This window comes from Nelumbo nucifera, chromosome 2 (genome assembly GCF_055504915.1).
Source record: "Nelumbo nucifera cultivar China Antique chromosome 2, China Antique-T2T, whole genome shotgun sequence".
NCBI classification, from domain to species: Eukaryota; Viridiplantae; Streptophyta; class Magnoliopsida; order Proteales; family Nelumbonaceae; genus Nelumbo; species Nelumbo nucifera.
Window position 1 is genome coordinate 60,887,768 of NC_142650.1, and position 72,089 is coordinate 60,959,856.

Sequence of the window (72,089 nt, forward strand, 5' to 3'; positions counted from 1 at the left end):
AATAGAAGAATAAAAGCCGAACTCTAAAGAAGGGAGCATTTACCACCATGGCATGAGTAACAGCACGACAGGCCACTTGGTGCAGAGGGAGCTCGGTCCACGCCGCAACTTCCTCGGGAAACATCGCCTCCTTACTCCATTGAAGAGCATGAACAGGCGACAGCACGCTCCTGAAGTCCCCTGGGGCCTCCGAGCCCGACGGCCCAGCTCGCGTATGGGCAGACTCGGAGTAGGCGGGAGCCCCCGTGTGTGTGGTTTCGGCATAAGGAGCCCCCGCCGGCTCCTACATAGGAGGAACCATCTCGGGCTCCTCTGCCGGATAGTTCAGCACCTCGGGCTCCGCACCCTGGGATGGCTCGGCGCGAGCTCGCTTAGCCACCCGTTTTCACCTCTTCATGCCCTGGAACAAGTGCCCACCTCGGGTCCCTCGAGAGTCCATCGTACCTGCGAAAAGGAGTTCGGCATCAGTAAGACACGTAAAAGAAGAGCAAGACAGGATCACTAGGGAAAGAACCTACCCGAACTCGGGCCCGCAACAATAAGCTTGGCCTCCGTCAGATACCATTGACAATCTAGCCCAAGCCGGGCCCATTGCCGGAGGCCCTTCGCCGTCTCCTTATCAAGTGTGATGCCGGAATCGGGAGCGGCCATCCCCCAGCCGGTCTGAAACGGCCACCCCAGCGCACTTCGCACCCCGAAATAGTCCCGCTTCCACGCCGGGACCTTATTGGGGAGTCCGTGTAATAGCTTGAAGCCCGGGCGAGGAGACAGGTAGTATGCCCGCCTATGCCTAGGAAGGGGACCCGCTTGTTTTTTCAGCATTAAAATAGAGGAGAAAATCTCCAGATCCAAAGGAAAGTTCTCGTCACAAAATAAGGAGATTGTCCCCACTAAATTTCTAATAGAGTTCGGGTGAAGCTGGCCGACCGTCACACCGAAGTGGTTTAGAACCTCGACGAGAAGAGGATGAAAGGGCAGTCGCAGCCCCGCAGCAAGCTGTTCCCGGAAAATCACGATCTCATTAGGACCATGTTCCCAAGGGAAGCTGCCCGTAGGGATGAAGTAACCGTGCTCCCCGGGCAAGTTGTAGTAGTCTACGAGGGATTGAAGTTCCTCAGGCGTCATAGTCGAAGGGCCGAACTGATCTACAACTCGGCCACAACGGGAGGTGGACGCCGACCTACCCGAAGCACCTCGGGTTGTAGGCCCGACCCCTTCCTCAAGACCTACATCGGGCTCACTTGAACTACTAGGGGACGCAAACTGGTTCGTAGAACCCACATCAGACCCGCTTGAACAGTCTGAACCCTCCAAACTAGACATCGGGAAACAGAACGGGATTCCAAAAGCACTCACCCGGGAAGAAGACTGAAGCAGACCACGAAAGCTTGAACAAGGAACCTGGGACGCGAGCTCAAAAGCCTGGACGCGAGCTGAAACTTAGGCGCGAGCTCAAGATGTACAACAGTAGCAAGGACGCCCCCCCCCCGCGCGCTATTTATATCCACAGCGGCTGGAAAGCGAGGCCCAGATCGAAGCCAATCCAACGGCCCACAGCCGCGGTAAACCGCACGTCTTCCAAAACCAATCAACGCACGTCTCTTCGAAACCAACGAGGCGTCGCGCACGTCTTGTCAGAGGACAGGTGTCGGCACTTGTCTTCCCGAAACTAACGGGGTGTCGGCACACGTCTCCTCGCAATAAAAGCGTTTGCAGCGCAACTCCCGAACAACTGCCGCCACGACTCCCAAACGCGTGCCCTTTTTTGAAAATCAAATTAGATTGAGCGCCCTCAGCACGGACCAAAACTCTCCTGCTACCTTACGAACTCCCTGCGCCAAGACAGGACCGTTGTCGCAGGGAGTGGGGGGCAATTGATGAAGGGAAATTTGGCCCGACCTCGCAATCGCCTGACACGTGGCAAAGGCAAGCAGCTCGGGACAGTAGAGCGCCCGAAGCGAACATCGGAAGCAAGTCCGAGCTCCCTACTAGGAGCCCGAGCTCCCTGTTAAGAGCGAGCTCCCTATTAAGGGTCCAAGCTCCCTAAGTAAGAACCTGAGCTCCCTAAAGTCCGAGCTCCCTATTAAGAGCAAGCTCCCTACTGGGAGTCCGAGCTCCCTATTAAGAGCGAGCTCCCAATTGAGAACCCAAGCTCCCTGCAAGGAGCACGAACTATACTGGGCCCCAAGCCTCACAAAGCTGACCCGAGCTGGCCCATGGCAGCTCGGAACACTCCAAACTGAACTCAAGACACCTCGCTCGCCACTCCAACACTTTGCTTCCGAAACACCAGGCTGACCAAACGTACCCGACTCCAAGGACATCCGTATCCAAGGGCGACGCACCTGACTGATTTGGGATCTGACGCCTGACAGCCGCATTTCAAACGGCTTCCTGCTACCGCCACCTGCAACTGTCGTCACTAGCCGCAGAGACGGCTCCGACAAAAGGAACAGTGGCGGTTCTGTCCGACCAGAGGAAATGACATCCGAACTGGCAGGAGTTCAGAAGTAATCATGCCCGATCTGACGGAAGCCTGGAAGCGAGTGCGCGAGGTGGTTATAAAAGGCTCCTACCCCCCAGGAACGAGGTATGCGAACTTTTGCGCTATCTGGTTTATCTTGCCTTTGAAGGATTCTAACTTGAGCTTCGGAGCCCTTACGTCGGGTTCTCCCTGGAGCTTCTCTTCTCCTTCCGTTTCAGGTCCCAGTTACTCAGTTCAGAGGCAAGATCATTGACAGCTAAGACCGGCCAGATTGTGCATCATCAAATTTCAATCCCCACAAAAGAAAGGAAGAAAATAATAAAAAGAAGCCTTTATTGCTTTTAAGACCTTTTGTGCCTTCAAAGATTAACCATGCAATTGGAATATCATAAATAATTTTACAAGAACCATATTTTATACATGTCTCTATATATCATCATCATCATCTTTTACAGAGCAAAGTTTCACTTTTACATCGGAACAACCAAACAGCAGGAGAGAAAAATTCCAAAATACCCCGGTTCAATTTTCCATCCATCACTAAACCGAGATCAAATTTTTCATCGGTGTAAATTTGAGTTTACACTTAAAATAAATACAGCCTAATTAAAAATTCTCAACTATTTGATCCATAAATATAATTTCTTTACTTAATTGGAGATTAGATGTGCGCTTATTCAAACCATGATCTCATAAATAGATTGCTTGAAACATTCTAAGACCTCTTTTTTTTATCCCTAGCCTTATAATTTGTCATCTATTGCACCTCTATAAAGGGTGCAAATACTGTTGTAATTGAAGAATTTTAACCATACACACGCAGCTTTCTGTACTGATCAAAGTTTAAAAGAATGAATGAAACTAATATGGTTCTCATTCCAAAGAAAGAAGAGGTAGAAGGAGCAACTGATTTCAGACCCACCGGTCTCACTAATGTGATCTATAAAATTGTTGCAAAAATCATTATAAGAAGATTGAAGTCCATCATTCCCCGTCTTATCTCTCCTCTTCAGAATGCTTTCACCCCAGGAAGAAATATTCTTGACAACATAATTATTGCCTTTGAAATCATTCATACATTGAAGAAAAGGAAAGGTCGAGTAGGAGATTTCCTCATCAAACTTGACCTCTCCAAGGCATATGACAGGATTGAGTGGAGTTTCTTACTAAAGGTTCTACTACTCTGGGGTTTCTCTGAAAGATTCTGCAACATAATTCTCCACTGTGTTACTTGTGAAAATACGAGAATGGTTCTTAATGGCACTCTTGGATCCCCAATCCAACCAGAACGTGGTCTCAGGCAAGGATGCCCTCTCTCTCCCTACTTGTTCCGTTTTTGTCTTGATGTTTTATCTAAGCTACTTCTTAACAGTATTGCAGAAGGTAACCTCAAGGGAATCAGATTTGGGTCCTGTCATTGCGTGATTAACCAGTAACCACCTCTTTTTTGCGGACATGATTATTTGTGGGAGAGCCACATTAGAAGAACTTAACAATATTCAAAAGTTTTGTAACTGGTCCGGACAGCAAATTTAATTTGGAAAAGTCCTCTATCATGTCCAGTCCTAATGTCCACAGAAGAATCCGTAGAATCCTAAGTGTTGTTCATTGAGAATTAGAGTGATCTCTTGCAAAGAAAAATACCTGGGCTCCTATCTGGAAGACAAGAAATTCAATAGAGATAACTGGCAGGACGTTATTTCAAAAATCTCTCAGAAGTTTAAAGATTGGAAATCCAAGCTTCTCTCTCAAACGGGAAGAGGTATTTTAATTAAAAGTGTTTTGGAGTCTATCCCAATGTTTACCCTCACTACCTCACAAGTGACTCAAAAGTGTGTAGACCGTATTAATGCCCTTCTGAGAGACTTTTGGTGGGGTTATAATGAAGGTGATAAGAAACTCTATTTAAAAGATTTGAACTCAATAGCCAAACACAAACACAAAGATATGGGGGGTTTAGGATTTAAAGACATCAAAAAGCTTAATGTAGCTCTCCTCATGAAACTAACGTGAAGATTTTTGTCTTCAAATCAGCTTTGGACCCAAGTTTTAATGGGAAAATATATGAAACATGGTCAATCCTTTTGGACTTTGAAGAATAAGGGTGCGATTTCAGGTATCTGGGCTGCAATTCTTTCAAGTAGAGAACTAACTATTCAAAATATTCATTGGATGGTGGACAATGGTTGGACTATTAATGCCACTGAAGATCCATGGTTGGAAAACTGGAGCCCTAGTGACTTAAAGAAGGCCAACATTCACTATTCTGGTAAGGTCGTTGGATTAATTGATCAGAACTCATCTCAGTGGAAGCATAATTTGATTAACTCACTCTTCCCCCCTGAGGTTGTCGAAGCATGGATCTTCAGTGGCATTAATAGTCCAACCAATTCATGGAAATCTGCATCCTGACTTACTAGTTTGGAAACTCACTCCTCATGGCTCCTCAGCAGGTGAGTTCTTGGAGTCTACTATTCCTCAACATTCAAACAGTCATATGATTTGTGAAGGTCTCTCTTGGAATTCCTTCTAGACCCTTAAAAATATTCCCCTCGGGCCCACCTTTTCTTGTGGAAATGTCTAACGAATTGTGTTCCAGTCAAAGAGATTCTTAACCAAAGGGTTAACAAGATTGATCCCATTTGTGAAATCTGTCCCAATGCAAATGAATCAATATCCCATGTTCTCTTCCAGTGCCCCGTAGTTCAAGTTATTTGGTTTGCTTCCCCCAATGGTTTAAGAAGAGCTACCCACCCGGATTGGTCTGTCAGAGAATGGATTAAACATTGGTTCTCCTTAGATAACCCAAAAGATGATTCTGAAATTTCAATGCTTGCAAAAGGAGCTATTATTATGTGGAGGGTGTGGAAAGCTAGATGCAAATTAACATAATTAACCTGTTATTTGGAATTGCTAAAGTTTTGAGGATAAATACATATTGTGAAAAAAACGTGAAAATTAATGTCTTTAGCATGATTCATTGAAATCTTGACTTAAGGCGTCTCATGTACCATAATAGACTCGATAAATTATTATACGATTGATAGATCAAGCAAGAGAACAAAGGGTTTTACTTTTAAACCATACTACATCCATATATATCATCATCATTAGTCATTTTTAATGAATAGCCAAAAGAGATTAGACGATACTTTGTAATCATTTTTCATAGGGAAAGCATGGAGAGTTTCAATATTCAATTATTTTCTGACCCACTTTTTTTCCTTTATATTGTAGATTGAATTTGAATAGCTCACACTATATTCAATTTTGGCACTATATGATATATATACGACAATCAAAGATTGTGACTAGACCTCGTTCCGACCACGATGGAAATTAAAAAGCAGATCAATCAGGTAATGATGATGTTTTGAATTTTAACAAAGGGCTGGGGCTGGGCTGGTGTGTGTCTATATATGTTTAATTGGGTGGTCATCGCACAGATGTGATCTCATCCAAGATTATGGGATTATTTAGGCCAAGCTGGGAGTGTTTATTTGAAAAATAAATGCTTATGAATGAAAAACACTTATTTCAAGGTAAATAAGGCTAGTATAACATGGTAGGTCAACAACACAGGCCAAAAAGGAAATAAGCTCTTATTAAATCAACATTTAAAATTAAGCCTGAATTTTGGGCTTCTTGATCAATAAGCATATTTCTTTTCAGAGTAAGCTCTTATTTCAAGCTTATTTGTCAAACACAGCGGGGTAGCCCATCCCCCAACTTAGTGCAGGCGGGATTCGATCCCAAGTCTCCTCTACGACCAGCAGGAAACCTTACCAACCAGCTGGTTGGCACCTTACATAGTTCTGATCTATTTGGTTTAACTATTTGGACTGTTGCTAAAATGCAAAACCACTCTAAAATCGGTGGGAGAGGTCTTTGCTGTACAGTTTTTTGTGGGTTAAACACTATGGCCCAATTCAGTGTATAAAAGCCAATTAATAAATCTAGGGTGCATGAATCACACCATCAAGTAAAAAAGTGAACTAATGATAAAATAATACATCACAATTGACATTTTTAATGCCCTTGAAGTCTTGACGGCAAATATACCTGCCTCCTGAAACATGAAAGTATACATTATGAAATATGAATCAATAAAAAGTAATCAAATAATATAATGTTTTTAACCTGATTGATTAAAATCTTGATTTAATATATTTTAATGGACTTGATGAATTAAATGAGACCAAAGAAGGTATTACTTATAAACTTATACCACACCCTGTAATAGCCCCTAGGGTCCTACCACAAGTCATGAGAAAAGAAAAGGTGATATTTTCTGGTCATTTTTCATAAGAAAGCTGGAATTCCAATACTCAGTTATTAGAAATATTCTGACCCTTTTTTTGGAGAATGATGGTTTAGCCCAGGGTCAGAATTTATAGGTTCAAAGTACATTTGGGATAGGTGCCAGTTTAGAATTAATGTCGATTCACGGATGGATATAAATGCATAAAGTATGGATTTTGGACCTTTTGAATGTTTATAACTCCTACGGTGAAAATCAAAAATCTGCATTGGGCCTGTTCATACTTCTCTGTTTTTTTTTTTCCTTTAGATGGAATTAAGGGCTTTGATTTATACAATATTTAAGATTGAATTTGAATAGCTCACAAAGACATTTTGGCACCATATATAGAACGACAAAAAATGCAACATATCTACTTGTCAAATTAATTACCAATGATAGTGTTAGCAACAACCCTATCTTCTTTAGATGAAACAAAAAAGAAACCCTATTTTCTAGGGTTTGGAGACCCTTTGGATACCTTAATTTCTTAACATTAAAGAATCTAGAGACAGCGACAGAAACAGAGATAGATATAAGTGGTTCAAATAATGCAATTCAAGAATGTCCAGATTCCAAGACAATATCATCCTATCTTTTAAAAATTTAACAAATGAAATGTGTGTCATATGTCAACATATATAATTATTATACGAAAAACAAGAGGGAATTATGTCCAATAAGAAATAAATCTAATAAAATTTTAAATGGATATAGATAGACATATAGATAGGTAAAACTGGTAAAAAATATCCAAAAAAAAAATATTGAAAGTTAGGTATATAGAGACTTGTTTAGAACAATCCCCAAACTTTTTGCTCTGAATATCAATAAAAGATAATATTTTTATAAAATAATTTAAAAAATATCAACGAAGGGTAATAATACTGTTTGTCGTCTTCCTCTACCCTTCCTTTGGTGATGAGGCCGGATTTCCCTCTGCAACTTTGGCGATTCATCTTCAGCTTTCAGTGACTGCAAACAAGTAGAGAACGGGCTAAAAAAATTCAATCGGAAGTAAACACCTCATCGATTCGTATTGTTTTCAGATTACAGCAACTAACGTGTTTACTCGTAATTGGGTTTCAGATCCGGAATCCTCATGGTTCATGCATACCGGATTAACCATTTCGAAATGTCTTAAACGTATCGATATAATGGTGTATGACATCTGGATAACGATGCTCAGCAGTCAGCACCGAGATTAAACCGACTCGGACAACTCGTTTTACTCGTTCATTAGATTGCCCCGATACGATCCACCACAACTCACCCACTCAATCCTGAAAAAGAGTGGGCCAAAACTCTTCAAAGTCGTAATAGACATAGAGATACTAAGTTCTTTTTCATTGCCTTTGATCAATCGTATCCAAATGTATTTTAGAAAAAAAGGAGGAAAACGAATAAAGAAACCCTCGTATGTATTGATGAAACATTTAACAGGATTTCAAGTCTTAAACCGCTAGGATCCTGAATGGAATGGTCGTTAATGGCAAAGAAAATGAAAGAAAGATGGAAAAATCAAACCTGCGTGATTAGGAAGTGATCTCCAGCTTCCGTGGCCGTTCTTCTTAATATACTCAACGAGAATCTCATCACCAGAGTTGCAGAGGGAATTCCGGCCGAAAGGGCAGAGGAGGACGATGAACAATGTCATTTCCCTTTGTTGATATTTAAAAAAAAAAACTATCTTGTTTTGATTATTTTATAAAAATATTATCTTTTATTGATATTCAGGGCAAAACATTGCCTTTATCCAAGAAACTCAAGTATTATTAAAAAACAAGACTTAAAAATTTATGAAAGACATTCAGAAACTCAAACGACTCCATTAATACGTTTCATGGATTAATTCCTGCAGATGAACTTTGTAATTTTACTCCTTCCAAACTGAACTTTGGGGAGTATATTCATAATTCATACAGCTTTCTACATATACATGGTTTGCCTTTGATTCATATACCAATTGACTGCACAATGACCTTAAAATCTGTGATTGAAAATTTTCAAATAAACCTTTCATTCAAATTCCAACTTGTAAAAATCCATTTTTCTTTTCTGGACACACCTGTCAATATTGTAAAACACTTTTTTTTTTTTCTGGTACTTGGCGCCACCCACCACAATAATCCCATCTTATATCATTGCTTGAACAAACCAGCTACGAGAACTTACAATTGTATTGGGTGAGAAGCATGATTGATTATAAATAAATATTCTCAAGAAATGATAAAAATTTGTCAAATCATGCTTTTCATAATTGGCCAAAAAAATTTTTTCATACACTTTTATTCTTTTTTTAAATTAAATAAATGACTTTCTGACAAAAAAAAAAGGAGAGAGAAAGAGAAAATAAAAAAGCATATGCAGGATTAGATAGAGCCGCCCTAACCCTTATCAAAAACATGGTATAGAAAAATAGTTTTCTGAAACAAATTTGTCACAAGTGGTTTAATTTCTTCTTTCTTTCAAAGCCAAATCTTTGTTTAAGCCATGCTTACCGAAATGTATAGCACTCAACTTGAAATCCCCCAAGAGAGAAGCCCGTGGAAGCAATGCAATCAATTCAAAGAGTCAAATTCATCTTCTTTATAAATTAAGATTCATCATCATCAAAATATATAGGGTCTGATTCAAATTGAACTCAAAACTTATCTTTCTCCTCCCCCTCTCTCTCTCTCTTCTTTTATTTCTTTCCACCATCAACGCTTCTCACCGTGTTTATATTGATGTTGATTCTTTTATTAATGAGATGTATCTTTTAGCAGGAAGAGCATCCAAAGAAGAAACAAGATTTATTGCATATGGTGATCAAATTCATATAGAGATAAGAATCAACAACTCAACATTGTATTTTCAAGGGTAAAAAAAATTAAAATTAAAACCAGTAATGTATATCCATCTAAATCTTGCAATAAAAGAAACCCAAACCCTCTCTATCTATCAAAAATTTATGGTGCAACTTGGGCGGGACCAACCCAGGCTCGGCTTACATTTTCAGTCTGAGTTAGGTTTAGACCCAAAAGTTCCTCTAATATTTTAAGGTCAAGTTTGGGCCTAGCCGTTAAGTAGCCTAAACCCAGCCTAATTATATACATACATATAGAGATACATATTTTTGCATGTATATATGTGTATAAATTTTTTAATAAACTATATATATATATATATATATATATGCATACATGCATACATATACATGTACATTTATAATTTTATATGAATTTTTATTTTTTAGTGTGGGCTGATTGACCAACCCCGGGTTGGACAGGTTGGGACCTCAAGCTCAGTCCAGGCTTGGGCCCTAGGTCCAATTCTTAGAGTTGGGCCTGGGTTGAGCTAAATCCCGGCCCAGCCTTCTCAACTTGCACCCCCTACCTTATACCATTTTCTGGAACAAAGAAAATACTTGTAAAAAAAATAAGACAAAAAAAAGGAAGTTAGGAAGGGGTTTGGGAGCTTGTTTTGGGATGGATACCCATTTCGAAATCAGAAAAGAAAATTATCAATGTATTTTCTGTATTTGCTAACCTCACAATCACAAACATGTTGAATTCACTAGTTCCATTGAACTAAATTAAAATGACCAAGGTAATCTCACAATCTACATGGATTTTTTTTTTTTTAAGAACAGTTCAAATTAACAAGGTATCCTTTCTCTCTAGTCTCTAGGTCTACACTCTTCCCTCTCCAACCAATTTCATCCTCTAACGTAACCATTTTCCCTCCATTATAATTCAAGCTCATACCGGATGAGCTTGAATTAAATGGAAGAACCGTTGAGGACAAAGAGCAGAAGGTAGAGAATGTGATTTGGTAACCACTTGAGATCCAAGATCCTTTCTCTTCTTCAAGGTGTCAGACTGGTATCCCATCTCAACTTTTCAAATCTGATAGAAGAAGGCAACTGCCAAGTAGTTCTCTTATGATTGTCTTCGACAGATTTAGGTCATTGTACTCTTTGATCATTTCATTAGAGAAGAAAGGTATAAAGATATCCAAATGGAAGTGATCATGATGTTTCTTTTTTCCTCATTAATTAATTCAACCCAATTAGAGTAATTTATCGAAAAAAAATTTAATAAGACCAACCTATGATACAAGTTGAGGTCATCGTGACCATCTAATTATTGTCATTGATAAGTCTTTAGTCAAACCAAAAAGTAGAAATAGGATAAGATAGAATTTTTTTCTTTTTTTTTTATTTTTGAAGGTAAATAAGATAGAATGTTTGGCATAAAAAGAAAAAACTGAGCCTCATATTTTTATTAATTCTTTCAACTGTAAATATAAGTTGTTACCCGTAGTGTCCGAGAAGGGATCTGATCTTTTCCACATTGATGATCTGAATACAGTGACAATGCACTATCCAATACAAGATTCACGTTGCACCTTAAGAGCCTGTTCTACTAGATGATCCAGTCTTATTCTTTCTGGTATCATAACCGCGTGGGAGGAAGCAGCTTCTGCAATTTCTCCATAAGCTTCAACCTTGATCTTGTATTCACCGTGTCTTGGCCGGAACATCCAAGTAAGACAGACTGTGAAGGAGACAATGCACATAGGAATTAAAGCTCATGAACTCGGTTCTTGTTAATGCCACAATAGCATGGAGTTAAATATTATGGAACCCACAATGGAGGGCAGGTCCACTGTTAGAACATAGGTGCAATCTCGTGTTCGAGAATCATAATCGCAAATCTACATATCTCTCCAATGGTTTGGTTCCCTCTTTGATGCCAATGGATGAAGAAGATGAATTGTGAAAATCTTTAAGATTAGTTTAAATGCAAAACTATAGTGTAATTAAATAGATAAAGTTAAGGATATTTTAGTAATTTTAGAGATGGTGAGATGATAAAATCGGATGATGCAACAAGGTCTCAAGGTCTTGGGGCAATGGGCTTGTTTGAAATGAAATCCTTTTATTTGAAAGAGCAAATAGAGGTTTTTTTGGCCAAAATTTGACAAGGTAGAGCTGTTGAGAGTGTTGAATCATTTGGTGCGATTTGATTGGTTAAGATATACTTAGATCAAGGTGATTTAAAGGATGAATGTATTAGACAACATGATAACTCGAATTTGAATCTTGTTTGATGAAGGACAAATGGAGGATTTTTTAGGCTAGAATTTATTTGCTAACTATCAAATGGGTATAGAGTTGGGTCAAAGGTATATATATATCCGGGACTTAAAAGGTTAACAAATGAAATAGGCTAAAAGGAAATCTAGGTTTGATGATGAAAAGTGGAACTTTATGGATAAGTGTTTATAGATGTCTAGGACATGACATAAAAGACAGATTTTCAATTGGGTATATAGGAAGAGGGATCTGAATATCTAAAACTCAAAAGTATTCCAAGCTGGGATTGGCCAATTAGAGGCCTAGGGATGGAACCTGAGTTAATTTAGGGATCAAATGGGTAAGTTTTTGTGTGAAAATTGAAAAGATGGTAATCATACTTTTGATTCATGGATGAAGAATGATGTTCGGAATGTTCTTCATTCTTTAGATAATTTTTTATAAAATCGAAGTATCAAACCACATAAAATCAGACTAATACGTATAGCTGTAAAATGGGTCGTACCTGTGCAAATTGCAAGTCGTGCTGGACCTGGCCCATGTGCAATCCGCACAAAGTGTCGATTGTGCTAGGCTGGCATGGCACGACCTGAGTGCCTCCCTCCCTTGGGATATTTTGGGGGCTCGGCCCGAGATGGCCCATAGCCTGTGTGCCGTCATGGGTCATGCCTCCCTCCTTTGGAATATTTTGGGGGGTTGGCCAGCACGGCCCAAGCCTGTGCAGGCTCGTGCCATGCCACCGGTCTAGGTTGGGTGGGCTGCATGTCGTGCCATGGACTTGGGTCGGGCCTTGGGTCAATGCCGAATTGGGCCAAAAAGGCCCAGGCTTTTTTTTGTTGTTTTTTGACATTTTGATTTTTTTTAATTTTTTTCTAAGTAAAACTAAAATGCTTTTTCCTTTGGAAACAAATTGAAAAAAAAAATCTAATAAAGAAATGAAAAAAATACTTACCAAAATACAAAATGGACAACAAATTGGAGAAAATTAAAAATTTTATTTCATTTAAAATATAAAAAAAATTACAAATTGAAAATAAAAATTACATTATGGAAAAAATAACAAATAATTTAAATAAAATTGAAGAAACTACTCTGTCTCCTTAACTTCAATCACCTGCTTCATCAGGTGTAGTAGTATCATGCCCTTCTTTGTCTTGTAATTTATTCTCAGCATCCAGCAAATATTTAAAGTATATGTCTTTTTCTTGTTTCTCATGGAAGAGCAAATGTCTACCTAAGTGGCCAGTACCCCCCTTGCTACTGAAGTTAAAGTCAATCCTACATTTTTGACAAACGACTCTTTTTCCCTTCCCCTCAACCTCCTCTATTTAAATACTTTTCAAATCAGGCTAGTGAACTTATTGTTGGGGAATTGGTTTCGGGAAGAGGAGCTGGCCATTTTTTTAATTCTAAAAAATAAAAGTTAATTTAATTGCACTTACCCAGATGGCTGGATTACCATTTTCAGAATCTCAACTTGATTTCAACGGTTAAAGCCTCAAAGACCAAAGCCTCCTAAATTGCTAAGTATATGACACTATGACAGTATGGGATGAGAGACTAAGAGACTGAGAGAGTATGAGATAATGAAAATAATTGAAAAGAGAATTCAGAATTGTTGAATTGATGTGATGATAATGGTGGAGGATAGGGCTATTTATAGGAATTGAAAATAATTCAATTACCCAAAATAACCCAAAAACTAGTCATTTTTTAATTGTTGTGAGGGGTATTTTAGTTTTTATAAAGTCATTTATCACTTTACTCAAATGCCCCTAAAGTCGCAAACTAGTTGTTATATTCTGTTGGAGGGGCATTATTATCTTTTTCTCCCCCCAAAGAAAATATACATAAATACCCCCCCTATATAGCTATTTATAGGTTTATAGTTGTTGATTGAGGGGGTATTTCTATAAAAAACTCCTAAAAAAGCTGAAACTATCCGTTTGGAGGGTCCCCCAAGGACCCCAAAGACTAGTTTTCTTGGATGGACTGCAATCAGTTTATTGCGAGCCCACAAGCCGGGTCGTTCTGTGCCATGCCGTGGGCTGGGCCATACCATTTTAAACTTCATAGAAAAATATAAAATATATACAAAATCAATTAACGGTTGTTAATATATTACCATTTTAATATTTAGACACGAAAAAAGGAAAAAGTTCAAAAAAAAGTATTCTCAAATACAAAATACATAAAAACATAGAAATTACAAAAAATATAAAAATTTATAGAAATCTCAAACAAAATAAAAATTATTTTCAAATTATAGAGACTATAGAAATTGAAAAACAAAATCAGAAAATAAAAATTGTAGAAAAAACACCAAAAATTATAGAAAATTAAAAAAAAAACACCGGAAAAAAAAATACATTTTTCCAATGTATAAAAGTAACAAAAATACAGGAAAATTTATAGATTGTAGAAAATAGAAAAATGTAAAAAAATAGAAATTATAAAAAACATTGGAAATTATAACAAAACACTAAAAATGCAAAAAAAAAATTGAAAACTGAAAAAGACCATTTTTTCCTCTAACTCACCATTCAAGGGTAATTTGGTCATGAGAATTGTTATTTATGTTGACATGAACACTTCGTTAAGAAGCATTAACGGTGTACTAACGGAAGGTGAGGTTTAGAAAATAAAAACTTACTAACATAGTGAGTTTTAGACATTTTGAAAAGTTGTGATTTTAAGATAAATATTGAAAACTCATGGTGAATTTTAGACAATATCCCTAAAACAAATAACTAGTAAAAATAGCACCCAACAATCTCCGAAAGAAGCAACTAGTTCAATCACCACAAAATAGAGCAATCAGTGGATCATACTAAATTAAACTAAAATTTCACATGTTCTAACTTCTAAGAAGAATAGATTATTGGAGTTATATTGGCTGATTTCTGACCAAACATACAAATGAGGTGCAATTGAGAATTATAGGACAATCAAACATGTGATATTTATAAAACAATCCGCCATTAACAAGACGAACTTATTTTTGTTATACTGAGAAAATTAAACCGAAGATAGAAGTAAATTGAGCTCTGGTAATCAAGATTGTTGATAAATGAGCTCTTGCCAACATTTGGATATATCCACAAATCAAGATTGTTCGTCAATTGAAGGTAGCCTTGCCATGTGTTGTCTTTTCTGCTCTAGGTACGTAGGCCAAGCTAGGACCGATACGATACGTTTGATCACCGTAAGTGCAGCAACCTTCAGAACGGTTTTCAATTAATTTGCATCCGGTTCCGGGTGGGGTCCAACTGTTTTCAATTAATTTGATTTTTCATTTTTTTAAAGCAACCTGTGAATCATTTTTCTTGAGTCGAACGGTATTCCGGTTCAACCGTTAGGAACAGTGCCTCAGTGGTTTTGTCTTTTGTAACCAATCGGGCTGAACAGTTCAACCACCCGGATTAATGACATTTCTAAAACCGTGTCATGCCGCAAGTGTCAAGTGACCCGCATGTAAAAGAGCAGCCCAACCCACCCTGTCCACAAATAAATGTGCAGATTGGGTCAAGTGTTGCCAACCACCTCACATAGGAGTGTAATATTCAGCTCAAGATCGGTTCGATAGATTTGCTACCCACCCCACGAAGACATTCGGGAGTGTGGATCTGCTCTTGCTCTTCACACCGACTTACAGTATGTCTTGCCCGTACATCCAGAACATTTCCTGTACTTCTATTTATTATTCATGTGAAGATATTGTTAATGAATGTGGCTGCGAAGTCGGTGTAAGGCATGTTCTGTAAGAAGCAGATCCCAATTATTCCGGGAACAGAGGACCACATAAGCTACAAATAAGCAAAACTGGACTCACTTCAATGTGTGGTGGAACTGTACGAAGGTGAATTTGTATTTTGTAAGGCTTGCAAGCAAAGAACTTTGTTTTTCTTTCAACGTAAAATACTAAAACTATGAAAAATTTTCAGTGAATTTGTATTTTGAGGGGTTTTAAGCGGTAGAGTAAATGTCATTGTTTTATTCTCAGGACAGGACCGGTGGGAATAAAGGATTCTGTTAGAGCTGAAATGCTTGCTGCTTTGCAAAGTTCAAATTCCAAGGAGCTCATCTTAGAAAACTTGTTGATCGAAGGAGAATCTAAGTTGTAGTGGGGTGGCTGAATAATCTGGAGTCTGTTATGTGGTGTTACCAATGTTTTCAAACAGTTGTTGACTCGGACAGTCAGACCATTTGGCCCGGAAATTATCCAGGCAACCAGTTCCATTTTACCTCAAACCCGATCAAACCCGATCGCTGGTTAAAAACTATTAAATTGATCAATGACCTGTTGGCCCGGGCAGTCAAACCATTGACCCATTCAATAGGTTTTGGCCATTTTTTTTATTTTAATTATTCTTTTAGTTTTTAATTTTTTTTGCCAGAACAAGCCATCCATTCAAATCAGATGATCGAATTGTCAACCCAAAAACCAGTGGCCAGAATGGTTCTGATTCCAGGTCGATTTTTAAAACATTGGGTGCTACAGAAATTAAATCAAGAAATCCAATGGTTAACAAGAAATTTGAACGTGATAGTAGATAGAGTCAGGAGATCAACAAATGCAATCGCTGATTATCTTCAAGGGATTTTTGTAATGCCTAAAGTTTATTATTAATATTAATAGTTTTTAACTTGTCAAAAGAATCCAACCTAGATTTTAAAATCAGGTTGAAAATTAAAAGCAGTTCCGCATAGTTTTCCTTCTTCAGATGCTTGTAAAGAAAAAGGCAACAAGATTTCATTTGCATGGTTCATTGCCTTTGTAGCAAGTGGCATGTACTGTTGATGTGTTAACAACATGATCTTCAAATTCTCTGATTCAATAATTAAAAAAAAAAAGCCCAAGACTGATTACAATACAATGTGCTGAGAAAAAAAACTTTTCGTTTCAACAATGACTCAAATATGATACAAATGACCTCCCAATAACCATAAATACAAGGAAATCAATGTTACCTAACCTGTATCACAAAATCTTCATCGGGAGACCGAGGCCAGACCCAGCAACTGCCAATTGATTGCTAATACCTATGCATATTTGGTCCAACCTGATCATGGTAAACATTATATTCATCTCTTGAAGGCATTCTAGATTTCATACTTGTTTGCAGTCCTGAAAACCCTTCACTAGAGCCAGTTTGCGTTCTCGACATAGGCTGCAATGTTGGAAATCCTTGACGATAGCCAGTTGGCATTCTCAACATAGGTTGAAGTACTGAAAATCCATCACTAGAGCCAGATGGCATTCTCGGCATTGGTTGCAGTTCTGGAAACCCATCACTGGAGCCAACTCGCATTCTCGACAGAGGTTGCAGTCCTGTAAATCCATCACTAGAGCCAGCTGGCATTCTCAGAAGTGGTTGCAGTCCCAGAAGTCCATCAATAGAGGTAGTTGGCATTCTTGGCACTAAATCTGCATAGGAAGGATAGGTGTATCTACTTAAAGCAGGTAGACCAATTCGTGCATTCAAGTAGGGATCAACATATGGCTTCTGAGTAGAAATTCTAGTTGCAGTGTCCAGTTGAGGTCTGGAAGTGTATCGATTGGCCTCAGCAGGTCCAACTCGCATATTGGGATTGGGATAATAACCTGCCAAACTTAACACAGAAGCAGAATAAGACCCCAATGAATTGGCATGAAGATGAGTAGTTTCAACTTGGAAATCAGTTGGTACCCTGAATAGACCAGCACATCCAACAGGAATCTCCATGGTATCACCAGCCTTAATATCTGGAACAGTGGTTTCTGGCATTCTTACCATATCCACCACTTCGTTTGATAATGGCAATTTATCAAGCTTCTCTTTTAGCGATAACTTGGCACATTGAAGTGCTTCCAACACACTCTCCAAGCCATTGGTTGTTTCATGCACAATCACCGCATGGGAATTGTTTTGGCTGTATAGTAGTTCTCGTTCGGAAAAATTCCCACCCATAGGAGAAGATTTCTGTGCCAATTGATGATTAGGGAGCCCAGATGGAGGAGGAAGAGAGTTATTCTGAGACCAATCTTGCTCCTGCTTCTTAGAGTCAACTTCTAGTTTCTCTTGGCATGAAAAAGAGAAAATAGCTGGGAGTTCGTTACCAGATGTACTTTTGCTATTGCTGGACTGTTGATCCAACAGGCATCCCATATCATCATTCCTATAGGGAAGGAAGGCACTGGGAGCTTGGGCTTCTACTTGATCATTGCAACAGACATCTTCTGCTTCTGACTTTGCACCTTGGCCATGAGAAGGGACCATGTCACCAGGATCTGTCATTTCTGCCCTGATATCATCCCTTTTTTCAGTGATGTCTGACCGATTCCCAGGTTCACACAAACCCTTCATGGTTCACAAACAAGAAACAAAGACTTAATTTCAAGTACAACAAGAACACAATATCCAAACATAACCAAGCATTCCGTATTGTAAGGATGCAAGTGATTGAAGTAAACAGAAAAAGAAAGGAGATAAATCATAGGATTTTTTATCAAGTGGGACAACACATGTGAAGATAGCTTTCTGTTTGCAAATAAAGGTCAATATGCAAGTCTAGATCATCCAGTAAATAGAATGCCCTGTCAATTTCCAAATGAAAAAAAAAAAGGAGAAAGAAAGAAAGAAAGAAATCAAGGCATCAAAAGCTAGTTACAGAAAAATTTTAAGTCAAACTGATCAGTATCCCAAATCCCATGAAGGATCAGCACTGGAGTTCCATAATTATTGGTAACAAAGCAACCTATTCTCTAACAATGGTGTTGAAGTACTTGGCCTGCTCTTTTGGATGTGGATATCACAAACATTACCGAGTATTGATCAAGCTTTTTTTTAACCATGTAATTTGAAGATAAAAGGTGTGAGTAGGTGACCATGTATTTCCAACAAAATGCAATACACCTTTTATGCTTTGCAACATAGCAGGGGTTTGCTGAGTTTTGTAGAATTGAAGGTATATAAATGTTATGCAATTTTAAAATGTGCATATGAAGAATACCAGAGTACAACTGTAATTTTCTTTGAACCTTTCCTCCCATTCTCTCTGAGCCTTTTCTTCTGCCTCATATTGACCTATGAGCTGGGCCTGCTGCTCTAATGCTCTTTCCATATCTGCATCTTGCCCGCTTCCATTAACATAAAGGCCAATTTTACCCACTTTCTCTTCCTTGTCTCTAGGACCTTTCAAGGTCTCAGGCCCATCTTTGAAGCATCTGTCAGCTCCATTTTCTTGAGCATCAAGCAGGAGAGGCCCATTGTTTACCTCATCTGCTGCAGATCTGACAACATAAACAAAAGGCAGAAAGATTTTATATATGAATATGGTGGTAATGAATCCAATGATTTTCTTTTATGTCTTTATATGTGTTGAGAATGCATCCAAGGTGTCTTGGAAAACAATAAACCACAATGAGAAATTCTTGGTTACTCTTGAAGTGGACACAGAACATCCTACAACATATGGCACATTTGCAAGCAGAGGATACCAACACCACTCAATAGGTTCAAACTGAGAGGTATTCAATTGCAATGACAAATTTTCCATACCAAATTAACCATTTTCATCAGTTTATATATCCTAGTGTTATAAATGTGGTAGGATACCAGTGTTATTCAAATTCGATTCCAAAATTTTCCTATACCTGATCAATGTTTTAAAAGTGCAAGGTGCAAGAAAAAAGTGCAAAGGGCTTTTTGTGCCCCAGGAACAAGGTGCAAGAAAAAAGTGCAAAGGGCTTTTCGAAGCATGGTGCAAATTTTTAAAAAATTCAAAAAAAAATCCAAAAAAAATACAAAAAAATGTAAATTTTCAAAATAAATCAAGAAAAAATATAAATAGTATTAATTAAAAATGCAAATATTAATTTTAAACTAAATGTTTCAAAATATTATTAGCTCAAATTAAAATACATAAACATAACATATAAAGCATATTTAAAGTGAAAATGCAAATATAAAATAGCACAACATATAAAACATATTCAAGCACTATAAATAACACATATAAAAAATATATAACACATAACTTTCAAACTCTTTATTACTTTCCCAATCACATCATATCAAAAAGCTAATGTGACGTTAAATATCTTTCATTCCTAATTTCACGAGCTGCCTTTGTACCAAGCCCCTTAAGGCAAGCCCAAACAAGTCCATGTTAGGGTCTTAAATTCTTAATTCGTACGAAAAAAGGTTTTATAAATTTAATTATAATTCAATATCTTTAAAAAAAATGACTTGTATAAAAAAAAAGTGAATGAACAACATTAGCAAAAAGGAGTTGAGTAGAGGCATTCACCTTTTCAAAGGGGTTGTGCCTAGGACTAGGCAAGACACAAACCTTGAAATGCACCTCATCTGTGCATCTAGGCATGCCTTTTATTTATTTATTTATTTATTTATTTATTTATTTATTTATTTATTTTCGAAGATAAAAGAGTTAAAGTACTCAAGAAGAAGAAGAAGAAGAGGAGGGCCCTTGAATAGGCGCCCAAATACAAATGGGCCCTGAAGAATGCCTTTTCTTAACATTTGAAAAAAAAACTACAAATGAGCCCTTGAATAGGTGCCCAAATACAAAAAACATGAAAGGACATAAATGCCCTTACACTCTCAACACTCCCCCTCAAGCTGAGCATAAATATTTGTCATGCCCAGCTTGTTCAGATTATTGTCAAGCTTTGATTTTGAGACACCTTAATAAGACAATCGGCCAATTGATCTTCAGACCTCACAAAAGGTAAACAAATCTCTCCACTAGAAGCCCTTTCTCTAATGAAATGTCGATCAACCTCTATATGCTTTGTACGATCATGTTGAACAAGATTGTGGACTATGTTTATGGCTGCTTGATTGTCACAATATAAAATCATTGGAGTATCAATCTGCACTCCCATTTCTGTCAACAAGTTCTTCAGCCATAACAATTCGAAAACTCCATGAGCCATAGCTCTCTGCACTCTGCCTCTGCACTAGATTGAGCCACAACTGATTGTTTCTACTTCTCCAAGATACAACATTACCACCACCAAGGTACAATAGCCAGAAGTAGACTGCCTATCATCAATAAAACCTGCCCAGTCAGCGTCAGAATAAGCCTCTACCTTGAGATGCCCATGATTAGAATACAACATCCCTTTTCCTAGACATCCTTTTAAATAGGCAAGTATTCTATTCACTGCTTGCATATGAGATGATCTAGGCCTGTGCATATATTGGCTAACCACACTCACAGCATATGATATATCTGGTCTAGTCAAACACAAGTAAAGAAGGCGACCGACAAGTCTTTGATACATAGCTTTGTCAAGAAAGACATCTCCATCGTCAACTCCCAACTAATGATTAGGATCAATTGGAGTTTCAGCTGGTTTACAATCCAATTTCCCTACTTCCTAAAGTAGATCAAGGACATATTTCCTTTGAGAAATATAAATGCCCCTCTTTGACCTTGCGACCTCAATCCCTAGGAAATGCCGAAGATTTCCAAGATCTTTAATTTCAAATTCAGTAACAAGAAAAGACTTATGTTCAGCAATTCCAGAGATATCATCCCCTATGATAATGTAGAAATACTTAGTAGCCACGAGTGTGAGGTTCCATACCCACACTTGGTTATTTTAATTCGTTTTAAGTTGGGTCGGCTGGCCTTATCCTATCTTTCTTTTTTTTATCTCCTATTCTTGTAAGGAAACTAAACCATATAATGAAATTTATGGGGTGGCAGAATCATCAACCGATCCCCTTTCTCCTCTCTTCTCCTCTCTCCCTCTTCCCTTCTCTCTTCGAAGCCTAGTTCTCTTCTTTCCTTGCAGTAAGACAGAAATCTACTAGTTTTCTTCAAGTTGGTATCAGAGCGATTGGCGAGAAAAACTAGGGTTTCCATGTAAGCCTGATCTGGTCGGCTACATGAAAATCCATTAGATCAAGACCTCTGCAGCAGCTGCCTGGTTCTTGGAGGCTACTGGAGTACTGTAGACTGCCCAAGAAGGTGAAAGATTTAACCAGGAAGAATCAGAGATCAAATTCGATCAAGGTAGGGTTTCAAACCAAAGAGGACGATCAGAATTCTTTTTTTCTGAGAAAGAGTTCAGATTCGATCAAGGTTAAGGTTTCAAACCAAAGAAGATGATCAGAGTTCCTTTTACTGAGAAAGGTACAACCTTTAAGCAGCATAATAAATCTGAGATCACCTTGCTGTTTTTAAAGAATCAAGACCTGTTCTTTGCTGATCTTGACCTAGGGTTCTGGTGTTTTGATTAAAGTTACAGTTCTGGTTCTTATCCTTTGCTGAAATCAGTTTCTGGACTGTTATTCTCTGGTGTTTTGATTAATGTTACAGTTTTGAGAAGGAACTGTCACTGAAATTAAGTTCTGGTTCTTATTCTTTGCTGAGATCAGTTTCTGGATTGTTGTTCGTTGTTTTCTTGGTATTTCAGTAGAAAACTAGTTTTCTTTAGTCTTCTTGTTGGAGTTTTGCGACCTATTTAGTTTGAAAAAGGTTGGAAGTGAGATGAAAACTCAAGGGGAAGGTTTTGGGACTGGTAACATGACTGAAAATTCATTCCAGATTACCACTGTTAGGTTTGATGGAACAAATTACTTGGAATGGGCCCAATCGGCAATGATGGCCATTGGGGGTAGAGGAAAATTAGGGTACGTGACTAGAGACAAAGAAACCAGCCAAGGAGGATACATCTCATTCAAGATGGGTTCAAGAGAACTACTTGGTGATAACTTGGCTATGCAACTCTATGCAGGCCCACATCAGCCGAAACTACCTTTGGGCAAAAACAGCCAAGGAAATCTGGGACAGCATGAAGGAGACTTATTCTCAACCTCTTAATGTGGCTAGAGCTTATGAACTAAAGTGTGAAGTAAACAACCTCAAACAAGGGGAAAAGCCAGTCTCAGTGTATTTTGCTACTCTGAAATCTCTTTGGCATAAAATTGATCACTTGGAAACTATTGAATGGGAAAGCCAGAGGGATGCAGAAACATATAGAAAACTGATTGAAACAAATAGAGTTTTTGAGTTCCTAGCCAGTCTAATCTCAGATTTTGATATTACAAGACAGCAACTTCTCACTAGGGAGAGTGTGACTCTATCTCAGGCCTATTCATTAGTCCACAGTGAAGAGAGTAGGAGGAAGGTGATGCTATCTTTTCAGCCCACAGAAGCAGATATTTTTTGTGATCATTGCAAGAAGCCCAAACACACTGGGGATACCTGTTGGAAGTTGCATTCTCACCTAATGCCAACTAGACTTAGAAGCAAGAAGGGGAGTGCTAATGTAGCAACTACTACTGACAATGCATCTTCTTCCAGCACAAGGACCACATCTTTGGATGCCTTAGCAGTTGTCCAGGCTGTACTGACACAACTAGAGAATGAAGCTGGTATTTCTGGATCTACATCTTAGTCTTCAACTACCACACCTGCTCATCCTACTTCAACCCTTGCTCATACAGGTACAAGAGAGATATTTTTTGTGATCATTGCAAGAAGCCCAAACACACTGGGGATACCTGTTGGAAGTTGCATTCTCACCTAATGCCAACTAGACTTAGAAGCAAGAAGGGGAGTGCTAATGTAGCAACTACTACTGACAATGCATCTTCTTCCAGCACAAGGACCAAATCTTTGGATGCCTTAGCAGTTGTCCAGGCTGTACTGACACAACTAGAGAATGAAGCTGGTATTTCTGGATCTACATCTTAGTCTTCAACTACCACACCTGCTCATCCTACTTCAGCCCTTGCTCATACAGGTACAAGAGCTACCGCATGTCATGCTTCTATCCCAGGTAACACTAGACCTCTCTGGGTAATAGATTCAGGTGCTTCAGACCATATGACCAGCTTATCTACTTTGTTTAGCACCTATTGTTTATCCTTTGGGAGAGACAAAATTTCTATTGCTGATGGCTCCCTTGTGCCAATTTCTGGCAAGGGAGACATCAGATTATCTGATGCCATCACCCTATCCTCAGTTTTGCATGTTCCCAAGCTTAGTGTTAACTTGCTTTCAGTTATTAGTATTACTAAAAATCAAAACTATTCAGTAACCTTTTTCCCTGATTGGTGTTTTTCAGGATCTGGAAACGAAGAAGGTGATTGGGATTGGCCATGAGATGAATGGAGTCTATTTGCTTGAACATTCACAGGGGAAGAAGAGTGAAGTGGGAAATTGTTTGTCTCTCAGTCTTGGAGTAAGATTATGCTTTGACATAACCGCTTAGGTCATTTGTCTTTTGGGTCTTTGAAGAGTCTTTTATCCTTCGAGTAATTAAAGAAGCAACCTTCCTTTTGAAATTGTGCATATTGATGTTTGGGGGCCATATCATACTCCTACCATGGGAGGGTACAGATATTTCTTGTTATTTGTTGATGATTATACCCGTTTCTCATGGGTTTATCTTATGCACTCTCAAGATGAAGTCATTTCTTTGACCCAGGCTTTCCATCAGATGGTTCTAACCCAGTTTGAAACCAATATCAAAACTCTTAGATCCGATAATGCCAAGGAATACTTTGCAAAACCCTTGGCATCCTAACTCCTTGATCATGGGGTCATTCATCAGAAAACCTATCCTCGTACACCTCAGCAAAACGGGGTTACTGAGAGAAAAAATAAACATATCTTAGAGGTAGCCAGAAGCATCATGCTCAACTCTAATGTTCCCATACGCTTCAAGGGGGATGCAATCCGTATAGCCGTGTACCTTATTAACAGGGTTCCTTCACGGGTTCTAAACATGCAAACTCCGTTCAGTCTTTTGTATCCAGATAAGGACATGTTCACTATTCCCCTCAAAACTTTTGGGTGTACTTGTTTTGTTCAAATCCTTGGACCTCATTGCTCCAAGTTTGATCCCAAAGCTACTAAATGTATTTTCCTTGGGTATGCACAAAATCAAAATGGATATTGTTGTTATGAGCCTGTTTCAGGGAGGCGGTTTGTGTCCATGGATGCCACTTTTTTGAGGATATGCCCTACTATTATAGAGCTTCTCCTCAAGGGGAGAGTAGTGAGGAAGGGATTTCAGTTTCAGCCCCAAAAGTTCATTTATCTGTCCCAGTTACTGAGGGAGAGAGTTGTGAAGAGGGTGAGGGTTGTCAAAAATGCAAAGAGTTGAGTGTATCACAGAAAGTGGTGGAGGCAAGTTGATTCTCGTGCTCAACAGCAATCTAGGTCAATTCCAACCAGTGTTTTAAAAGGCGTGGGAGGCGTACGCCTACAGGCGCGCCTCCAAGCGAGGCGCTCCCAAAATGCCTTGAGGCATATGCCAGAGGTGCTAATACCTCTAAGGCGTACGCCTCTTGCGCTTTTTTCATGAGGCGTGCTAGAGGCGTACGCCTCTTGCGCCTCATGCACACTTGATATGAAAATACAGGAAAAAAAAAAGAAAACATAAATAAAGGAAAGGAAAGGAAAGGAAAAGAAAAGAAAAGAAAGGGAAAGAAAAGGAAAAGAAAGGGAAAGGAAAGGAAAAGAAAGGGAAAGGAAAGGAAAGGAAAGGAAAGGAAAAGAAAAGAAAGGGAAAGAAAAGGAAAGGAAAGAGAAGAAAAAAAGAGAAAAGGAAAGAAAAGAAAAGGAAAGGGAAGGGAAGAAAAGTAAGGGGAAAGAAAATGGTTTGCCCCCTACTCCGCTTCGGCGAGCTCGCTTCGCTCGCTAGCCTTCGCTTCGACAAGACCCCCCCTTTGAACTACTGTTATGCATCTTTATTCTTAACATAAAAGATTTTTATTAAAAATAAAGAAAAAATGAGATCCCCCTTTCCTCTTCATCCTCCTCCTAACCCCCCCCCCCCTCCTCTTAAGAAGGCTCACGCCTCCTTGTGTTCAGGAGGATTAGACCTCTTGTGTTCTAAATTATGCATCACGTCTCCGCGTTTTAAAACATTGATCCCAACATCTTCTACAACCCTAGATCTAGACACTACTACTGCTCCCACAGTTGATCCCACCATTACAGATGCTCAGCCTTCACTGCTAGATGACCTTGATCTTCCAATTGCAATTCGTAAAGGGAAGCGTCGTTGCACCTCATCCACTGCCCATTGCATCTCCAAGTTCCTTTCCTATGATTGTCTCTCAGAATCCTATAGATCTTACCTAGCATCTATTGCTATTATTCCTATACCCAGAAAAGTGCAAGAAGCCCTTCTGATGCCTGAATGGAAGGAAGCAATGGAAGAAGAGATGGATGCTCTTGTTAAGAACAACACATGGGAACTAGTCAACCAGCCTAAAGGGAAGAAACCTATTGGATGCAGATGGGTGTTTACTATGAAATATAATGTTGATGGTACTATAGAGAGGTATAAGGCCAGATTGGTTGCAAAGGGATTCACACAAACTTATGGCATAGACTATACGGAAACCTTTGCACATGTTGCAAAGATGAACACTATCAGAGTCCTACTATCCATTGCTGCAAACTTCTCATGGCCACTATTTCAGCTGGATGTTAAGAATGCTTTCCTCAACAGAGACTTGCAAGAAGAGGTATACATGGAACTACCCTTGGTTTTTATAGTACAGAAGTAGGAAAGAAAGTTTGCCTTTTGAAGAAGGCCTTGTACGGACTGAAACAATCTCCAAGAGCTTGGTTTGATAGGTTTTGACTAGCTTTGGACAAATTCGGCTACATACAGGCTCAATCAGATCACACTCTCTTCTTTAAGAAGACAGATCTTTCCCTGACTCTACTTGTAGTCTATGTAGATGACACTATGATAACAGGGAGTGATATTAGTGAAATTGAAACCCTTAAACAACATCTTCACAAGGAATTTGAAGTGAAAGACCTAGGGGAATTGCACTATTTCCTAGGAATTGAGGTAGCTCGATCTAAGCATGGCATTTTTATCTCTCAAAGGAAGTATGTTCTGGACTTATTGGAAAAAATTGGAAAGTTAGGAGTGAAACCTGCTGACACACCTGTTGAGCTTAACCATAAAATAAGTGTAGAAAATGGAGAACTTCTTGAGGACAGGGCTATGTACCAAAGGCTGGTTGGGAAACTTCTTTATCTCTACCTAACTCGGCCAGATATTTTTTATGCTATTAGTGTTGTTAGCCAATACATGCATTCTCCTAGGATCATCCACCTCCTTGTAGTAGAAAGGATTCTTGCCTACTTAAAGAGACGTCTAGGGAGAGGTATACTCTTCAAGAATAGTGGTCACATGAAAATAAAAGTGTATACAGATGCGGATTGGGCTAGATGTGTTGATGACAGGAGATCCATATCTGGATATTGTGCATTTGAGATTGAAAAAAACCAATTTCTAAGATAGCTTTTTGAATTTGTTAAACCAAGCTCTAGGGGACTGTTTAAGGCCATAAAGGGATTTCTTCAAACGACAAACCTTTCCTTCACTCCCAGGGATGTTCACTCCAGGAGGAAGTTCCATGTAGACCTCTTCCTGAAGGTCGCCATTAAGGAAGGCATTCTTAACATCCATTTGATACAAGGACCAAGAATAATGGGCAGCAAGAGACATGATAACTCGAATTGAATTCATCTTGGCTACTGAAGCAAAGGTTTCCTGATAATCAATGCCGTAAGATTGAGTATACCCTTTTGCCACAAGCCGAGCTTTATACCTTTCACTTGAGCCATCAGCTTTATGCTTCACTATGTAAACCCACTTACACCCAATAGGAACTTTGCCCACTGGAAGAGAAACAACGTCCCATGTCTGATTTTTCTCAAGCGCCTCAATTTCCTGGTTCATAGTATCCTTTCAATGAGGGAACTGCACTGCCTTAGTAACACTGTGAGGGATAAAAACAAAAGCAATGGAAGAGATATAGGCACAATAAGAGGGAGATAAGGTATCATAAGAGACATAATTTGAGATAGGATATTTAGCACATGTCATTTTTGCTTTACAAACCGCAATAGGAAGGTTAAGATCAGAAACCACACTAGGAGGCTCAGTAACAGGTTCACCGCAAGTATAAAAAACAAGAAGAGGTTCAGAATCCAAATTACCTGAGTCTAGGAAGTCAAACCGTAATGGATATTCAATCTCTAGAGTCATCCTCCTTTTCCGTCTAACGAACCACTAGTGCCAAGACTGAGGAATAGGAGGCACAGGAGGAGTATTACTACCACCACAAGGAGGAAGAAGAGAAGGAGAAGGATCGACAATACCAGTTATAGCTGGAGCAGGAATCGGCATACAAGAAGGAGTCCAATCTTTACTAGCATTCTCCCCCTGAAGAGAAGGACGAGAAGAGGAAAAGAAGGGAGTAGGCTCAAAGAATGTGACATCTTTAGACACATACATTTTTCCAAAGCGAGGGTCATAACAACGGTACCCTTTTTGGACTAAAGAATATTCCAAGAAGACACACTTAATAGACTTTGGATCAAATTTCAACCTAAAAGGACTCATGTCATGGATGAAACAAACACACCCAAAGACCTTAGGAGGAAGATGGAAGGTATCCTCATCAGGAAAAAGCAGTTGATGAGGAGACTAGAGATGAAGGGTCCGCGAAGGAAGTCTGCTAATAAGATATACAACTATTTGTGCAGCATCCCCCCAAAACCGAGTTGGGACATGCATCTGGAATAACAATCCCCTGGCAACTTCAACCACATGTCTGTTTTTCCTCTCTGATACCCCATTTTGTTAGGGGGTATGAGGACATGAACTTTGGTGACTTGCTCCTTTCTCTTCAAGGAAAGTCTGTAAGTGCTTCTCAAAGTATTTCTTAGCATTGTCAGATCTAATAATCTTAATCTTCTTTTGAAATTGTGTCTCCACTATATTAAAATAGCCTTTTATAATTGAAGGAACTTCATCTCGGCTCTTGCCACTCTTCATCAAATACAGCCAGGTATACCACGAGTAGTCATCAACAAAGAGAATGAAATATTTATAACCACCCATATATGGAACAGAATAAGGTCCCCAAACATCAATATGTATTACATGGAAAGCAACATTACTTCTCTTGTTACTTGCAAAATATGTGGTTCTACATTGCTTTGATAGTTGACAGACCTCACATTGTAGACCAGAACTAGACAAGGACTCAAACAGAATAAGAAACAAAAACTTCAATGAACCAAAAGGCACATGCCCAAGACGGTGATGCCACAATTTCAATTGACTTAGTTTTTCATCATGACAGAACTCAGACTGACACATTAACCCAAACTTTGGAGACTAATCAAGAAGATAAACTCCATCAGCTTCATGTCCACTACTAATCGTCTTCCCCGTACTTAGATCCTGGAAGACACAATAAGATGGAAAGAAGGTTACAAAACAAGTATAAAACTTTGTAAGTGAGCTAACAAATAAGAGATTTCTATGCAGTTGTGGGACACGGAGAACTGATTTCAGAGAAAGGTTGTTGGTAAGTTTAACTTCACCCAAACCCGAGATTGGGGTCTGAGATCCATCAACAACAGTAATCTTACCTTTCCCTGAAAAAAGTTTATACGTGGTAAAGTAGGAAGGCATACCAGTCATATGATCACTAGCTCCTATTTCAATTATCCAAGAGCTAGAGGATGAGGCATGACACGCAAGTGTAGTACCTAATTTTGCAAAGGCACTAGAAGGTGTATGTGAACCAGCAGATGTAGGCAACCCACTCTTTTCAAGATGGATCAAGATGCCTCTCAATTTTTCCATCACATCAGAGGTGCCATGAGTAGATGCCTGAGCAAAAGAATTTCCCTCAAGCATGTGAGTCTGAGAATGATGACTAGTTGTAGCAACATGAGCATTAACCTTCTTTCCAGTTTTAAACTTCTCAGGCTTTAGGTTGGGATTTAGTTTCCAGCACCTATCGTTGGTGTGCCTTGGCTTCTTGCAATATTCACAAACTACCTCTTCAGGTTTACCAGAACTCTGTTTGGGTTTTATAGACACAAGAGTTGTGTGCTCACTAACAGGAACTTGCATCATCGCAATCCTCCTATTCTCTTCATTCTACACTAAAGAATATGCTGTGGAGAGTGACAAAATATCAACACTAAGGATGTGTTGCCTAGTGAAATCATAATCGGCATTTAGTCCAACAAGGAAATCAAAAACTCGGTTTTTCTCAATGCACTTCCTGTATTGTTCAGCATCAATAGGATCCTTCCACTCCAAAGCTTCTAAATGATCCATTTCTTCCCAAACTGATTGTAAGGAAGAGAAATACATGGCCACCGATTTCTCCCCCCGTCACATATTACATGCTTCTCTTTGCAACTGATAGAATCTAGTCGTGTTCTTCGCTTGACAATAAGTTGAAGTTAACCTATCCCAAATGTCTTTAGCTGTTGAAAGGAACATATAGTTGCGGGCAATGTGAGGCTGCATAGAGCATACAAGCCATGACATAACCAGCAAATTATCCTGATCCCATTTGGAATAATTTGGATCTTCGGGCTTCGGCTTAGCTTCCTTACCGATAATAAACCCAAGCTTACCTCTTCCACCAATTGATTAGCTGATTGAGACCATTCAAGAAAATTTGTTCCATCAAGTTTTACAGTAGTAATTTTCCCTCTAGCACTATCATTACTTCCCAAGAGGACATAGGTAGGTACATACACATCCTTGTGTGAGTCCATTAATCACCACCCCTCTAAAAACACTTTTCTCACCAACACCATGATCTCCCAACACTAGATGAACACCCAAACACCTTTCCTTGAAGGTTAAACACGGGCTACAACAATAAAACAAAAGAAAAGAAGGTGTTAGTGGCAAAATAGGGGAAGAAAAAAATTCCCAAAAAAGTTTTAGGTCTCCAAAAAATCTGAGACTACTTCCTATAATCTCAGAGATTTACCACAATTTATACGCAAGTGGATTTAACAACAACCAGCACACAATGCGAGCATGCAAGCCCTAAACTCCAAATTTTTTGCCAATTTTCATCTGAAAAATCCAAGAAAATGTAAAAGAGCTTCATATCTCCATGATATGTATATCAAAATTCCTCTAAAACGAGGCACATCAATGGGTGTCAAAACCGTAAATGGACGCCATCGATTGTACAGGCTACTGACGTCAACCGGCAGCGTCCTGACATCAGCAAGTTCATCTGTGAGTCACAACCAGTGGCTGATGCTCTCCTTGATCTTCCAATGCTTTGATACCAAGTTAAAGTACTCAAGTTAAGAAGAAGAAGAAGAAAGGGTTTTGTCAAAAAACTTAGGTGTGTTGTTGTTCACACCCTGAAGAAGAACCAAACTAAAATAAAACCCAACTAACAAAAGCCCCTTACCCATAAATCATTGTACCTAATTATCATTTTCATCAATTTCTATACATCCCATTGCCATAAATGTGGTGAGGCAATAGCTAGTCATTGCCTCTCTAATTGGTATGATTACCATTCAGTACCTAGGCAATGACTAGTCAACAAAAATGATATGTTCTAAATTTAAGATATTGATGCAATCTATAAATAAGTTAATACAAGTCACCAAGGTTCAAAAAACGTTACGTATCGGCCGATAGGTATCGTATCGAGCCCTTCCTGATATGCCCCTACAGGGGTTGTATCGGGTCAGGGCCTGGTTCAGAGGATAACCGGGACTTAAATCGGCCCCTCTGAACCAAAATCGAAAAAAAATAAGTGGAAGTTAAAAAAAAGGGTCGATATGCCCTACCAGCGTATCGGCTAGTATCGATACTTTGAACCTTGCAAATCACAATTATGCAATAAAAGAATGATATTGAACATTTAGTTTATAGTCTTTGTTTTGCAAACATTAAAAAAGAAAAAAGTTAGGCTGGATAGGTTAGGATAGAGAAGTACAGACTTTCTTTTCCAAAAGAAGAGGACAACCTTTGACTATCTGGTGTGCCCTTTATCTAAGTAACTCCATACCAAAACACCACTAGGCCATTATTATCCAATGTTGGTCCCATCTATTTGGAGTCTTGGGAGGTATTGATTGGATATGGTCCTAACCTTTGACATGCTTTTTTTTTTTTTGCACACAGTGGCCACCCTTAGACATCTACATACCACAAATTGGAATTTTGATCGATAACATCAAACTTTCATTAGAATATATATGCTAATAGTACATGACAAATAAGTACGAAGTGTACAAGGTAAAAGGGCAATGAGAGATAAAAACTCTTCTCTCTCCCCACCAAGGTTCAAAGTATTGATACAGGGCGATACGTCGATAGGGAGTAACGATACTCTTTTTTTTGTTTCTTTTTTATTTTTTTTTAATCTGGTTCAGAGGGGCCGATTTAAGGCTGGTCTACCCCCTAAACCACTTCCCAACCCTTGTTTGGCTAAAGTTTCTCTTCCCACCCCTTGTTTGGCTAAAGCATCCACTACAGAATTAGTACAGCATTTTATCCAGTTGAAAGAGATTTCCATCTCTCTTGTCAGCCATCTAAATTTCTTCTTTTCATTGCTGTAAATCCACATCATCATCTCATCACTTTGTATTCAATTAATTACCAATCTCGAATCTCCCTCAATAATTAGTTTTCTAATATTCAGTTCTTTCGCCCTTTGTATAACCTCCATCAAGGCCAGAACTTCTTTTCATTGCTGGAAACGCTCGAGTCTTTTATCTAGGGAGAGGTTGAAAAGTCTAGGGAAGGAGGTTGCTAAGGTAGAATTCCCCCACCAAAGGTCTTTCCAGAATTTAATTTTTGAACCATTCCCTACTTTATATCTAATAAAAGGAAAAAAGGTAGGGTGTGAAGAGACTATACCTTTCCAAGGGTTTGAAGACTTTACCCAATTCGAAAGGAGATTGCTATCCCATCTGTTATTGCTTAATCCATATTTGCTTGTGACGACAGCTGCCCAAAGAGCATTGGATTCGATGGGGGACCTCCACAGCCATTTACCCAGAAAAGAAGTGCTTTTTTCTTTCAGATGTCCAACTCCTAGACCCCCTTCCTCCTTTGGATTGCAAACTTGATCCCCAGCTTACCAAATGATTTCTTTTTTCCCCTCCTCTATCCCACAGAAAGTTTTTTTTTTTTCTCAATTAAATTTCTTTCTTTCATCGGAATTCAGAACACTGAAAGGAAATAGATAGGCAAATTTGCTAGGGAGGCTTTTAGAAGTGTGAGTCTTCCCCCTTTTGATAGATAACATCTCTTCCAAGATGCTAACTTCTCACATTTCTCCATCACCGGCCCCCAAAAGCTAAAGGATCTTGGGTTTCCTCCAAGCGGCATCCCTAAATAGGAAATAGAGAGGTTTTCCACTTTGCATTCCAGCACTAATTTGAACTGTTCAAGGAGATCCTCTATTATAGAATTTATGGCTACTATGCTGCTTTTGCTGAAATTGAACATCAAACCCGTGATTAGTTCAAAACATTCAATTATTCTTTTTGCATTAGTGATGTTCTCTATGGAGGCATCTAGAAATAAAATGATATCATCAGCAAATTGTAATTGAGAAATAGGAACCGAGTTCCTCCCTATTTCAAAACCTTTCACCAGATTAAGAAGGTTGGCTTTCTCAAAGAGGTAATTAAAATATCCATCACTACAGTGAAGAGGAAAGGAGAGAGTGAGCAGCCCTGTCTTAGCCCTCTACTTGCTTTGAAGTAACCTTTTAGTTCCCCATTAACCATCACTGAAAACCATGAAGAGCCAATGTAACCTTTCATCCACCTAATCCATCCACTACCGAAACCCCTCAGTTTTAGGCAATCTAAGATGCAATCCCAATCTACTTTGTCATAAGCTTTTTCAAGGTCTAATTTAACTAGAACCCCGAGCTTCCTAGAAGCTTTTCTGTCTTCTACATACTCATTTGCAATTAGGATGTTGTCCACAATTTGTCTTACCTTGACGAAAGCAAACTGATTTGGGGATATCAATTCTCCTAAGGCTTCTTTGAGCCTCCTTGCTAACACCTTGGCCAAAATTTTGTGAATGCTTCTCACCAAACTTATTGGTCTAAAATCCTTGACCTCCAAAATTCCCCCCTTTCTTTGGGATAAGACAAAGGAAGTTTGAATTTAATCCTTTATTTACAATGGAAGAGGAGTGGAAATCCCTGAAAAACTCTATTAGATCTTCTTTAACAATCTCCTAGCACTTCTGAAAGAAGAACAAGGGGAAACCATCTAGCCCTAGAACCCTATCTCCATCCATGCTAAAAACAGTCTCTTTAATTTCTGATACTTCAAAGCTTCTTTCCAGCCAAGACTTCTTTTCTAAGGGCAGGGTCGAGCCTTCCCAACTCCTCAAGAGATGGCTGCAAGCTCTCTCCTTAAGAGTACAGACTTCTGAAGAAGGAAATAAAAGCTTCTGTGATCTCCTCAACATTCTCCACTTCCCATTTGTCCACTTTCAATTTAGAGATGAAATTTTTGCTGCACCTTCCTGAAGCGTAAACATGGAAGAATATTAAGTTATTGTCTCTTTCCTTTAGCCATCTCACTCCCAATCTCTGCCTCCAATAAATTTCATCTCTTCTGACTACCATCTCCCACATTTTCCTCAAGTCGGCTTTCTTACTCTGCCTGAGTTATCTATAGAACCATTTTGTTCCCTTATATCTAACTCTTCCAGCTCCGAAAGAATTAACCTTTTCTCATCTTCAAAGGCCTTGAACTCTTCTTTTCCCCAAACTTTTAACTTCCTTTTTAGAAATTTTAGCTTTTGTAATAGCTTGTAACCAGCCCATCCCTCCACATTACATTCCTTCCACCAATCAGCTACATTTTTGGAGAAGTCCTTGTGCAAGGCCCACACTTTTTCCAGTCTGAAAGGGGATTTTCTTTTAATAGTCAATTCAGTATTCAGCACTAAGGGCCAATGATCAGAAGTGCATCAAGGCTGAATTTCCTGGAATAAGTTGGGAAAATTCTCTATTCATTCTTGAGAAAGGAGAAATCTTTCAAGTCTGCAACTGATGTTATTTTCCTGCATATTTGACCATGTGAACTGTCCATTCTTGAGGGGAAGATCACACAAGTTGTGTCTAGAAATGCTCTGCACCTTGAGTGCTCTTGACTGAATCTTATAACATTGAAATCTCCTTCTATACACCACGGAATGTCTTCCTCTTCATGCAAAGAATCCAACTCCCCCCAGAATCTCTCCCTCATAGGGAGAATTAGGACCATACACCCCAATTAAAATCCAGTTGAATCCATCTTTAATGTTGGTGAAGAGGACTGAGATTGAGTATTCTCCTTTGTCAATCTCCAAGCCTGAGAGTTCGTCTTCATTCCAAGCTAAGATGATACCTCCTGAAGATCCCACTATAGGAATGGCTGTCCATTTCTTACCCCTTAATGTCTCTTTGATTCTTGTAGAATGACTATGTCCAGGTTTGCTCTTTCTAAGGTCTCCTTCACTAGGTTTTTTTTGAGCTGACCTCCCAACCCCCAATCATTCCAATTTAAGATTTTCATTAAGCCTCTCTTCTGAAATTTCCCTTGTTTGTCCTACTACCTCCTGAATTTCGATCCTGTAACTAATCCCCATTGAAGCCTTTGTAATTCCTTTCTAGGTCCCTTTTTCCCACTTATTTCTGCTTTGTTCCTCCTCAGCTATTCCCTGTTTTTCTCCACTTGTCTCCCTTCTTTCAATTCCCAATAAGTTTGTAACTTTTCCAATCCTAATTCCACCAAATTAGGACAAACAAGGATTGGAAGAAGTCCCGGTTGATGACCAACGAGCTTGATGAGGATTGAGAGAAGAGACTGGCGAATATCTTCCTTGTCTACAACCATGGCTCTCTGAGTCCAAAAGCTTGCCATAATCTGGATTGGCTAATTGAGTTTGTTCTAGGATCTCGACACTCCCCCAAACTACATTCCCTTTGAATAGTTTTTGGACCCTTTCGAACACTTTTTCCTGAGAATCTGAATTGCACTCTGTTGCATAGGAGCTGATATCTTCCCCTAAATCGTCTTCCTCAGTAGTTGAAGCTAAACCAGAGCTCACTGAAGGAGTGGGAGCTTTGAAGACGTTACCTTTCTGCCAACCCGAGCTGGGAGGGGTTTCAGGCACTGAGAGCCCAGAGAATGAGGGGCTTTTGAGTGGGCTTGAAGAACTTGGGTCTGGGTCCCCCTAAGAGTCATGGGCCTTTAAGGATAGGCCCTGGATTTTGAACCGATTAGAATTCGGGTTGGGTTTCAGATCCTGGTTTCTGGGTGACAGTTTTGAGTCTTGGGAAGTCTTTAAGAAGGATCGAGACTGTCTAGTTTCCTTCCTAAGTTTGAACTTTTGAGCTTCTCTGTTAAAGTTCTCGCCACTGCTTTGAGACTCGCCGCCGACTTTGCTTCACCCTCTTGGAACTTGTCTGAGCTTGCATGTAGAGAGACGTCAAAGGAGGAGTTGCCACGTGGAAAGGAGCCGGTAGAGCGAGTCGACTTGTTCGTCTTCTCCACCTCTACAGAGATATAGAACCAGACGTTCCTATCGAGTAGGGGAATCGATCTAGGGATAACATGAACGCCTCGACTTTTCACTTTGATTCTGGCCTGGTTCAAGTCTGAGAGGTTCAGCATCTGGGCAGACTTCCTGGTGGATACCACTGATAATTAGAAACAACCTTAGGGAATGAAGATTCAGCAACTTCTTTCCAGTTTCTGAGTAGATTGTCCATTGACACATTTGAAAAAGAATCAATGAATTTCAGCCAGTGTACTGCTCTAATCAAAACTGTGTCCCTAACCTCTTCAATCCTTCACTACCGGATTCATTTTATGTTTTTTTTCTTATTTTATATACCATTAGCCAAATAATTAGTGAATTTCATACACAATGTTTTAAAAGGCTAAAGGCGTAGTTGAGGCATAATGGCCCAAAAAGGTGAGGCGTAAGCCTCAAAGTTTAAGGAAAAATTAATTAAAGTTTGTAAATTGATGAAAATAACATATAATACGCCAAATTAAAATGATAGAAAGTACACAAATCCATAAAACTAGAAGTTTATAAGCAAAAAGTTTTAACACTTAAGCATTAAATAAATTAATAACTAATCAACTAACAACTATAAACATTTTACATTTCATGTAAAAAACAATTTAGAAGAAAGGAAACAACTTAGTTGATTTGATCTATTATTATTAAAAATTAAGAAATATGAAAAATAACAAACTTGAGGCATTACAATTAGAATAATAAGAAAAATCTCACTTGATTTATCCAAAAGAAACTAAGAACTTAAGTAGTCCTTTTTGCATTGAACTCTCTTAAAACACTAAGAAAAACTAATAGAATTTTATTTGCCTCATTGGCTTTTCTTTTTTATTTTTTATTTGGCTTATAATTATTGAAGTGTTTTTTCTATATGTTTTACATTGTAAAAATTTATATTTTTTTGCATTAAATCACTATGTAATCATTGATATTTGAGGCTTACGCCTTTTTACGCCTCATGCCTTGAGGCTTGGGGTTTACACCTCATTCTGACAAAGGCTTAAGCCTCACATCAAAGTTATGAAGCTTACGCCTTGAGGCAAAATTTGTGCGCCTCACCTCAAGGCATACACCTCACGCCTCAAGGCTTAAGCCTTTTAAAACAATGTTCATACAAGTCTTTTTTCTATTTTATTGTTTCTTTAATTTTATTCTATATCTACATTGTTTCAAATAATTAGAGATATTGACAAATAAATACAACTTTAAAATAACTTTGTGGCTGAGTTTGATTAGTCATTCGTCAACTAGTCAACTTAGTCAATGCTTAGTCATTCTAGGTAACCACATCATGATTCATGAGTATCTACTGACTAGATAAATATGCATACATATGGATCTCAACTGACTAGTTGACACCTTGATAACACTGACACATCCTTTCTTTCCCTTTGTACACCACCATCTCTTGTTACTATCTTAAGAGTATAGTAGATTAGAGGATTACGATTTTTTCCATATTTTCTAATTTATTTGGCAGATTATAACTGTGATCAGGCTAAAAGTAGACACAATTTCCTTTTTTTTAGAAGAGATAAAGTATTGTATTATATCTTCTCTATAAAAACTCAGATTACAAGTATGTATTGAGTATGCATCATGTACAGCCAGAAACTGTACATCTTTCTGTGCATGCCAAAAAATCAGGCCAACTATAAAACAAAAAACAGAGTTCTTCAGACCCTTTCTTCAACTTGAATATAATTATCTACAGTAGACATAATACTTAGGTGTGCAAGGCAGAGTTTCATCCAAGCAACCACAATTTAACGTTTATGTATGTTTGCTGCTTCATATCACTCTTTTACTGATAAAAATTTGATCACTCTTGGTGGTTTACTGTGTAACATATAACATAATGCCATTGCTAACTTTGGCCCAAAGTTTATTCATAACCAGTTTTATCAAAGTGTCAACTAATCATTGACTAGTCAGTTAAGGGTCAGACTGATTGCATCACTACCTAGGATGACTAAGCATAGACCATTTTCTCTTTCTAATATGTAACCTGGCGCTCTGTATGTACTCTTACAGATATTTTTATTTTAGTATATCTTTATTGCTAGGCTATCAATCAAATATGGTAACTAAAGGTGACACATTGGGTGAAGACTTTAGAGAATTTTCACTTATTCGGTTAATGATATTATACAAAATTGGACACAAGTAGCAAACTCTTCTACAGTTAAAGATAGAGAGGTAATGGAGTGGAAACCTCCAGGTTTTAATAAGATTAAGCTGAATTTTGATGGGAGATCTCTCATTCTCTTGGCAACCCAAGGACGGCAGGTATTGGAGGAGTGTTCAGAAACCATATGGGCAAGGTGGTAGCAGGCCCAATTGGTCATGATGATTTATGGCACTACCACAAGGGATATGACTAGCAAAACAGATGGGGCTGCAACAGATGGAGTAGGGATTCAAAACTTGCCATTTCCTAGACGAATGAAAACTCTCCAGGAGTATGGTTGTATGGGCACATTTTATGGAAATCTGATGCTTAGAAAAGGAAATGTATAGCACTTTGAGATGGGAGAGAAGGACCGCAAATGGGATGGAAGACTCCTTAGCTAAGCAAGGGGCACTCAGGCAGCAGTTTCCTGGGCAGAATTGTAGTTCTTTAATAGGAATATGTCTAACCTTTTTATGTTAACCTTATGTTTTAAGTATCATTAATAAAATACTCTTTTACTGATAAAAAAACCTATTAAATATGGCAACTAAAGTTCTTTTGCTTGAGTGGAAATTTAGATTGTCATCTAGAAGCCATCCTTGGAAACAACAGGAGGTCTTGAATTGCCTCAACAAATAAACCAAACATAAAAGAGAAAGGAATTAGAGGCTGACCTTGTTTCTCTTTGTTTTATCTGGCGACATGACTTCCCCAGACGCTGTCTTGGAGAAGATCCAGTTCTAGAAATCAAACTGCTTCGCCGCCTCCTAGCCTGTTCCATGTACTTCTTTTGAAGATGTTTATGACCACCACTACAGCTTTTCCATGATAAACATTTACCAGGTAAAGAAGTACCTTGAAAGCCCAAACCAGGCAACTCCTCTGGTTCCTTTCTTAGTTTTGAAGTCACAGAGTTTTCCTCTTCCTTCATGGAATTGTCCTCTTTTGTTTCATAGAAGAGTCCTTCCTGGTCAGAGCTTGAATCAAGTTCTTCAGATAAGTCACTGATTCCATTGTCCTCAAGTATAGTTAGAACTTCTTCTGTTGCTTTCTCTGCTTTCTTTCTTTGGAGAGTCACAACCTTTAGCTGTTCCTCCAGTTCCATAACCTATTTTGAGTGTCAGGCAACAAACAAAATGTATAGTACTTGAGAAATTCTGAACAATTGAGAATAAGGACAGTCAATAATTCAAATAACTAATAAAGTTCCCGGTGAAAGAAAAGAAACATGATAGATATTTTATAACTAGAAACAAAAGAAAAGGACAAAAAGAAAAGAAAATATAATAAACAGATAGAAGGCAAACAAACATAACTTCTCAACAGTAGATCAAACAAGAAAACCTCCACAGAAAATGATGAAGATTTCAATTAAACTTACGCTTTTAGCCAGCTCATCAGCCCTCTGCCTTGCAGTTCTTGAAACAGATCTTTCAGACAGCAACCGAGCACGAAGGAACTCGATAGTCATAGCAGTGGAGTCCTCCATACCAGTTATTTGCCTGGAAAGTAAGAACGAAGTTATTCATCTTTCACTTACCAAAAAAATGTTATTCAGCTTCCCTTCAAAATACAAACTCTGATGTCTTCATACGTTATCAAAGCCCAAGCCCTTTAGCATTTCCGCAGCAAATTACAAAAGTAACTAAAAGCAACAATTAGCTTATGTAAGACCCCCCTAACTGTCAACAAATCTAATTAGCAAATACCTAAAACCTGTAAAATCCAAAACAAGCACTGATCACCCATAATCAGTAGTAGAGAAGAATTTGCAACTCAAGAAAACCTTAACTCACTCATTTCATCATTTAACTCAAGAAAACCTTAACTCACTGATCACGCATAATCAGTAGTAGAGAAGAATTAGCAACTCAAGAAAACCTTAACTCACTCATTTCATCATTTAACGCAATCCCATGAGTCCAAACACCCAGAACTCTTGTATCTCCCAAAAATTAAAAAAAAACAAAAAAAAAACAAAAGAAAATGTAGTAACATCATATACTTCTTCAAAATCCCCAAGTTTGTCAACATCCAGGATCCCTAGAGATACATCATACATCCCAACATTGTTAAGTTCCGAAACCCAAACAGTCAGACAGCCAAGTTCTCCACAATCAGATAAAAGAAGACCATAAGAAACACTAATCTATAAGCCACAAAGAACAAAAATAAATCCATGATTCCGTGCTCAATAACAAGTCAACTAGTAGCAACTTGAATGGGAAAGAAAATTTGAAGCGAGGGGAAAACGACCAAGCTTCTCTTTATACATCTTAATTACAAGCTAAAGCAAAAGAAATGGGAGTTCCAGCTCCCTACCTCTGATCTTGCACATCCTGGCCTTCATTCCCAGAATTCTGCATTTTCAGTAGCAAGCTCGAACCAATCCACAAGAACCCTAACTTCGAAACTTGAGCTGCTGCTGCTACATCAGTGTGAACCAAATTACCTGAAATTCCAATCACCTTAGCATCTCATACATCAAGTTGAGCTCATTCTAAGAACCCGATCTACGGAAACACTAGCAAATTTGACGAATTACAGAGAATTGGAACCCAAATTCGACAAGAAATTTGATCAAAGACGCCATTACATCGAAAAGGTATTTTTCATTTTTATTCTCCTTTCTCCTATCCTAGCCGACAGCCCGACAGTGACCGAAGAGGCAACAAAGAGAGGAACTCGCGTGCGCGCCCCACACCCTCAGGCGTCCAACACCACATTCCAATCGTATCGTATACTGGGAACATCTCCAGACGACAAGCATGGATGATGTTCGCAATGCACGTTGAGATATGTATGTGGGGCGCTAATGTGAACTCGGAAGAGAGTGGGGTGTGTTTGATTGGTGACACACATAATACACGCTGGAACTTCGTTTGACCATCATGACTCATGAGAACAAAGACGATGGCCACGTGGTGGGTATTAAACTTCTCGTCAATTTAGGGGGTGTGATGGTAGTTTTTTTGGTATTGGCAAAGCGGGTTTTGGTTTGGAGTGATTATCCAGAATCATTTGGGCCTGGCAGTATCAGAATCTTTTGGCCCAGCCCAAGTCTCATCTCTGGCAATTTTGAAAGGTTTGGATCTTCATCTTCTGAGCAGGTTAAAAAGCGATTGCGCCAATATCATACAATCACTGAACTTTGGAAACAGCAACAAGGCTCAAGATACAATGTTTCCAATTCCAACTCAGTTACCCATGTGCCAACAAAAAGAGGTCTAGTGGAGTCAGGTCTGTTTGTGGAAAATTGCCCTCCCTGGGTTGCAGATATGGCTAAGAAAGACTCCACTAGACCTGTTAATCCCTGTAACTAAGCTCTTTCTTCTTTCTTTAGCTGTTGATATATCATCTTGTGTTATCAAAATTAAAATTGGGGTGGTGGATAAATTGGGTGGTGTCTTTTCAATCGCATCTTAGCACAACAGATATTCTTTGCTGTGGTCAAAATTTGGTAGCCTAGGCCACATCACACCTATATAGGCATTCTGCAAGGTGTTGTGTGGTTCGGGGCCTCTGTGTATCTCATATACACAATGTGATGTGATCTAGTGATCGATTAAGAATAATATTTTTTTGGTGTTTTTAAGCAAAATGCAATTCAATAGTATGAATTAATTTAACGTGATAAAAAAATTAAACATTAATGTTGATTTAAAAATTAAAAACATTAATAATAATAATAATAATTAATATTGATAATAAAATTAATAAAATAATAATACTAATAATAAATCAAAAAAAAAACTAATGCTGTTTTAAAAACCAACCTAGAGACCAAACTGTTTTTGCCTCCAGGTCGTGGATCACCCATTCGACCATCTGGGTCAAATGGGTTAGACCGTTCCATGTTAGCAATAATTAATCCATACATGTATATACAAATATATGTCATGTATGTATATATATAAAAAAAAGATATGAAATAAGGCTATCAATAGGTCGAGGACAAACAATCATAATTAGGTTTTATCATGTCGGACAAAATAGTCCCTATAGCTCAGTTTGGAAGGAATATAAATACAAATATATACAATACAAATACATACAAAATACAAGTTTTTACACTACAAATTTGTATTTGTACTCCTTTCAAACTGAGCCTATAATTTACTAACCCTTTAGGTCTGGTTCAAAATTGGATTTGCACATTTTTTTTTATCGTATCAGAACCGGTATGCCCTGATTGTGTGGGCGTTTTTTCCTATGTGGCACCAAATTGTCACAAGCGAATCAATCGGTCATGCCACCAGCATGCCAACCGAGTATCCTTTGGTCTATTTTGGGTGGAGCATTGTAAGGAATGCCAATGGCTTATTGTAATTATTAGCGTAATTATTCAACATTTTGATGATTTTTCTATTAGATTCCCAAAAGCTTAACATCTTTTTTAAGGGGAGATAGATAATAAGAACGAATTAAGGGTTAAGTATGGGTCCCCTAACACATAAACCTTGTGCATGTACTTAATATATCAATACAATACAATACAAAGTGTCTTTTTATTAGTTTGGGTATCATCACTGTTTTTTGTGTGTTTCTTTGTTTCATAGACTTATTTAATACAATTAAGTGTTGTGTAGGGCCTCAATGACTAACCCCATGATAGTTGGTATCAGAGTAAGATCTCATCAATACAATTTGACCCAATCAATTGGCCCTCAACATTGTGTAGGCTAGACATTGTAAACATTGTCTTGGTTGGTTCTGGAGATAGTGAGTAAGATGTAGGGGAAGAATAATGAAAAAAAGAGCTAGGAAAGGTAACTTTAAGGATGAGAAAAGAATGAAATCAGGGCTCTGAGAATGGCCAAGCATTGATATGTTTGGTTTAGATAAGTATATTTTTGTCATTATCATGTCAAGGACCCTCCTATTTATAGGCGAAGGAAGGGGCGGTTTTTAATATGCATTTATCAAGAATTCTAGAATGTTCGATGGATAATTACAGGTTCGAATCTGTAAGTCATTGATATGATGGCACGCATTGGGTTGCAATTCATGGAGTAGATTCACTTTTATCCCATGTTCACAGGCACCTACCACATGTCATTGTGGGGAGACATACTTTGACAGAACGGGATCTGCTCTTCACACATGGCTGCCTCACAGGCACATCCACCGTGCATTGGAAACATCTCCCGTGAATAATAACTTATAGGTATGGGAGATGTTTTCAATGCATGGTAGAATGTGCGTCTGAGGTCGGTGTGAGGAACCCTGTGTGAAGAGTAGATCCGGTCTCCACTTTGACGTACTTAACGGCTTTTTCAGTTGCTTGTTTCCTATATTTTATCTTCAGTTAGTACATTTGTAGATTCGTTTCTCTAGGGAATGTCCACGGTGGTTTTCTTTAATCCAAGTTTTATTTGCATTTGAAAGCTCCACGGAACCGATTGATTTTGTTGTAGTTGCTTGTTTGTGATGCTGATTTATAGGTCTATTTCCTTACATTAACACCATAAAGAGCAACTCAAACTGTGGACAAGATACGGTAGGGAGTCTCCCAAGCCCACAAAACCAACAATGCACTTGAAGATGACGTTGGCAAAGACAAAGCCCCAAAGGATTGAACATATAAAGCCAATAAACATGAGAAATCCATCAACAATCTTGTCAACATTGACACCCGCATTCTATGTTGTAAAGTAACAATGGATGAGACACGTGATCACATGGAGGAGCTTCACCTTAATGTCGAAACGATCAAGACCACGATGGTGGAGCCAGAGGAGCACTTGAATGGTATTTCAAATGAAATTCATGACATGATGAATGAAACCCTTAAGGAGTTCTTCAACACCTAACATCAAAAAAATGAAGTTCCTCTCGTGTAAATATCCAAGACATACTTGATAAATTTCAAGCCCAAGTTTATGAAATGAAGGATGAATGGGAAATGTGGAATAGAACCATGTCCACAACCTTGGTGGTTCCAAGCTCAGCTTGATGTGATCAAAGAAGAGTGGGAAGTCATGAAGTCAGTTATGTGTACCTTATTTGACATATAGGCCCAACTAGACGAAATCAAGGGGGATATGTAACATCATGAAAAGAGTAATTGCCAATTTAACCAGCACCTTAACAACACTCACTCCCACCAAATCAAAGGCCCATTTGTTTCCTCTTAACTCTTATCTTTTAAGAGGAACCTTTTATCTTTAAGAGAAAAATGATTGTTTGTTTCTTTTTATCTCTTATCTCTTAAAGTGTAATTATACAACTCTTTGTTTTTCAATGATACCCCCAAAAAAACAACAAAAAACTCTCATATATGGGGTCAAAATGGATATTTGATAATTTTCAGAATTCAGAATTAAGAACAACATTCTCAAACTTCAGAGCAAACGAATAGACCCTAAGATCTGTGAGCCAACTCCTTATTTAGGCATCTGTGATGCTTGTGAACTTGACAATTTCTTGTGGCAAGTGGAATAATAATTCTCATAAATAAGACTTGGTCCTGAAAAGACCCAAATGCACACTACATCTATGTATTTAATTGATGTTGCTATGTTGTGGTAGTATAGGAAATGCATAAACATTGAGCATGGTACATGTACTATTAACACTTGAGTCGAATTCAAACATGAGTTAAAGAGAATGTGAAATATTTGACCCATAGGAAGCTTAAAGAACTTCAACACAAGGACTCACTCCATGAATAAGTCGAGGAGTTTTTGGCCCTAACACTCAAAATCATTGACATGTTATGAGAAAGATTTGCTTTTCAATCTCATGGATGGACTAAAACCATAGGTGGAATTGAACTTCAAGGACAAAGCGTTTAACATCTCGCAACAATCACACTAATATGAAACTATTGGATGATGAAGAAACCTAACCTTCAAGTCTAAGTGCCTCAAATTTGAGTGGGAGAGAAAGAAAACCAAACTCCTTCCAAGAGAAATAACCCTATCATAACAAGCCAATCAAACACTTAAAGGAAAAAGCCACAAGGAAATCATAATCACATCGCTTACAAGTATAAGGAGGCACATTACCACTTCATAACCTTGTTTCATTTGTAATATGCATTGAATGAGAAATTATGAGAAATTTTCCCACAATGGAAGAAACTTAATGCCCTTATTACCAAGTTCTTGATAATGAATAAAGCATGAAGATAAACCTGCACAAATGCCAAGGGTGAGCGATCTACAACTTCTTAATGCCATGGTAAAGAGAAAGGCAACAACGAAATAGTCCAACAAAGGGGCTCGGATCTGCTACCCACAAGTTGTTCCCACATCCCTAGCCATAGGACATGGAAGCTGCGGATTGGGAATCTCCCGATGTTCCCAATACACAGCGGTGGTGTTCCATGGGTAGAGGTGTGGGAACATTATGTGGGTAGCAGATATGTAGCCTTCATCATATATGTGGGTAGCAGATCGTAAGCACTACATATCTGCTAGTGCTTACAACGACCAATTTGGAGTGCAAAAATTGCTCCCATTTTGAATGCAAACTTCATTAATTAGACTTCATCATTTATGTATTTATATAAAATCTATCTAGATATCGTCATATACATTTAAAACCCGTAGGATTTAGAAAGCCTGTCTTACCAAACAGCACCTTGGTAGTAGGATGGGATGTCCGTGAAAAAAAAAGAATGCTGGTGCTGGTGACTTGGACCGCATTTCACTAGCCTGAGTCCAGCACAGACCAGTCCATATAAAAATTCTAAATCATGCCAGACTTATAGGACAGAGATCATCAACTCGTCAACCTGCAATTCACTTTCCTCAGAAGTCAGATCTGGCCTGGTTATGGTTCTATTGGATTAATTGGTCTGCCATGAACGTCACAGAGAACAATCTTTGTTTGTTGGGTGGGATATGCTCCAGCTCCATAAAGCAATGGCTCAAGTGGGCCATGATTTTTTGAACAGGACCAAACTGGATTCAGGCTTACCCAACCTGAATTGGAATGCTAGATAAGAGGTGAAGATATCAGACCTATTTCTGTTTTTAATTCTTTGGACAATATCCTGGTTTCTTACGATAAAATTCAATGGTCTTGGAATGAATACAATTCCAATTTATTCCCTTCAAGTTGGCTCCAGATCAACCCAAACTCAATCAACTGAGTAGCTTTTTTTCCTTTCTGTCACTGATTCTATGTTTTCCTGGATAAACCCAACCTGTTCTAAGTTCCAGTTGAACCTGGGTTGAGGCCTCTGAGCATAAACCCACCTAAGCCCATGATCATGTCTGTGTGTGAAGTGTTAACAACTTCACTGTGTATTAATTAACTGTTTGCTTTAAAATTTTTCTTCACTTAGATTAGATTATTCTCCAACCCAAATTTAACTGTTGATCATTCTTTAAAATAATGGATATGTATATACAGCTTAGACTTATTAATGTATTTTGGTTTAATAAGATGGCTGATTCCTGTGGTTAGGTTGGAATCTCCTTAACACCCTCCTTCACTGAAACCAATCCAATGCTTGAAAATGGTTCCTCATGCAATGGGCCATCACTTATTCCCTTTATTTCATTACTGACCACCATAATTTGGTTGTACACTGTAACACTGAGGCACTCCAGTAAAGACAATACTGAGTGCAGAGTATTTTTGTTACTTGATCACTTTATTTCAATTATTGTACAATATCTGTCTCCACTATCTACCTCACCAAGGCATGCTTCCCTTTAGTTTTAGTTTAATCTAATCTACCTAGCTCTATCTGCCATGTGACTTAAGCAGCAGCAGCAGCAGCAGAAGAAGAAGAAGAAGAAGAAGAAGAAGAAGAGGAATTTACATGGCCAAAATAAGGGAACCCTGTGTCTGGGTACAAAACTTAATAAATGTTTCAAATGTACTATGGATCAGGAGTGAGGACCCATCACCCATTACTGAATGGCCCTCACTGGAGAGGTCTCCAAGCCTAGAGGTCACCGTGACCAATGTTTTTTCACTCTGAATTCTGGTCTGTTGAGGTTGTCCAGAACACAGCAATTCTCTAGCCAAACAAGGTAAAATCAACAGCTGTGTTGTAGTTAAGAATTTTTTTTGTCTCTGTGACTCCGGACGGGTGCTCAAGGACATGTACAGATTTTGTCACTGTTGAATGGGTAGCATGCTTTTAAATTTCAGTCTCACATTTCAAAATTTTCACATCTTTTCCCAAGTTTCAGAATTTCAGACATTTTTATCCCACCTGAAATTTGAAATCACCACCACCATCATCATCTACGCCTTGTACATGAATTCTGTTTCACCATTCACTTCTGTTCAGTGTCATATCCATCCTTAAATTATAGGCACTTAAGTCACTTCTCATTTGAGATACGATATTAAAATTAACAAAAATGAATATTATAAGTTGCTAAAAATTCCAAAATCACTAAAGACTGTTCTGTAATGTCTCATTAAGGCAAGGCTAAATACATCTTTCCCGCTACATACATGATACATGAAACATATACATCATCATCCTTGTATGATACCCAAAGAGAAGGGTATCATTAACCTCAACCTTCCTTTAACTATCATCTTACTAGTCGAGTTAACCTACACCACAGGGCGTTGGAGTATCAGAACGGTCCTCCAATGTAATGAAAAAATTAAGCAAAATTAGTTGCTGGATGAACAGCTTTAAAACTCCCACTAGAAATGAACAAGTTCATCTGAGACTTCCTGCACCAAGAACCCAAAGATTGCAAACTCGATCTCGGTTGCTGCATCCTGTACCTGCTCTTGGTGTCTCCTCCACTCATCTCCCTCTCTTCTGAAGTCCAATTCAACCATCATGTCAATGGTGTTTGAGTTCACCTCCTTCCATGATTCCAATTGTTTGCAGACTCTCTTCACCACAACTTCTCTATCATGGGAGACAGCTGCTTCTCTTTCTTCCTCAGAGATGAGATCTAGAACCAGTCTCTTCATGTCCTGTGGTAGCCTCCTTACATAAGAAAAGCCCAGCCTGCTTAGAATTTCTTTATCAAACCCATTTTCATTCTTCTCATTATTTGACAATACTGGTTCCTTGTCATCATCACATTCTTCATCAGTGAAGTTTTTGCTATCGTCATTCTCATCGTCATCATCTTCTTCTTCCATGAGACTTTTCTCAAGTTCAATGGGATCTAACTCAGCAAGCCTCTCGAATCTACGAAGCTTGTGCAATAGCTGTTGCTTGGCTTCTGTAAAGCAAAAAAGAAAACCCAATTAGACTATTATGTTCAGAAGAATTCAGAAATCCCAAATTAGCATCACATAAACTTATTTTAGATCAAGTATAAAACCATTGATCTAAGGTAAAAGGGTTAATGAAGTGTAAAGGATGCTTGGGCAGTAAATGTCATGAACTAGGAGCCACAAATGCACTTATTGGTAGTAATTATACAACTCTTGCAAGAACAACCGAAAACAAAGAGATAGAAAGTCCCAAGGACAGTTTGCACTGTACAGTTCTTGCACATTCACACATATTTGCTATTATAGGAGGCATATACAGTCCAACCAACTATATCATTTATGGCATCCACAAGATGAATGGGCGAAAGCCATCTTATAAAATTTTCAGTCTAGGAAAAGAGAAGAATAGCCCCCTTAAATGTGACTGAAACTGACAAAGCTCAATTCTACAACCCTTGATACAGAAACTGTGCCACACTGCTTTTGTTAAAAGATAATTTGCTGCTGCTGCACTGAAGTACTGTAGTCGACTCAAAAGTAATGAACCAATGTGCCCAGCATAAACTTCCTTTGCTCAGAAATGAACATAACTAAATAACCACAATCATCCATTCCAGAGATTAATAGAAAACAACCAATTAAATTTTTGTTGAAAATGACTGCACAACAAACAGAGAATGAGACAATCATAGAACTGTATATGCATTAGTACTTACTCTGTACAATGGCAAAGCTGTGTTCGAGTTCAAAACCTTCTCCCATCTCTTCATCCTGGTTTTTTCCATCATCATCGTCATCATTGTCGTCATCCTCACCAAAGAGAGGATCCAACACCGAAACGGGACTACATTGTTCCTTCTCTTCTTCATAGTCCTTCCCCACACAATTCAAGCTTCCTTCTTCACACCTTGAGACCTAATTACACACAAATTAGAGTCAATTAAGATGTTACCAAAGATGGGATTAGTGAAAAGCACAAAAAACTGAATTTGTCCTTGTTGCTTTGATAGAATGCCAACAAAAAATGCTGGATTCATGGTTCATTGACCATGTCTTTGGATGCTTTGATTTCTTATGTTTATTTTAAGCTCCTGCCAAATTCAATAATTTTTCTTTCAAAAATCCAACCTAACAAACAAAGACCCAATTTGTCGCTTTCTCCAAAGTTGTTTTGGAGACAAGAATTTTTTTAAAAGATTTCATGGCAGATTGGCAGGAACTTGATCAAAGTACAGTAATGGGAAAACAAATAATATATTTATCCTAATTGTGAGATGACATTTATACCCTCCAGATTTTACTTAAATTAATCTTCATTCACAACCTAATTTTCAGTACTAACAAAAACAAAGCCGGGATTATTATTATTGGCCGTCAACAGAGAATTCCGAACTAATTTGGTTATCAAGTGAGTTACGATTCACGAATCATGGATCACCCGGATCGTCTGCACCGAGTCCATTCAGTGAGAATGGAAGTTTTCTTCTAATTGTCAATTACCAGCAGTTATAATCCAAATTGAGGCATTGAGCCATATAAAAATTAAAAAATAATATTGTGTACGAATTACGTTCTTTCATTTTCTGTTGTTCGAAATTCGAATATCGTTTCAACTTTAATTTGAATTGGAACTCGGTAAGCGAGTCATATCCGAGTGACGATTTCAGACCTCGCCGGACACGTTATCAGCGCCAGCGGTCAAATAAAGCTGACAAATTTAGAGGCAATATATAAAAATAATAATAATAAGAGACAAACCTCTTTTCTGTGGCGACTCGGAGAGGTTGCCGGAGATTGAAATTCCGGCGTCCGGCGACTGGAAGACGGGCTCTTTGGAAGCATAAAGCGGAAGGAGCTAGAACAAAATGCCTTCTCGCACGAATTGCACTCCCCGTTCTTTCTCTCGTCGACGATGAACTCCATCGCTTCGGACGCTTCGGACCGGCTGCTGGTCGAGGTCTCCAAATCCTCGGATTTCTCTTCATTACTCTCAGACCAAGCACTGCTGAGTCTGGTATTACAGGAACATGAGAAACCCATTTCAGAGACCCTATTGTAATCCAAAACCTCCATTGGTTCTCGGTTTTCCAACCTATCATCATCTTGACATATTTTACGTCCATCAGACGAATCCCACCTCAAGATATCCTTGACAGAAACTCTGACCTCCTCTCCTTTTATCTCTCTCTTCCTGTTTCGCTTTCGGAGGGATATTCTCTTCAGAATCGATCCGAAGAATCCGAAACCTAAGCTCTTATTAGGGCTTTTGAACTTGGAAGAAGATGACTGCTTCTGAATCCGCAGAGCAGCCTCAAGGAGCACAGCTGCCGTCCTGGAAGGGATGTGAATGAAGAGGGTATTGGAGTTTCTACATGGGCTTTTCGCTGGGGAGGCGAAATCGAAGACAGGGGATCTTCGTACATCCGGAGAGTCGTGAAAAGAGAAAAAGCAGGCGCTTTTACATAAGCTTCCGGGAAAGCTCGAGTTTTCTGATATGGGTCTCCGCCTTTTAACCTGCAATTGGGTTCTGGGCGTCCATTTCTTCAGCTGGCAACGTCTCTCATCAATGTAGCTCTGCAGAGCAAAAGGCTCTTGATCTTCTCTCAATAGCTCGCGCAAATGCTTGTGAGCCATGACTAAGCTCAGCAACAGGAACAACGAAAAAGAAAAAAAAAAAAAAAAAAGAAAAAGGGTTGGGCAGACCAATTTCAAAAGCTTTCAAATGGCTTCGAGCTTTTGAGCTCCATCAAAGAGTTGAAGAGATTTCAACAGAAAACGTAGGTCTTAAGAGGGCTATTTTTAAGGTGAAAACTGGTGAAGAGAGAATGACAGAAACGGGTCTGAGCTAGTAGAGCACACGAGCAGAGAGACAGAGAAAGGAAGGAATGAGGAGACTTCGCGTTTGAAATCTGGATTTACGGTTCCGAGGCATGGAGGTAGTAAACAAATAATAAATGAAAATGTTGGCTTCGCCTTGAAGCTTTAGGCAGAAAGGTCTGAGAGTGTGATACTGTGAAGTGTGATCTGGAGGGTTCTTCTGTGTGTCTTCTCTCTCTCTCTCGATTGTCTCGCGCTCTGCTTGACTGTTTCTTTGTCTGCAAATAAAATCAAAAATCTAGCATCTCCCCAGATTTTTCTCATAATCAGGTTCGATTTCGATATTGCATGGACATTTTTGGACGCATTGGTTAATGATCATAATTCATAAACAGAGGAATAGCTTTTATACCTTCTTCATGCTTCTTCATCTGTTGTGCCCGGACCAATGATGACCAACTTCCCACTCAGCCGGGTCCTAGCTCTGGACGGGCCACCCAGCCAGCTCATCATGAAATCACAAATCTAATCTTGATCGTCCAATTAGTAAGATCCCTAATCAAGTGGGACCGGATGATTCATCATCATTCTGATAATCATCAAAATCGATCATCATGAGGATTATTGAGCACCCCTAATTTAATGACCATTATTTAACAAGAGAAAGAAAAAAGTAGGGTCAATTACAACTATTACCCTATAATTAGGGGTAGTTGCAATTAGCCTCCTTTGCTTTTATTTACAACAAAGACCTTCTTCAACTTTCATAACAAAGACCTCTCTTTTCTTTTTTATGTTGAATGAGGAAAAAGTTAGGCCCCGTCGTTGGATAGGGGTCTGGGTAGAATCAGAATCCCCATTTTTATTTTTGGTGGAATGGTATTATTCCATTTAAGGGAATCGTCATTTTCTTATAAATGAAATTTCATTCAACTTATTTTCATTTTCATTTTAATTTTTGTTTGACCAAAAAGACTATAGGAATAAATCATTATGATTATGATTTTAGAGGATTTCGATTTCGATTGGATTGTAAATCAAACAGATCAACGTTCAAAATTTTGTCATGTATTAACCTTTTTCGATGGATATGTAGTGGGTCACTGATACATTATATGGGTCTTTCATACTTTTAAACTATTTCAAGGGTAGACAAGTCTAAAACGTACCCCTGACCTATTTTTGAAAAAAAAAAAAAAAACTAAAACAAAAAGTGGCCACATGGATTAAAGAACCAATACACCCATACATCCGTTGTGCCATATTGAGGTGTTTCAATACTTGGATTGCAATAAATATAACATGTGATTTCCCTTTTCTTACTAGTAATTAAGTACGTAGAAAATTTTCATATTAATTACTTTAATTTTAGATATATTATAATTAAAATAAAATTTGAAAATTAGCAAAAATAACAATATGATTAAAAATAAATTCAAATGTTTGTAGTAAATGTGCATGTTATTGTATGTGGAAATTTTAAATTGCAATAACAATTATTATTACTGTTATTATTATTAGTAAAGTTTGTATTCCATTTTTTTCATAAATAAAAAAATTATTTTAACAATTATTTTTATTTATTATGATGAAAATATAAAATTATAAATGTTCCAAAATGGGACAAAATTTTGTACTTTTTTATTGTTTGTGTTGTATCTTTTTTTTTAAATATTTATTGTCCAATTATGACATCATGAGTTTCTTTGAAAAGTTGGACCATTGACTCACCATCTAGATAAGAAAATAGCTTTACTTTCGGATTTGTTTTAAATTATATATCATCGACGTTATATAAATAATTTTTACTCATCATACTTAATTTTTGTTTGACTAAATTAATATATAATTTTTTGTGTATTCTTTTTGTTATTTGTACTTTTTATTTTTAAAAGATTTATTATTTAACTATCATATCATCGATTAATCCATTTCACCCAAATCACTAACCCACAACCCAAAAAGGAAAATAATTTGATTTCTAGGTTGACACTAAATTTTATATTACATTTCCATCATTACTAATGAAGGTATAACATTAGAGATTTACCCAATACTTATTTTTATGAATATATAACAATAGATATGTGCCCAAATTTTTTTCTATTTTTAAAATTTTTTTATTTGACCATGACATCATTTCATTTATAGGTTGATTTTAACTTTGGAATTCCATCTTTATCATTAATAAAATTACTTCTTACATTTCATACATATTTTTGTTTAGTATAATGAATATGCGATATTAGAAATATGTCCAATTCTTTTTATTTGTTTTATTTTTTGTATTATGTATTTTATATATTTTAATTTTTTTATTATTTAATCGGCATTATATATTAACCTATTTGACCCAAAATGGTTGAATTGCTTAACCACCATTGAGAGGGAATAAAATAGTTTTGTTTTCAAATTACTTTTCAAAAGATTTATTTTATAATATTAAAATTAATTTTGTGGATTTAATAAGAGATTATACCTTAATATGAGATTTAATGAGAGAGAATAGGAAAATAGTTTTATTTCTAATTGGTTTTAAATTTTACATTCCATTTCCATCATTAATAAAAATATTTCTTATTTATCATACTTGTTATTGTTTAATATGTCGAATATATTATATTAAAAATGTTTCCAAATTTTTTTAATTTTTATATTTTTTGCATTTCATCTATTTTAAATTTTATTATTTAATTGTGACAACATGGATTGATCCATTTGACCTGAAATGGTTTAATTTCTGACCACTGTCTAGGTGAAAACACTATTTTTTCAGGTAAATTTTAAAAATATGTTTTTATATTATTGGAATTATTAATTTATTATGTATGAATTTAATTAATAAAATTTAATGATGAGAAGAAATAAAAATGCCTTAAATATATGATTCAATGATGGTGAATGCAAATTAATACCTTAATGCTGAGTTTGAAAGCAATACATATGCAAATATGTAGAGTGCAATACCTTATATTTTATATTATTTTGTATGTATTTACGCTATACATATTTGCATTTGTACTCTTTCCAAACTGAGCCTATGTGTTGGATTTAATGAGAAGAAATTGAATGCATTGAATATCTTATAATTGTCTCTTTTCATCTTATTTAATATTAATAATTGATTACCCTTTTGCCCTCATTTCTTATCAATAAATTTTAATATCAAAGGGTAAATTTTGTCCTCAAAAATTTCTAGAAATATTAATAAGGCTAGCTATTCATACTTTTAAAGAGTATTTGGTGATACAACTATTATAACTTTCCTCACTTAAAGATAGTGGTTGTGTGAATTAAATTCACACCTATGCTGGAGAAACCAACTAAGCCAACCCTTAATTGGTGGGAATTGAAAAGTTAAATTGAAGCCCACGACTTATTTTAAAAAATCACTGAAAAACAAAGGATAACTTAAGAATTTAGAAAGATTTAAACAATGGCATGCGAATGTTTTTCAAAGTTAACTGATACAATGCTTACGAAAGGGATCTTTGTTAAAATAGAGAGTTTAAAGGGTCTTCATCACAAACTCACAAAGTACAACCTCACAGGTAATAATCTAAGGGTAAATTTCTTAAACTACCCCTATAATTTAGCTAATTGACTAAGTGTACCCTTACTGATTGAAAATTGACTAACATTACCCCTACTATTTCTGACAATTAACCAACTCTACCCTTATCATTAACATCTGTTAATATTCTGTTAAAACCTGTACACACGTGACATCACGTGACGTTTAAACTATTTTAAAACCCAATACTACCCTTGTCCCCTTTCTCTCGACCTAGCACACCCTTCCTCCTCTATCCTCTCTCTCTTCCCTCTATCTTCCTCCCATAGTCTCCATCAATACCAGATCACCAGAGAGAATTGCATCGTATCCGCATCGAACAAAACCACAGTCTCAGACATTAAGCATTGACTTTGTCTTGTGTATTGAGATGCTGCACTCATGCAATCACTTTGCACATGGGATGAGAAAGACGAATCGCCAGTGTGCTACACCTGACAAAATTTGGGAAGCTCATTTGAAATTGAAGGATGAAAGAAAATTCCAAGATATGGTATATTCCTTCGACCTAATGCATCCTTATGTTTATGAACCATCTCTAAAATCATTCTCTGAACTTCACTTGCAATGTGTTGTCGAGAGGGTTCAAGCACACAAAGAGCACTTCATCCTCTTTCTTCTTCAACAGTGGGGTGCTCTATTGAAGAAGTAGAGAACGAGTGAGGCGGCGGCAATTGAAGTGGTATGAGCGAACTGAATAGGGGTGACGACGGTGGAAGTCCGATCTTTCTCTCTCTCTCTCTCTTCTTCCTCTAGGCGGTGGTGGCGGAAACCCCTCTAAAGTCCAATCTTTCTTTCTCTCTCTTCTTCCTCTAGGCGACGACAGCGGCAACAACCCCTCTAAAGTCCGATCTCTCTTTCTCTCTCTCTCTTCTTCCTCTGGGTGATGGCGGCGGTAACCCCCTCTGAAGTCCGATCTTTCTCTCTTTCTTCTTCCTCTGGGTGACGATGGCGGTAGCCCCTCTAAAGTCTGATCTTTCTCTCTCTCTCTTCTTTCTCTTGGCAACAACGACGGCAACCCCTCTGAAGTTCGACCTTTATTTCTCTTTCTCTCTTCTTCCTATGGGTGACGGCAACAACATTCGCCTCTGAACTCCAATCTCTCTCTCTTCTTCCTCTGGCCGATGGCAGCATCATTGCCTTATAACTCCACTCAACAGTGGGAGTTATAGGGTTGTCTTAGAGCTCTGTATTTTTTAAGCCGCAGGGCAATTTAGGCATTTTGCATGAGTTTTGATGGAAGTTAACGATAAGAATAGAGTTAATCAATTGTGAGAAATAATAGGGGTAGCCTCAGTTAATTTTCAAATAGTAAAAGTATAGTTAGTCAATTGGCTAAACATAAGCTAGTTTAAAAATTTTTATTTTATTAAAAAAGAAATAAAAACAGAAATTCACAATTTCACACCACTCACATACAAAACACATAACTCAAACTCCCACGATTCCTCCACAAAAGCGTTGACGGTCTTAATTACCTTCAGGCCCCAGCTGATTTTTTTTTTTAATGAGCTCAATTTGTCGCGATAAATAGAAAGACGGATCGGGGTTGGGACCGTCTCGGCGGCACTAGAGCCGAAACGGGAAGGAAGCGGACAAAAGGGAGGTCCGCGCGTGCCGACGATTCCCGATCCCGACACGCGCGAAATCGAGGATCCCTATTAGGCTATTACCAGCTCACGTTAGGGTTTTCATGGGTTCCACAGTGGGAGCGCGCTACAAACCACTCCGGTCCGGTTTATAGAGCGCGCTCTCCCTTTTGTCACCCGCAATGCGTCCACCGGCTCGTACGCTCACGCCTGTTCAAGCTTCACCAAAAAGCAACGGATGACCCCTCCGGTTCTGCTTGTACATGCAGTACAGACTACAGAAACGGATCCTCTGCCTCTGGTTTTAGTCTCGAACTAGTTGTTTGTTTGGATTTAGCAAAGAATTGATAAAGTTAATTATGGAATAATGATCAAGAAGCAAACAGGGTCTGTGGGTCTGTTTGTTGGGACGAATTAAGTTGGACCACCAAGTGGGCTGATCTGGGTCCAGGAAAATCCAATAGATTAGACCTGGATTGATATGATGAGTGTAAGCATGAGCTATTGATCCGTGGACTTGGGTGGCTTATGCAAATGAAAGTGACAAATCATACAGTTAGACTGGTTGGACTTGGGTGGTCTAAGAGTTGTTTTGGTCGAGGGCCCAAATCTTGTCATGACATATAGGAACATTGTTATCGGACCCAGACTGGACATGGTATGGACCATGAAGAGAAAGGAGTGGGTCAATCCAATTCAAGTATTCAACTGACAAATAACTGAATCTAGGTTCGAGCAAGGTTTTAAATTTTGGGTAGTTTCTCTGTTTTGGAATTCAAATATGAGATGAGAATTTCAAAATTTTACATGAAATATATGACAAAATCCAGAAATTCCAAAAAAAAGATTCCAAATTTTCATCCAAAATGAATTCACCCCAGGTACTGTTTGCTTGAATTTTGCTATATTTCAAACTCAAATTTAAAATTATGGGTTGGAACTTGGAATCAGCTACTCCTTTATTAGTTCCATTTTTTTTTTGTCAAGATATATCATATAGTAAGAATGTAATTGAAGAAATGGGTGGGGGTGTTCCATTTCAAATAACAAGTAACTGAACCTGTTTTTAAGACAAAAGGGTAGACTAATATGTACTTTGAGAAAATTAGCCAGTCCCATCTGTTTTTTATTATTATTTTTATTACTTATTCATTCTCCCATCTTTAATGCTTGATTAGTTTATTAAGAGGGCCTTTTTTGGATTTTTGATTATCTAAATAATGACTTCAGTTCTATTTCTTTTTACTTTTTACATCAATTTTATACTAATTAATATGCCCTTATAATAGGTTTGTGAGTATTTATTGTTTTTCAGTAAATGAAAGTTCAAGTTAGAGAATATGAGGGTTGTTTCATATATCTTATCCACCTCAATAAATAACTCTCCTTTTTCTTTTGAAAAACTTTTTTTTTTTTCACAAGTGTTCAATGCTGAAAATTGTTAATTCACATTTGATTTGTATTACAGTTGGTTTCATCAGAAAGTTCTCTATGAGATCTTCCCAATATTATTCATTATTCCAAAATTGATGCTGAAATAAATATTCACTTAATTAGGAAATATTTTCAAATATGTCATTGATAAAATTCTCACCACTGAAACAGTACAAAGAAGACTAGCTAGAACCCAACTAATCTTTAGTCTTTACTAATGAATGTGACAATACTTAGCAAGGACCAATTTGATTATAGTACCATATGATTGTTTGGCATTTCCATCATTTGAAATAGTTTAAGGTTTTTTCACACTTCACCTCATGTTACACGTTTAGGACAAAAGTAGAGCTCTTTTCTAGTACTTAATTGCTCCTTGTGGAAACAAATCAAACCCCATTTTTGGTTCAAAATTTGAAACTGACATTGGCAGAATTACAGTTTTACTTGAGAATAGTCATACAAATTCACAGATGCATGTTACTGAACATACATAGGCAATCTAAAGTCATGTCTATCTAATGAATAGTCCATATTTCCACAGTGTCCCTCCATGTGATGAAAGGGATGGGATCATATCCAAAGAAGAGATATTAATGGTCTAACTAGAAAATATTTTTATTTTGTTCATAAACCCACCACCTTAATTCATTCAATCAATCACTTGTGCATCTCAAAAATACATATTTTCAAGCAGAGATTATTCAATTCAATTGAGATTCAATAGCTAAACTACTGAGAGAAGTGTTAGTCATTATAGGACAAATTGTGTGGAATGGTGCTAAAGTGAACTCTGTACATATCCCAATTTGGTTGGCAACCTGTCAGATGCAAGTCTGTATCTTGACAAGGTACCTTGTGTTGTCTGAGAAGTCTCTTTCCAGTATGGGTTGTAATACTATGTTTTACTGTACATTTGTACTAGATAGGGCAGTGATAAGTGTTTTGAATATATTTGAAATATTGTCTGTATGGGAAGTTTACTTCTTGTTTCATTATAAAACAAACTCAAGTATAAGATATTATAATATGTTTTCATTCTTATTCATTTCATCATAAACTTATATTCACCCAATCAATTATGTAGACAATTTAATTCCAAAAACAAGCATTTGGAAATCCCCCATCTATAAGGAAAAGGAGAAAAAACTTGGGTAAAAATATTTTGTCACGGGGTTAGTAGAATACAATATTGTGGGCATTCTACTGTACGGCAATGTAAATTTTTAGGCCCCATTTGGTTTGCAGAAATAGAGGTGTGGAATCGGAATCAGAATGGGTTATTCCGATTCCAATTGTTTGGTTGGGTGGAATCAGAATTTCATTCCCATTCTTGCTAGAATGACATTCCCCCATTTAAGAGAATGGGCATTCCCTGCCGCTCCCCTTGGGAATAAAATTTCAATCATGCCGATTTCAATTCTCATTCTCATTCCTGTCCGGTTACAAACCAAACAGACTCTTAGTAAACAGATAATAGTTTTTTTTTATAATATAGGTCCGTTTACTTTTCAATTTGCAAATATATACAAACAAGGAAAATGGTTTCCCAAAGCTATTTTACAGTATTTGGTTGCACTCAAGATGGGGAAGGCAATGAAAAATTTCCAAAATATGGATACTAGAATGAAAATGACATTCCTTTTAAGTTTTTTGTAAGCAATTATTTAAGAAGATTTACTAAGTTTTCATATCTCGCAATGCGTCTATACTTCTTAACCATTCAGGCTTATTTCTCAAGTTTTTATTTTTTATTTTTTAAGAAGCCTGTAGCTGATCCATTCATCAACTCACCTCAGATAAGTGTGAAGTAGGAATCATGAAATGAGGAGCCAAGGACCAGGTTGTTACAAGTAAGAGTAAATTTGGCTGCTTTATGAGCAGCACGGTTACAAGACCTGGGAGCATACAAATTAACTGAGAAAGAGGGAAGGTGCGATATTCCAAATTAACCTCCAACAATAGATTTAAGCAAAACAACAGGAGAGTTAGAAATATGATTTCTTTTTGAACATTAGCATTCATTTTTCTTTAGTTTTATGCCCAACCAAAAGTAACCACGAATTTAATGGCATGTGATAATGAGTGATAAAATTGTTGTTCATAGCAGCAGCAAATAGTGAGTACCATACTCTTAAATGGCCATTAATAAAGGCATTAAATAGTAACAACTAAAAATAAGGTGGTGTAGAAGTTGATTTTAATTGTGGTCTCCATAAAATGAGATGCAAAGGTTTCTGCTTTTAGTTGAATCTCAATAGCGTTATCCCTATTCCATATCTTGATTCCATCACAAAGGGATTTGGTATCATTGCTGTTTTTTCATACAATGGCCATGTGGTCATGTCTTGGGATTGGGTAATTAATTCTGGCATATATAATTGCTATTTGGGCCTCGTCTGTAAGTCATTTATTTGGGTAAATGTATTTATCTTAGCAAGAACACTTATTGCCATTATTCAATTTTTGTTCGATCCACCACTTGAACCCCTAATTTATCCTAAACGCCCGATTAGACCCTCCAAACTCTCTAAAATACTCAAAAAACAAAAAAAATAACTCAACTTTTAGCCCTAAAGCTCTTAAATCCACCGTTAAATCCATTTGATACCAATCTGATGGCCCCGATCAATCCCCGTCTTCAATTTTACCCTCAGATCAGACACAACCATCAAACTAAAGACTTCTCAAAATACCTACCTATGAAATTTCAACTCAAAATTCCTTCGTTTACCTTTTCATCAAGCGAAGATTTCATTTTGATGCCTCTCATTAGCCTAAACACTCAGAACTCATATTCCCTTGATCTTAACACATCCAAACCAATCAAACCACACCATTAAACTCTAGATACATCAAAATACTTGCCCATAAAGTTTTAACCCCAGATTCCCCTGTTTACCCTTTCATTAAGTTAAGATTCTATTTCAGATCATAATGAAACATCACCATCAAATCCTAAACATCTCTAAATGCTCACCTGTAGAATTTCAGCGCAAAACACTTTTGTTTACCCTTCCATCGTACTTATATTTTGTTTCAAGACTTTAGATTGACATGATTCTAAATCTTTCTGATTTGGACCCATTTGAACTTATTGATCACCTCAGATTGTCCAAAAACCCTACTCTATGAAATTTCACCCAAAACTGCCTTTATTTGCCCCTTCATCGCACCGAGATTTTGTCTCGAAGCTCCAAATTGACCGAATCAAGCCCTTTTCTAGATCTACTTGATCCGGGCCTATTTAGCCCAATATAACCTCACCAATCGACCCAGAACGTCCAAAAACCCGCTACCAAATGTCAATAAAAAAATACCTCAATTTACCCCCTCATTTGAAAATATTTTATTTCGACTAATCTCGTGGATCCACACACATAAACCCACTCTCTATGGTCAGACCTATCTCAATAATCCATTTTTTTTTTACCAAAACCATGACCCACCATTGAACCAGAAACCCGGTTGGACCCAATTTGTCAAAATTTATAAAAATACCCCCGAACTTACTCAAAATTACAAAATTGCCCTTTACCATACCTATAAATACAACCTAATCTTTTCAATTTGAACTAATACACTATTCATCGTCTCCTTCCCTTTGACATAGATCGGCGGCAGCGAGAAGGAAGTCGATCCCTCCTCTCTCTCTCTCTCTCTCTCTCTTATTTTCCTTCTTCTCTTCCCTCCATTTTCTCTCTGCTTCATGCAAGTTGCAGCAATGGTAGATCTGAAACCATCCGCAGCGAACCAAAGTGGCGGTAACTCACCTTCTGTAGTCTCTTCTCTGGTATCCGCCTGCCCATTCACTACCTCTCTCTCATTCTCTCTCTAATGAAATAAATCGAACTAGAACCATAGTTCGTCGTCTTCAACCTCTTGACAGAGGCGGTTAATATTTTTAATAAAAATATTAAAAATTGGAAAATAAAAAAGATAATAATAATAATAATAATAAATAAATAAATAAATAAATAAATAAGAAAATTGATACAATAGAATCTTTCTTTTGGTTTGTTCTTGTTTCTTGTTCTTATTATTATAATTGTTTGGTTGTGCTTGAGTTCCTATGTGGGCCCCACCTATTGGACCTGGGAGAGGGGTGCCTAACCCCTTCCCTCTCCCATCTAAGACTTATCCAGACTAGTTTAGCCTGTGCCTCGGGGTCTAGAGTCATTAATTGATAAAAGTGATTTTGATGCAATGCTCGGACGAGGTCCCATCACCTCCCCTTCTTAATCTGATGGGTGGTGATTCTAAATTCAGTCTAAGTGAGTCATTTTATTGACACTCGCACTTACCCGGATTAGTGCACTTACCAAACTATTTTATCCAAAAAAGTGACATTATTGTCCTATCATGTATTAGCAATTTTCAGCACAGATGGACAAGTGATTTCCCCAAGTCTAAGGAGGGTATTATTTGCTTAGGTAAATGAGCTGCTAGGAATCTTTTATTTTTTTAGAAAAAACCCACTAATATTGAAATATGAATGCGGGCTTATTTCTTTTTCATAGGACCCACCAACTTACCCACCCCCGCTTCCCATAAAACCATTTTTAAAAACCAACCCGGAACTAGAATCGTTTTTGTCACTAGTTTCTGGGTCAATGGTTCGACCGTCTAGTTCGAACGAACAACCTGTTCTAATGAAAAAATTAAAACAAAAATGATAAAAAACTGTTAAACGAGTCAAACGGGTCGATGGTTCGATTGTCCAGGTCAATGGGTCGTTGACCAATTCAATCATTTTTAGCTAGGGACCAGGTTTGAGGTAAAACGGAACTGATTGCCTAGATGGTTTCTGACCTGAACGGTTCGACTATCTGGGTCAGTGGTGGTTCGAAAATATTGCATAAAACAAATGATTCCTTAGTGTTAGCTAGGTGCCATTAAGTGCCATGTAGGCAAAAAATGTGAAAATATTATTTTCATTACAAGAAATATGAAAATGATATATGTTTTCTCCAAAAGTTATTTTTACGGTGAGCTATTCACTATTATTTGAAGGGGTTGAAATTGTTCAAGCAAATAAAAAAAACCAGGAAAAGAGCAAAATGCCTACATAATGCTAACATGACGAAAACGCTTTAGAGAAATAACTCGAATGCTAAACACCTTCTAAATGTAGTGCATATATAATAAGAATATGAGGGGAGTGGAAACAGCATTTCCCAAATAAATATCTGATGAATATGGTGATTCCTAACGGCCATTATTTATTCCTATGTCTATGCTATTGTCATCTTACTCTCTTTTTATTGAAGCAAATTAAAGTTAAGAAGAGTAATTGTATTTATTGAAGTAAAAAGAAACCTGTGGAAAATTTATTTTGGTTGTTACTTTCAAATTTGAATATAAGCAAAGAAAGGCAAGAGAACTATGGACCTTTTAGATGATGTTAATTCATATCCCTCAGATATGGAGCTCACTCCAGCCTTGTGGAGGAATAGCATAATCAATCCAGATTGTCATTAGGTGGTATGCCCAAGGTTGAAAATATCAACCTTGTCATTAGGTGAAATTTGAATTTCAAATCCAATCCCTTCATTTAATCCATTAATATGACCATTAAATTTCAAATCCCCATTTTAATTGCTTTAAACCTTACCATTTAATGTGGGAGTTTTTTTTTTTTTCGTTCAGACTTTTGTCTATTGGAGGCAAATGCCCTCCTTGTTTGAGTTCATCAATATTTGACATGAATTGGGATTTAGTCTTCAGTCTTCACACCTTATTCAGTACTCACAACACTTACAACCATCTTTATATTTATGCCTATTTTTGGTTCTGTTTATGTTTATTCAGTAAACGTTTATTGATGGTGCCACATAGGCGCCATCTTAGCATTTTCTTTCTCTTTCTCTTTTGTATGCATTGAAAATATAAAAAGTGAAATTTGGTTTATATGTATGTCAGTCGTTTATACAAGTTATTTTTTGAAGCTTCCACAAACGGCCAGATATTTATTCACTGTTAAGCTGAAGTGGCGCCTAATTATTATAAATGGCTGCAATTATTACATTTCTTGGTTTTACCAACAAATAAAATGCAAACATTTATTCAATAAATATAATGAAACCAAACATACTATATATTTTCATTCATCAGAAAATGTTTCTGATGCACTGCTGAAAGGGATGCGAGAGTAGTGTGAGGGTGTTGACATTGTGTGAAGAGGGTGTTGACGAGTTTTCTCTCCCAGTGCTCAGTAGTTTATATCTGCTGCTTCAGCATTTTGTATGCTGCTTGATGAGGGTTTTCTTGCCGTTTACTTGTCACTTTATAGCTTCATGAGTGTAATGGATTTTGCCTTATCTGGATTAAAAAAAAATCATTAATTGGACCCATTAAATCTGGTGTCATTTTAAATCCAACCATTTAATTCATTAATTGTGAACCATAATTCAGCCATTAGGCCATTAAAAAACTTCTATTGCTGGTATAATTTGAATCTAGGTTACTCATGTAATAAATAGGATTGTTCACCACTATACCATGCTAAAATGATGCCTTGAGAATTGAAATACATGTTCTACCAAAAAATAAAAAAGAATTGAAATACATATTCATCATAGAAAAAGAATTGAATTACATGGGTTTTATTTAATTTTTAATCAAATCAAAGAATCAGTGCTATTATATGAATCTTCAACCGGAAAATTTATAAAAGAAAACTAAAGAAAAACTTGAACATAAAAATACTATTTTTATTAAGGCTCAGTTTGGAAGGAGTACAAATACAAATATGTAGAGTGTAAATCCTTGTATTTTGTATTATCTTATATGTATTTGTATTGTATATATTTATATTCATACCCTTCCCAAATTGAGCCTAAAGGATGAAAACTCTATGAGTAATTATATTTATTGAGGCTCAATTTGGAAAGAATACAAATACAAATTTATACAAATACTCTTCCCAAATATAGTCAAGGTGAACTGACCAGAGGGGTTGTCAGTGCCGGAGAAGGAGAACTTGGGTGAGGGGAGAAGAATGGGGTCAGGGGACCGGCAGCTCAAGCACACAGGAATGTTTAACTCAGTTTTGGGACTAACGGGACGAGCTAATGGCCATCCCGTTAGCCCCGCATACGGGACAAGCTAATTGCGTGTGAAGGGACAGATGGCGGACGCTCGGCGTGTGGGGCGAGAGCCGGTGGGGTGCAGATTTAAACTCGTTGTATTATAGAGTATAAACCTTTTCTTTTAATTTAAAATTAAAACCTTCATTGATTACAACCATTAAATGCGTATTTAAATTTCTAATCCTTCTATTTAATCCATTTATTGTGCCTTTTAATTCATTAATTGGAGACATTAAATCTGGTACCATTTAATCCCATTAGCTGTGAACTATAATGCATTCATGAGGCCAATAAAAAATTATAGGGTAAATTGTTGAAATCTCCCGAAAGGGCTTACCCATACTCGACGAATTAGAATAGGCTTTTTAAGACAGGTTCCTTTCTGTCATTTTTCTGTCTCCCTTTATATCTTCGCCCATTCATCTATAAAAGGGGATTCCCATGTGCTAAGACCCCTTTTCTCCCTTTACATTCCCAATTATCCTGCCTTTCATGGAGTCTATTCTCTAATGCCTTATCACCCAACCTATAGTCCAAAATACCCAAGTATTTATTTTTTATCAAAATATTTATTCTTCAAATTTTCTCTTCATATGAATCATTAGTCCAAACCCTTTCAATCTCTTTTCTGAAATTAATTTATTTTCCAAATGTGCCCTTCATATCAATCGCTTAGAGGTAAAATTACAACTTTAAATTCTTTATTTTTTGTTGTTTATAAAGTATGTATTGTTTGTTTTTTGTAGAAACCAACCTCAATAGTAATTGTATGGATATTTTGGACATTTTCATGCCTCTCGTTAATGGATTCTAACAAAAGGGGTTTACTTGCAACTGTAAAAAAAGTTCATGAGAGGTTTCAGCAATGGCTAGAAACTTTAGGAGAGGTTTCAACAATTTACCCAAAATTATATGCCATTATTTGACCATACGCTACTCACATACTTGTGCAACCACTTGTCATTATGATGTTACAAGTTGAGGGGACTAGATGAGTGAAGGGCAAATAAAAAATGACTTGACCGAAAATAATAAGAAATGATTTTAGTGGCCCTTGTTTAATGGTAGATATGGCACTCAACAGAATGGAATGGCAAAATGGGATTCAAGTAGCAAATTCACATGGCCTCCCCATAGAGCATTGCCCCGCATGTGCCCTACAACACATCCCAACCGTGGCATTGGGAATATCTCTCTTGTCCTTCATGACGAGATGTTCCCAATGTACAATTGCATGATTGTTGGGACCAGATTCAGAATACTCTGTCAAGATGTGCATGTGGGGTGTGTTTTGTGGGGAGCCCATTTAAGCTCTCGAGTAGCCAACCAATGTAGTTGGGACAAGGCTTAGATGATGATGGTGATGATGATGATAACTTGTTATAATGACATCTTAAGAATTGAAATTACATGGGTTTTAAGTAATTTTAAGCCACATTTAAATCGAGCAATTTGTGTTAATATATGAACTAGTGAATGACCCCGTACTAAGTATGGGGAATCAGTAATGTTAAATTTACATTATGGAATCAATAATGTTGAATTTATATTTATTAATATTTTAAATAATTATTAAAATTTCAAAAAATAGCTTTTCAATAATTATTAGAATATGGATAGTTTCCTTTTGTTTTGATACATAGAGGGTTAATGATTAAATGAGATTGATAGAATGTAGGCAGAAGTGGTGGGTTGTGGGTTTTAGCATCAATTTCTTAGAAAATGCCACGTGTTTAGCTTTTCAGAAAAATTAGAAGGCCATTCGTTTGAATGGTGGGGAGTTGTAGCTTGGTAGTGGGTTGTGGGTTTTAACAAGAGTTTCTCAGAAAATGCCATGTGTCTAAATTTGAAAAAGCCACATGTCTGAATGGTGGGGGCTGTAGCCTAAAAGCCTTCCTTTATATATATATTAGATGTTCAAGAAAATTTATTTATAAAGAAAAAATGATCATTAAAATATTGCTAATTTATAAGCATTGGTAAGATTTATATTGGTTTCCTAAGCATATATATATATGCATGTTTTAATTCTTCCATTATTATACAATATTTTGCAAATGTATCATGATAGTTTGTACTTCACATAAACTATATATTAAAATATGTATTTCTTATGGTTATTTGAACCTTAGATTTAGTATTTTTTATGCATTTGTGTGTGTATCTTAATCATTTCATTAAATCCATGTATTTACCAAGTGTATCTTGATAAGAATTGCCATTCGAATATTCTTTGTAATTGCATCCCTAAGGCTGCATTTGGATGCGATGTAAATCAAGAACCGATGTAAATTTTACATCGGATCGGTTTAGTATGCGTTTGAAAAGAGGGTGTAATTATTATCAACGTAAAACTACACTCCGGTTCAGTTTTGTATGTGTTTGGATGGAGTGTAGTTTTACGTTGATAATAGATGTTAAACATCATTAGTTCTAAAGTTTTACAATCGATGTAAAACCTACATCAATTTTATTGATGTAAAACTTTACACTCTTCCACCCACCACTATTTTCAAAAAAGCAACGGTCACTTTCTGGTTCAGTGTAAAACCTCATCAATGTATTTTTACACTAATACCAAACGCAATCTAAGGCTGTATTTGTTTTCTTTTTCCTATGTTTTCTTTCAAACCAAATGCAACCTAATAAAAATTTTCCCTACATTAGTTGTTTTTTAAAGAGAAAATTCCCAATTAGTACCTTGTACTTTGGGCCTAATGCCATTTTGGTCCATGAACTTTAAAATGCAACAATTCAGTACCCAAACTTTGAAATAAGTGGCATTTGAAAAAGATACAAATGCACTTCAAGTGTTATCTAATTTTCTTTATCAACCATTCAAATGTTGACAAAAAATTAACAATCCCAAATCCCTGCCTCTTCTATTTAAGAAAGTTGGGGTCCCGTCTCATTAGGCATTTTGGAACCCAACTTTCTTAAATAAATGAGGCAAGGATTTAGGACTGTTAATTTTTCTCAACATTTAATGGTTGATAAAAAAATTAGATGACACTCGAAGGGCATTTGTATCTTTTTCAAATGCCATTTAATAGCTATTTAATGATAGGTACTGGATTGACACATTTTGAAAATTTGGGTATTGATGTGTCGCATTTTAAAGTTCGATGACCAAAGTGGGGCTAAGCCCAAAGTACAAGGTAATAATCGGGAATTTTCCCTTTTTTTAAGAAAACAAGCATTATGGGTAGCTACATAGCTTACACTGAAAATGTAGGAAAATGGAGTTTGCCATGTGATATTGCCAAATTATTTGGCCCAACTAGTACATGAAACATGGTAGTCTCAAGGGCAATTTCATCTTTTCATAAGCCTCAGAGGGAAATTGTAGGATTTTGCCACTAGGCTTAACTAATGTTTTCAACCCATATCTCACCTGATTGGTTGAACCGTTTGAACCATCACCTGGCCAGGATTCTAGGTCTGGTTCAGTCAAGACCAGTCAAACGATGAAAAACCGTTGACTTAGCCAAGAATTGTTTGACCTAACTCGTTGAACCATTGATCAGGTCGTGGGTTGCACATTCAATGCATGCAAAACTTTCGGAAGCCATAACTTTGCATTCCGATGTTCGATTGGGATGATTTTTTTTGGGTAAATTTCTTAAACTACCCTTATGGTTTAGCTAATCGACTAAGTGCACCCTTAATGTTTGAAAATTGACTAATGCTACCCCTATTGTTTCTGACAATTGACTAATACTTCCCTTATCGTTAGCATCCGCTATTATTCCGTCAAAACCAATATACACATGAGACCACATGGTGTTTAAAATTCTTTTAAAACCCTATATTACCCCCTCCCTCATCCCAATTTCATTTTCGAGAGAAATGAAAAACACTGCTCATTGTCTCTTCCAACTCTTAGCACAACGGTGGCAAACTGGCATTGACCCTCTCCACCTCCGACCAGGTCCCTTCCCCGATCTCTCTCTCCTCTTCCCTCTCTCCTTCCCCCTCTTCTTCCTCTTCTGCTCCTTCCTCCATCTTCATCTCTGTTCATCGTCTTCTTGATGGTTGATGAGGGCGGATTTGGCCCTCCAATGACATTGTGACACCTGGCACCTCGTGACAACTAGGTGCAGCCTCGTGACAACTAGATAGCTCGCCACTTACAGGCAGTTCGCCACAGACAGCTCACCAATAGGCAGCTCACCACTAGGCAGCTCACCACTAGGCAGCTCACCACCATGCAGCCTGGCACCTTACAGACAGCTCACCACTTCACAGGCAGCTCGCCACTAGGCAACTCACCACCCAAGCAGCTCGCCACTTACAGGCAGCTCACCACTTACAAGCAGCTCGCCACTAGGCAGCTCGCCATCATGCAGCCTGGCACCTTACAGACAGCTCACCACTTCACAGGCAGCTCACCACCCAAGCAGATCACCACTTCATAGGCAACTTGCCACTAGGCAGCTCGCCATCATGCAGCCTAGCACCTTACAGACAGCTCGCCACCAAGCAGCTCGTCACCTTATAGGAAGCTCGCCACTTACAGGCAACTCGCTACTAGGCAGCTCGCCACTATGCAACACTCACAGGCAGCTCGCCACTAAATAGATCGCCACCATACAGCCTGGCACCTTACAGATAGCTCGCTTCCTAGTCAGACTGACCACCACATGACAACCCCGAGGAGCTCACCACCGTACCCCGCATTTTACGGGATTATGACTTGTAATGGCTATATTAGCTCACCTACTCCCCGATTCAGGCGGAGATGGCAACCTTACCAGTTGGTGGCATTATCCCCACCTAACACGAAAATAGGTCCCATCACAGCGGGAATCCAGGAACTGCTCCGCCAAACCCACGAGGACTCCAGTATATAAAGGCCTCACCCCCCAAGGGGCGAAGGAGAAGAAAAAATAGATGGAAATGAAGGGTGATCTCTGCTCTCTAGCTCTCTCATTCTCTAATATCAATTTCAAGCTCTCTACTGTATGCTAACTTAGCCATCGGAGTGTCCTCGCCGGGTAAGCCACCCCGAGTTCTCTGATTCAGTTCTTGCAGGCAACTAGTTCCTGTCGTCTACAAAGATGAACTGATCATTTCCTGCAGGGAGAATGGGTTCCTCAGTTCCCGCCGTCTACAAAGATGAGCAGATCATCTCCTGTAGGGAGCAGCCGGGTTGCACTACACTAGGGAGCTCCACTTCAGCCTCTGAGTCATCGGCCACTTGGGAGCAGATGGGATGATGAGGTACTTAGCAAAAAAAAATGATACGTGACCAGAAACGGTTACATCAATGGTGAATAGAGATTGAGATGCTCGAGGCCAAATACAAAGTTGCAGCCCAACAATTTAGAGATTCCAGGTGTTGGGATTCTTGGTTCCATTAATGTTTCCTCTCCCTTTCAACGTCTTTGATTTTTGGCTTTTAAACCCTATTGCATTCACGATCCATATTCATTAGTTGGTTGGTTCGGTTGATTGGTGTTCGCTGCTTTTTTGCCTTATGAGGTTAAGGCCTTATTTTTATCTTTTTTATTAAAAAATCAAAATAAAACAGACTCATCCTAAATTCCGTAAACCAGCATATTATCAACTTTATTTCTTTCTTTTTTCTTCTTTCTTTCTAAAATAACTCCGTTCATCATTGGTTGGTTCATTGCCGGTCAAAAGAAGATGTGTAGATATAACTCCGTAAACCTATTTAACTTTCTGAGGCACAACGCTGCAGAATCAATGGGAGTTAAAAATTTAATCCGTTGAGCATTTTAAGGTTCTGACGAAGAAAAGAGAAGAAAAAGACAAGTATTTTGATTAATTAAGCAGGGGTTTAGTTCTCTTGTGTAAAAGCATCGTGAGGAATCGTTTCCCGTCACATAATCACCGATTCCCAGCTAAAGCCAACCTAGTAGAGGCCCCTCCGAGAACACAATAATCCGGTGTTCGGGGCACCGGGACCGGGAGCGAGACCATAGGCATGGGGTAGAAGGTGGCTGAACTCCTTGAAAAATATGATCTGAATTCACTCTCCCCCTGCAATTTCTTTCTGGTCCAATCTCGGCTTTCTACTTTCAGGAGTTCCAATAGGGTTCATTTTTTATTTATTTTCCTTTTTTCTGTTTTATTTTGAAATTTTGAAGAAGAATAAAGGGCAAAATAGTCTTTTTGTTAACAAGCGCTAAACAGTAGGGATAGCATTAGTCAATTTTCAAACAGTAAGAGTATACTTGGTCAATTAGGTAAATCATATGGATAGTTTAAGAAATTTACCTTTATTTTTTTTTTTATTTTGGGTAACTTTTTGAGATCTATGCATCCCAAGGAGACATAGGTTCTTTTCCCCGCTATTTTCATGAAAAAAAACATTTTTTGGCCTTAAATTGCAATTTTTAATATTTTTATAAAAAAATAAAAAACTTAATTAAAAATATAAATTAAATATAAAATAATACATATAACATGTTTATACATTATTTAATGCTAAAATATATATTTATACACATATGTATATATATATATACACACACACACACACAGATATATATATAGACACACACACACATTCACGCGATGACATGGCACAGTCTGAACCGTTCGACCCTATTGGTTAAACCGATGACCCATGACCCAGAGGCAAAAATGGTTCAATATTCGGGTTGGTTTTTAAAACACTGGACTTAACGTTGAGGACGTCAAATCTCTTACTCACAAAAACTCTGCCCACGTCTAATCACAACACATTACCCCTATAAATTGGGAACATCTCCCCATATATAATATTATGTAGGAGGATGAGATGTTCTCCAATGACTACAATATTATATGAGTAGATGTGAGCAGAGTTCTTGTGGGCAGGAGATCCGGGCTCAACACTGAGCCCCTTTGATCGTTATGACCTTGGTCGTGCGTTCAGGATCATTAAATGTCAGAATAATACTTGACCACATGGTCTCTACGAGGGTCCGGATGTAGTAGGCACGTTAGGTAAGCACAACGAGTGAGCACATAATAA

The 72,089-nt window shown here is 37.8% G+C and overlaps 3 protein-coding genes across 3 annotated transcripts; all 3 read right to left on the reverse strand.

Moving 5' to 3' along the window:
- Positions 1–16,669: 16,669 nt before the first annotated feature.
- LOC104586934 (uncharacterized) lies at positions 16,670–41,080 on the reverse strand. The gene is made up of 5 exons (XM_010244338.3): positions 40,764–41,080; positions 39,823–39,943; positions 39,116–39,549; positions 18,862–19,141; positions 16,670–18,209 (listed from the first exon to the last, which is right to left on the reverse strand). The coding sequence occupies exons 1-5, from the start codon at positions 40,805–40,807 to the stop codon at positions 16,905–16,907; spliced, it is 2,184 nt and encodes a 727-aa protein (XP_010242640.1). The 5' UTR covers positions 40,808–41,080; the 3' UTR covers positions 16,670–16,904.
- Positions 19,148–32,575, reverse strand: LOC104586933 (uncharacterized). The gene is made up of 2 exons (XM_010244336.3): positions 29,356–32,575; positions 19,148–29,119 (listed from the first exon to the last, which is right to left on the reverse strand). The coding sequence occupies exons 1-2, from the start codon at positions 29,801–29,803 to the stop codon at positions 29,094–29,096; spliced, it is 474 nt and encodes a 157-aa protein (XP_010242638.1). The 5' UTR covers positions 29,804–32,575; the 3' UTR covers positions 19,148–29,093.
- A 6,704-nt stretch (positions 41,081–47,784) lies between the features above and the next one.
- LOC104586931 (uncharacterized) lies at positions 47,785–51,799 on the reverse strand. Its single transcript, XM_010244335.3, has 3 exons — positions 50,358–51,799; positions 49,316–49,514; positions 47,785–48,604 (listed from the first exon to the last, which is right to left on the reverse strand). The coding sequence occupies exons 1-3, from the start codon at positions 51,231–51,233 to the stop codon at positions 48,069–48,071; spliced, it is 1,611 nt and encodes a 536-aa protein (XP_010242637.1). The 5' UTR covers positions 51,234–51,799; the 3' UTR covers positions 47,785–48,068.
- Positions 51,800–72,089: the final 20,290 nt, after the last annotated feature.

Bases quoted from the DNA above. Each gene is read 5' to 3' on its own strand.
- LOC104586933 (XM_010244336.3), bottom strand. From the start codon at position 29,803: ATGATGCAAGTTCCTGTTAGTGAGCACACAACTCTTGTGTCTATAAAA. The intron at 29,120-29,355 runs GTATGCCTTCCT...TGTGTCTTCCAG, and splicing joins AGCTAGTGATCATATGACTG to GATCTAAGTACGGGGAAGAC.
- LOC104586934 (XM_010244338.3), bottom strand. From the start codon at position 40,807: ATGCAGAATTCTGGGAATGAAGGCCAGGATGTGCAAGATCAGAG. The intron at 39,550-39,822 runs GTAAGTTTAATT...CACTCAAAATAG, and splicing joins CTGATGAGCTGGCTAAAAGC to GTTATGGAACTGGAGGAACA. The intron at 18,210-18,861 runs GTATTCTTCATA...TGAACCATGAAG, and splicing joins AAAATTACAGTTGTACTCTG to GGTTTGTGTGAACCTGGGAA.
- LOC104586931 (XM_010244335.3), bottom strand. From the start codon at position 51,233: ATGGCTCACAAGCATTTGCGCGAGCTATTGAGAGAAGATCAAGAGCCT. The intron at 49,515-50,357 runs GTTTGTCTCTTA...GTGTGTAATTAG, and splicing joins CGAGTCGCCACAGAAAAGAG to GTCTCAAGGTGTGAAGAAGG. The intron at 48,605-49,315 runs GTAAGTACTAAT...TTTGCTTTACAG, and splicing joins CAGCTTTGCCATTGTACAGA to AAGCCAAGCAACAGCTATTG.